Below are 70,074 nucleotides of genomic sequence, written 5' to 3' on the forward strand. Positions count from 1 at the left end.
TTAATTTGCTAAAATGTATAAATAGTAAGAATTTTTCATAATTAGTGTGCTGACTCTTCGGATTTGACTCCCATTACCCGTTTCTGCGCGGAACTGTAAATAAATACCTCGACTCTCTGTGTGGATTGGCTTCTTGTTCACCGGGTGCAAGAATCTATTTTGGCAACGTTGTGTTCCTGCGTTTTCTGCAGTGACCTACAAACCCCGGGTGGGTTCATCAGCGCCTCAGCAGCCACTACGCGTTTTGAGAGAGACCATCAATCCTCAGCCAGAACAGTTCCCAGCCCAGCCGATCAACACACGAGGAAACTGCCGGGGCCGCACAAGGACACCGCAGGCTGTGCCCTGCCCGTTTCCTTGGCAGATGGAGGGGCCACAGCTCCCACGGCCGCTCCCTAGAACCGCTGCTCGCACCGACCCCGCTGTGCCCGAGCACGAGCCGCCGCCGCCGAGCACGGCCCGGATCAGCCTCTGCCTCAACTGCTCGGCGGGGCTGGCGCTCAGTGCCGTGAGCCGAGCGCGGAGCGGGCGCGCCGGGCAGGAGGAGGAGGAGGCGGGCGCATCCCTCAGGGCCCCGTGCCCGCCATGGCAGCGCGGAGCCGCTCGGCGGCGGCGTGTTCTCGCCCGCTCCCAGCGCGCTGATTGGCCGCCAGCGCCGCTCTCGCGAGACCCGCGCGCCTGCGGCCCGGCGGAGGCGGCGGAGGCCCCGCGTTCGTGCGTCGGAGCGGCCCCGGGCGCGCGCGGTAAGATGGCGGCGGGGGGCCGCGTCGGCCTCGGGGCGCGGCGGGAGCGGGGCCCTCACCCTGAGCCGGACCCGCCGGCCCAGCCGGCGCTCGCCCGCCGCGGCTGCTGCGGAGGCGCCGGGCCTGTAGCGAGCTGGGCCCAGCCCTTCCGTGGCCCTATGGCCCGGGCCGGGCCGGGGCGGCGGGTGAAGCTGGGTCCGAAGCGAGCCGAGCGGAGCCGGGCCGCAGCATCAGCGCGGGGAGGCGGGAGCCCCCTTCCCCCAGCGCCGTTGCGGGCGGCGGAACGCGGGGCCGGGAGCGATCGGGGCCCGGGCGGGTCGTGCTCCCGCAGTCGGAGTTGGCGGGTGCGGGGCGGCTCCGGCCGCGGGTTAGAGAAGGGAGAACCTGTTGGAAGCCGCTCGGTATGAGGAGTCGCGCTGCCGCTCGGATTGTCTGACGGGGGTGGCGGTGCCTGTTGCTGTCGTTGTGGCCGCCTGTCCTCTGCTTTCGCTGCCCCCGTGGTCGTGACTTGGAGGTAGAAATCATTAAATGCGGCTTTGGTAAAATGCTTTGCCTACCAATCCGAACAAAAATGTCTAGGAGAATAGAGAAGATAATGTTTTAGTAGCGCTGACAGAAGAACTTTTGGGTACAGCGAAGCTGAGCTGGTAAAGCTTTGAGTTGTACACTGGATAATATATCATGGACAGTTTTGTAGCTGTGCAATATAGGGAGCTGTCCAAAGTTTTGGTGAAGATTTAAAGCAGATATTGTTTACATAGGCATTGCTGTAAGTGTTTGTCACAGTCTTGCTGGCTGGCTGTCAAACTCTCATTGGCTGGTTTCACACTGTGATGCTGCATGTCCTGTGTAAATTCTATGCAAGATTTATATGGAGTGGATTTAAGAGCAAGCACAAGAAGATGGTATTTGAATTCTTTATTCTGAGATTTCTGAAAGCAGCTTTAGAGCCTGGCAAATAGATAGGGAAGAGAGCAGGAATGAGGAGGAAAAAATGCAAAACTCTGGTTTAAGATAAAAGGGTCAATTTGGATTATTAATTTAAAAGAGCTCATAGAAAGCTCTAAGGATGACAGTAACACAATTCTTACACACATTAAACTTCTTTCTTCTTGAATCATGTTAAATGAGACACTCTTCTTTTGTAGTTGGAGTCCAGGATGAGTTATGCAGAAAAACCTGATGAAATCACGAAAGATGAATGGATGGAAAAGCTTAATAACTTACATATCCAGAGAGCAGACATGAACCGCCTTATCATGAACTACCTTGTCACAGGTAAAAACGGGTGGTAGTGCCTGGAGGCTCTTATTCTGTGTCACATACTTTATCAGTTTAGGGTAGAATATGGAACTGCCTGGAGTGGAATTAAGGGCTGTGAGAATTTTATGGTTGCTGTTGGCTTCTCTTAGCAAAGCCCAACTGCTCTGGTGTTCTCTTAGCTGCAGACCGACAAGGAATCAAGAGACTGAGCAGTTCTCATGGAATACAGATGACATTTATGAGCCTGAACTCTTCTGCTAAATGATAGAGAAAACAAAGTGTTTCCTGCAATGCTGTAAACATGACCTGCTTCTCCCTGATGTCCTTTTTTGTGCCATTGAAACAGCTCAAGATAAGTCGCTGTTGTTAAATAACAGTCTGAAAGCTGCAAGAACAACTATCAGAAGCAAGTTTTTAACTGGGCAGAAAGATAAACTCTGAAAGGGCACTGTAGTCAAAATAATTTGAGACCAGAATATTAACCCCTTCAGCACCTGGCCTGGCTTTATACTTGGAGCAGCCCAAACCCCTCAGGAATTGTTGCTAGTAATTAGGTGCATGCCATCCCAGGAAGCTGTGCTGGGGCGGAGGCATTTGTATCCATCTACACCCCTGTTTACAGGAGCGTAGGTGAGGCCTCTGGGTTGAAGCAAGAGCATATTAGTGGGTGGTATAAATCAGTTTTGTGTCCATGAATGCAAGACCTGGGATTTAAAAGAGCCGTTACAACATTAAATACAACACAAGAAAGCAAAGTTATATTTTCTTGTCAGAAAAACTGCTGCATCTGTGCAAACAGATCTGGGACTGGAAGGCGAAGCAAAACCACCCACTTGGAAATGTGACTTTCACAATCTCTTTGTGCAATAAGCACAGTGCTTTATTTAAGTATAAAACAGGTTTCCGTGTGAAGAGGTATTGGACTATAAGTTGCTTCCCTGGAGAGTGAGCACACATGAGTTCAGAATGAATTAAACATTCACTCTTAGATGCCTATTGGATAAATGACTTATATAGAGCAGAATTTTTCGCAATTTTGGTTAATCTTTAAACCGCCAAATTGCACAAGCAGCACTCAAATATTTTCATTTAAGCTGATAAGTTTTCTTCTAAAGTGTTTCATACAATACATCCTATGGGTAAAATGTTCCTATTTCAGAGGGCTTTAAAGAAGCAGCAGAGAAATTTCGGATGGAGTCTGGAATTGAACCCAGTGTGGATTTAGAGACTCTGGATGAAAGAATAAAAATCCGTGAGATGATCTTGAAAGGACAGATCCAGGAAGCCATTGCATTGATAAACAGCCTCCATCCAGAGCTGCTGGATACCAACAGATATCTCTACTTTCATTTGCAGGTGAGGACAGGTGACAGACTTTTATCTTTGCCTTAGAGTTTGCTGAGAGAATGGGAAAAGTGGTGAAGAAATTAAGGTTATGTTGGGAGGTTTGTGACTGAACATGGATGCAATTAATTATGGGTGGTCTTGGCATTTTTTTATAGCAGTGGGAAACTTTGTGGCATGGTACAGGAGCCACCATATACAGTTATTAACATAAAAACTTTTAACGGCAACTGTGGCCTGTGAGTTACCAGCTTCCAGTCGCTGTTGGTCTGAATTTAGTAACCCATCTTCTGAAACCCCATTACTGAAAAGCACCAAGTTCCCTTCTTCAGTAGATTTTGCAGCCAAGTTGCTGCTCCTTGTCTCACACGTTGAGAAGAATTGACCTCAAACTGTCAAATTACAGATTAGCGTTTGTCTCAAATTACACACCAGTGCCTGAATCTTCCAGGCTTGGAATAGTGGAGGTTTGTTAATTTGTCGGGCTAATACTGCTGTGTCTTTCGTGTGTAGCAACAGCACTTGATTGAACTGATTCGGCAGCGTGAGACAGAGGCAGCTCTGGAATTTGCTCAGACCCAATTAGCAGAACAAGGGGAGGAGAGCAGGGAATGCCTGACAGAAATGGAGCGCACGCTGGCTCTGCTTGCCTTTGATAATCCCGAAGAATCACCATTTGGAGACTTGCTGAACATGATGCAGCGACAGAAGGTAGTCCTTTCTCAAAGGGAACTGATGTCTTTTATATGTATGTTATGAAAATAAAATCTAAATATTTTTGAAATGCTTAGGAAAAACTTATATAGTGATACTCAAAAGAACAGAAGTGTTTCTTGAGCAAGGTTTAAAAAAATGGTGTTAATATATTCCAAATGTATTCAACTACTTGGCTCTCTTCCTTGCTTTCTCAGGCTCATAGTCTGTGGAGCTTTGTCCTGGCCATTTTTGAGGAATTAGCACACTAGGTGTGATCTTCCCAGTGCCTGTGTGACTTTAGCAATGTTAATTATGTGAAAACTGTCACTGAACTCCAGTTCTTCTTTTACAGGTATGGAGTGAGGTTAATCAAGCTGTTCTAGACTATGAAAATCGTGAATCAACACCCAAGTTGGCAAAATTACTGAAACTACTACTGTGGGCTCAGAATGAGCTGGACCAGAAGAAAGTGAAATACCCCAAAATGACAGACCTCAGCAAGGGGACGATTGAAGAGCCCAAGTAAAAAGTGTGCAGATGGACATAAAAAATCTTAGTACTGCACAGTATACATTTATATCAGTCTGTGACTGAAATATTTTTACTACAGTACAGCACTCAATTCAGATTTTTCAATGAACATCTAATTTGAAGGGAGAAAAGTCCCTTTTAAATGCTGCAAAAACTGCATTGAAAGGCGCTGTATCTCTTTGGAAGTCTGACTTAGGCTATGCACTATAATACATTTTTAAAAAAAAACAATTAAACAGGACAGGAAACATAGCATTTTTAAAAGTACAGAACTCAAGCTTTCTAATTGGCTGCTGATGCCTAGTTTAGTGGCCAGTGAGTTAATATGAAGTTATATTGGCAACTGTTCGGTTTAACTGTCTCCTGTTTGAAATGTGTATATAGAACAGTGAATATTTTCTACCTTTAAGTTATAGCCAGATATACATTCCCCTTAAAAGTAACTGGTCAAGTTTTCATCTATAAACTTTGCAGTAAGGTCAAACTTTTGCTTAGGAAATAGTGTACAAACTTGTAAATCATAATTTAAGGACTTTTGTTTTGTTTTGCTTTTTTTTCTTCCTTGTTTCTGACTTCTTGGTGCTTTATATGGTGAGAGCTATGTTCATAATGGATCAGTGACCCATCTTTTCAGGAGGAGTATTGATGGAAATAGGTTTTTTCTTAATATTCACAAATGACCAAAATGGCCCGAGGCATTTGAGGTTTTTTTTTTAACAGGGGCCTTTTTCCCCTCTGTTAAATTTGCAGCAATTCCAGGTGGCTGCTACAGCTTTGAAGGCCACTGGATGTCTGTAAGCTGAAAGACTTGGATTTGGAAATCAAGTGGTGGGGAGAGATGCTAGTTGAAGCCTCTGATGCATCATCTTGTGTAGGATCTGCCTTCATGCTTGCTGAATCAGAATTGTAGTTTTAGAGCTACTTGGGCTGTTTTTATGCCTTGAGCTAAGCAAAGCAGGGCTGTCTTAAACCAGAAATTTGCATTTTTTCACTTCTTCCATACCTTTCTGAAGAGATGCAGTTCATCCTCATCTGTATTTGTTTACTGACTGTCCTCACTCCAGTTAGAACTATAGTTTTAATGTGAAGTCCAGACTTTCAAGTCAACAAATTGTAATCTTCTGGGTATGGGATATTCTGGTCGAGCGATTGCAGCGCTGCACACTGGTTTATACCCAGTGGTAGGAAGCACTAATCTTGCCAAATCTATCTCTAGATTTTTTAGGTCTGTAGATCAAGTTTTGCCAAGCACAGAGCAAGCAGATGGGTGAAACAGTTTAACATCATGAGACACTGGCAGTTGTCGCACCAGTCCCATACTGTACATAATCTAGTCTTGTATGGTAGGTATTACCCTGTAGAATGAAACTTAGTTTTCACTAATTTTTACTGGAAAACTTAACGCATTAAACTGTATAAAGCTTTGCAGACACACCTGGCTTAGGGGAAACTAACAAAACCTGTAACTGATTGCATTACTGTGAACACTGTTTACTTGTGTAGCTATTTTTGGGGGGAAGCCATTGTTTGTTAAGCAGCTGTGAGAGATGCAGAGCGCCAAGGTTAAGCAAGATGATGGATGTAACGAAATCATTTGTTCCCATTTCTTACTGATCGTTCTGTTCTCCACTTTGAGGCATTTGTGGTAGTGAGGTCTTCAAGTTTATACATAACAAACAAGCTGTCAGTAGCCCCCCAGCTACAGCAGCACTCTGGCTTTCCTTCACCCAGGCTGGTTATTCTAACACCAGACTTTTAACAGTTGTGGGTTTGGTTGTTTTGGGTTTTTTTTAAATATTTTTTCTTCTTTCTTTTTGAAGTTGGTTGATGTCTGAAAACCATGTATAACTTTTAGTTTGTGAGAAACTGTATGGTTAATGTAACTTTGTTTAATAACAAACTACAGAAACAAAACTGGAATAGCTCTAATTTCTTCATGTAGAACTGATCAGCTTTTCCTTTGTGTTCTGACACTTGTGTTGTTGAATCTCCTGTAAAGCTTCTCCCAGGTGAAGTGGAAAGTGGTGCGGTTTTGTGGCATGATGAGCATTTTTCTCCATGAGAAATGCACTATTACAGCCCTGGGTGAGAAGTTCACTGTCCTCCTAGAACGCTACCTTAATTCCATAGAGTATTTGGGCAATGGTTGAGCATAGATTACTTGAATTTCCACTAGCTTGTTGCTTTTTTTTTTTTTTCCATTAAAAAAGAAACATGTTTTTTAAGGGGTTTAATATAAAATTAGTCTAGAACTATTTCACTTTGTTTTTATGAACATGCCACATTGATAAGCAGCTTTAATTTGTAAAGTTTTTGGTAACTGCAAGAAGATACTCGAAAGCTATGCATTTTAGAGAAAGCATAAAGGTAGTGATATTGGTACTTCTAAGGATCTTTATATTAGTGTATATAAAATAGTTTGCATATACAAATATAATATATAATCTGTTTGAAATATTCTTGAATTGTAGGGGCTGTGAAACATATTATAATTTATGGAAATATTGTACACAGTAAACAGATGTCTCAGTACACAAATGAATTTTTGTCATATGCATGAGAAGTGTCTTATTTGGTGACTACTAATGAATGGGCTTTTGTTAACCCATTTTTGTTAGATAACCACTTTAACAAATACTATTAAATGCCACTTTGATCAGTTTGCTTTAGTGTAAAAATACATATTTTGTTCCACTGAATTTAGAACAGTACGAAAATAACTTTTGTTATTTGCTCCAAACCCAACATTGGCAGACAGATCTGGTCATTAGAGATGGTGCCCTCATCCTCCCCCAGCTTTGCCTTTGATGAAAGCAAATAAGATTTTTTTTTTCATTCATGCTATGGATGTGGAGAAGCTGGATTGTAAAATATCCTGTCTTGTACTTTGCAGAAAGACTGCATAGCAAGTGTGTTTTGATTAGGCTACAAATCTCCCTCCTTCTCCCAAAGCCATCACCTCCCTGTAACTGTTTTTGCTGTTCCTGTGTTTTGTTTCTTCCTGTCAAATCTAAGCTGAGCTGTGGCTGCTTCTGTTGTACAAAGGAGGGATTTTGGAAGGGTGGGGGTTGACACACTTCCCTTAAGATGAAGTTGTAGTGTTTGAATTTTGTATAGCTGGAAAAGCAGGGGCTGCTGCACAGAAACTTTACAGCAGAATTTTGAGTAAAGCATTTCCTCTCAAGGCTTTTGAAGAGGCAAACATATACCTTTAATCCAGGTGAAGTACCCCTCTCTCTTTAAGATGACTTAATTGAAACACTTTCAGCTTCTTCCACCCACATTAAAAGAAAAATTGAGAAGAATTCTGCCTCCTTTCCACTCCTCGTAAATACAGGAAAAGCCACTACATTATTCCAGGGTGATTTTACTGTTTTTAATTTGTAAAATTCATGCTTTGTATGCTTGAGTATAAGCTTAAAGGCATTACTTAAAAAAAATCTTGGCTAGCTGCGTGTTGTTCGACTTATTTCAAACCGCCTTGTGTCCAAGTGGGTTACAAAGCTCTCATTAAATGGACTTGGATCCCTGTGTGTTGTGTCTTCACGGGAAGTGGGGCTGCTGCTGTCAGCCACGGCTGAGAGTATCCTTGAGAGCCAGAATAGAACAGGATGTGGAGTCCTGTGTGCCCTAAATCTGCCTTGAGGCTACAGGTTCTGACCTGCACTGCAGCTCTCTCTTCGCTCCAGAAGCGACACCGTGTCAGGAGTTGTTTCTCTTCTGCTGGCCTTAACAAAAAGGGACGAGGAGGGTTTGTAGGTTTTGTGTGAGATGGTGTCCCCAGCCCTGCCCCGTGCTGCGTGTGCTCAGCTGAGCGCAGACAGAACACAAAGCTCATGATCAGCACTCTTAAAAGGATTTGTACTTCTCCATGGGCACCTCCAGGTGCTACAAACTATTTTTATTCCTTTCTGCTCTCCTCCTGCCTCCACCTGCTAAAGTGAGGCACAAAGTTGGTCAAACCACTGGTGGGCTGCATGTTGATGCTTTCCAGCACCTCAGACCAGAAAGCCCTGTGTGTTCTGTTATGTTCTTCGTAAGGATTCCAACAATATCCTGCTGCCTTATCTCACCTGGATAATTGCTGCATGGAAGTTGCTGTTCATTTACAAGCAGGCTCAATTTGCCAACTTCTCTGATAATTTGCTTTTTTCCGTGTATTGCTGCCTAGTAATTTTGCCAAGTTGGCTTATTTATAGAAACCGACATGTGTTTTCATTGTGTGGAGAAGTTGTATTGAAACTGCTCTGGGTTAGTGAACTTTCAAGCTGCAGTCACTGTCCATTCAGGAGACAATTTTCCTTTGTGGAATGTATGAGCCTCTTGCTCCTTTCACACCCTTTCAGGATTTTTCTGTACTTCATAAAATCTTCAAATAATCCAACCTGTAAACTACAGGGATAGTAAATGTCAGGTCAAATATTAACACAAGAGTCTTTTGTTTGGTTTAATCTTTTGACAGATTAATCTGAACACAGGAAAAAATGAGAGGAGATTGTGTTCTTGTGTAAGATTTTCTTTAGTCAGCACCTGTCCTCTGAGCTGATTCCATTTGTCATTTAATCAGCTTGGTGGGAGGTTTGGTTATAGAAAATCATACAGCAGTAAAAGGAACGGTGTCTGTGTATTTACTCTTTAAACATTTATGTGAATGTGATGGATGTTGCACTCGAACGCTTTCAACTGCAGCTGGTTTGGACACTGAAAGTAGCTTCTTATCTGGGAGGCAGATTAGTCAAGCTCCTAATTGAAGAGGTAACACTGACCAGGACAAGGAGAGGAACCAAAGAGTACAAAAATAACGAAAACTTGTGCTTGATTTCCAAATGACTACTAACTCACTAAAAGTATCATTCATTGTTGCAGTGTCAGTGTTGGAAGCGTTTGCACCCCTGTGCCGTGAGACTGAACACACGATCTCTCATACCTGGCTATGAGTTCATACATTTTCTGGATCTGTGGTGACTCTACCATGCCCAAGGCCTCTTCAGTTCTTTTCTGAGCTTATAACATGGATTTCACTTCTGTAGTTAGATCAGAGTTCATTTCCCCTCCTGCCTCGAGTTAACTCCAAACATAGAAACAATTAAAAAAACCCCACAATACACTGAACGTTTGTTTACATTTTTGGCTGCAATTTGCCATGACTTGGCTCCCTCTTCTGGAAAAGGGGACGGTAGCAGAGTGAATGAAAATACTTCAGTTTCATTTCCTGCCCGAATAAAGGGAGGAAAGCCTATGACTAAATGAAAGCTGAGGTGGTTACTGCACGTGGTTCCTCCCAGTCTCGCAGCAAAGCTCGTTGTGTCTGTGTTCTGTGTGTGCAGCAGGTCTGTGTGACTGTGCCTGACTGTGCCACGGGCCTTTTTGGGGAAGAGCTCTTTTTTTCTGAGGAAGAAATGCCAAAGCAAAGGAAAAAGTATGACTCGATGATTTTTGCCTTTTCAGTAACCTCCTTCTCCTGGAGCTCTCTTTGGTGTGTAAGGAACCTTTTTGCTATTTCACTCTCAGAGGTTCAGCTCCATAATAGTGTTATGCCTCCTGAATTTGTGTAGCAAGCTGTTCATCAGGGACCTGCCAAGGGATTCATGTTGGGAGAAGGGTGTTTGAATTACCTAAATATTAGTTTGCTAAAGGCTTAATTCCACCAAGGATTTAGAGGTTTGTGGCTGCAGGAATAGCAGACAGGAGGTGTCTGCCCTGCATCTGAGCATTTTGGTGCAGCCCAGCAGCTCTGGTACCTTTCCCAGGGGCCATGCACGACCTTGCTCAGGTTGTGCGGGAGCTCTTCCATCCTTTGCTCACCTGAAGTTTTGCCGTTCCTGCTCCCAGGCTCGGCCACGGCATCACCTGAACGGTGCCTCAACAAGGCTCCTCCGCCTGCTCGTTCATGATCTTTAAGTGAGTCACGAGTTCCTTTTGTTGCGGACTGAGATAACCATCATTTAAATTATTCATTTCCATGAAGGAGTTTGATTATCTCTTTCAGATACAACAAGGCAGCGCCTCTGTCCCACAGCCATAAATCAAACCTGTAACAGCGCTTACCCCTATTCGTTTTATCTTCGGAAGCGAATGTCATACCCGCTTCTAACCCGCAAACAGCAGAAGCACAGGCTCTTCTGCAAACCCGTGCGAGCCGCGGGAGCAGGGAGCCATCCCTGCCCAGGACAGACCCTGCTCCGGCCGAGGGGGTGTCAGTAATTACCGGAGGGCAGAGAACCAGCAGAACCCCGCGGTTCGCCGGTACCGGAGGGCGGCCGGCACCTGCCCCTCCGGCTCCGCGGCTTCGAGGCTGCCCGGGGACTCAGAGCGGCACCGGCACCGGGCGGGACTTCCCGGCCCGGCGGGCGGGGGCGGCGGGAGGCGCTGACACGTGGCCGCGGCCCGGCGGGGGAGGGAGCCGGCGGCCGCCGCGATGTGAGCCGGAGAGGCGGAAGGCGCTGCCCGCATGGCCGGGGGGGGCGGCGGCAGGAATGTGCCCCTGAGCGGCGGGCCCCGCGACGGCATGAGGCGGGACGGCGGCGCCGAGCCGTACTGGTCCAGGTAAGGCTGGACCCGCTGCCGGGAAAGCCGCTCCGCCGCTTGCGGAGCTCTCCGGGGGCTCCCCGCATCCTCCCGGCCGCTGCCCTCCCCGCCCCGGCGCCCCCCGCCTCCTCGGTCCCCGCCGCCCGCAGCTCCTGCGGAAGATGCGGCTCCGGGATGGAGGAATCGGGCGGCCCGCTCCGCTCCCGGAGAGGCGATTTCGGAGGTGCTTGGTGCATTCCCGTCGGGCTGGGACCCTCCTGTCCCCGTCCCTGTCCCCGTCCCTGTAGCTGCCCTCCGGGAGGGACGCGATCCCACCGCCCCGGGCGGTCCCCGCCGTCTCAATCCTCCGGACTCCAGCATAGACGGGAGAAGGACGGGGGAAGATAGGGAATTACTGTGAAAAATGGGGAAAACCCCCCAACTATTGAGCTTATTTCTGGCCTGTGATCAGTGAATTAAACACAAAACCGCTATGAGGTTCTTATCGAAGTGTTCCAGTGGGGATGTTTGTACTGGCGATAGACATTCATTAAGGTAAAGTCTGCAATAGGAGCTGAGCAGCAGCTAGGCAGCATGAACTCCTCTCGATGTAAAGTCACTAAAATACTTAAAATGCAGTCAAACCCCCAGTGACCGCTTTTAACAGGAGGGGCACAGGCAAAGGCAGGGTGATCCAGTGTTTGGAGCAGACTGGGACACCTGGGCAGTCATCCAGTCACCCTGGGAAAGTCATCACACACCAAGACCTCAGGATCAGCCCCTTCTCCCATCTCAGGGGGGGGGAAGATGATGATTCCAAAGTGCCAGCGGGGCAGCTGCAATTCATGGTCAGAGACTTTTCCAAACTGGGAGCCCTTGGGCTCCCTGTGCTTTTGAAATTTGGCTCGGTTTCAGGCGACTGATGTCTGGCTGCCCCCGTGGTGGCCAGCCCCGGAGCTCCCCTCTTCCCCTCGCCCTGAGGTCCCTCTGCGGTGAACTCACCTGGCAGGAGAGCAGCGGGACAGGTGGCACCCGTGCCAGCGCACAGGGACACGAGGCCAGGGGGAGGGATCGTCCCTTCCAGCTGCTGGATAAGTTGGTGTTTCTCATCACTGCCTTCTGCAGTGGCAGCAGGCTGATAGCCGGCTCTGAACTGCCGTCTTTTCCTGCGCTCGGAGATTGGGAAGTCTCATCAAATCCATTTTAAGAGTACCGAGGTGGGCCTTAAAGAGGACCTTTGGCACAGAGGCGCTTAACATTTGAAGAGTCTTTCCCCCTAAAGCACTTTGGAAAATTCCTTCTCTCTGTCTCCCCTTGCTAACTTTTCCCTAAGTCTTTGTGAAGTGGGAGTGGTGGATCCCACACCAGATTTTCATGAGGCAAAAGTTTAGCTCATAGGTTTCTCCTCTAGGAAAAAAACAAAACAACAACAACAAAAAAAACCCACAACCACCAAAAAACATTTGACCAGAGCAAGCCCTCGTGTTTCTCAAATCTCTTGGAAAAATGCAAAACATAGATAACACGTTCCAAAACAAAAGGGGTGAAGACAGCCTGTTGAGCGAGACAGACATTTTAAGTGATTCTGACCATGCTAAGTGCTGCTAATAATTGAAAGGATCCTGTTAATGGGAAGGAGCAGCAGGATAACCCTAAGCTGAGATCGTGTCCCCATTGTTTAGTGTAGACACACACAAGGTCACAGCCCTTCTCTGGGGAGGTTTTATGGAGGTTTTATGGCCTAAAGTAAACTGGGCAGGTGGAGGGTGGGTTAAAGGAGAGCAGAAAGGGGGAACGAGCCACCAGATCATTCGAGCAGGTTTGTCAAGTTGTATAAACGCCTCAATGGGTGAAGTGAATTTGGTGGACAATTTGTGAACAGTATATGCAAATAAATAACTTTCATAGTTTCCAAGCAGTGAGATATTGCCATGGAGGCAAGGTGTTATCAAGTGGGGGAAGTGACACGGGTTCTCCTTTCATGCTCCAACAAAAGACATGCCAGGCAGCCTTCCAAGATCTGTCAGTGCAAGAGGAGAGGTAAACAGTTATCTTGGCAGGTTTATTTTTCTGTCTTTGTTCATGCTGCTTCTTCTTTTGTCCTCCCTTTTTTTTCGTCTGGCTTTTCCTTCCTCTTCCACTCTTCTTGCCTTGCTTTTTCCCCTGCCTGCCTTTCCCAAGCTTTTCTGCAGGTTTCCAATGGCTCCATTATCACACATCTCTTCCAAGAACAGCACTTGGGGATTATTGTTTGGGGCTTGAAAAAGCCCACGTGTTTACGTAGCACATCTGGACAGTTAGAGATCATTTCTTAATGTTGATCCTAACATGCCAAAGCAGGACCACTCGGGCAGTGGATGTGTTTAAGCATGTCTGGTTTAACTGAGGGAAGACCAAAGCAGTGAAAAGAGAAATCAGTTGCTGAAGGTTGCACACAAAGCCGCCAGCAGATCCAGCAGTGGACGTGGGGCTCACATTTTGGATGGTGCCTCCAGGAGAGAAATGCAGCATGAAAAAATCACGGTGTCCTGGGAAGAAAATGACTCCTGAAGCCAGCCTGCATCTCCCAGCCTCTGGCTACACCTGAAGACAAGGGGTGATTATAGCAGTTTCTTTAAGCTCCAGAGATAAAAGGAATCCTACCCCGACCACAGGCTGGTCTCCAGTCACCTGATCTTTGCCCAGAGACAACAGTCAGTTGTTTATTCTGAGTTCTGTGCCCTCATCTTCTGTCAACATGATGTTGCAGCTTTAGTAGCTTGGGGTATTTTTGGTGGTTGGGATTTTTGTTTTACAAGTTCCTCACCCTGGGTTTAATAGTGACCTCGCTGAGAACTTTTTTCACGTGGAAAACGTAAGCAGGGCACACATTTCATTCCTGGCTGATCCACTTATGCTCTCAAATCAGTGTGCAAAGCATGCCTCTGCTTTATTATTATGTTTTCTCACCACCTCCACCTGGGCTCAACAACTACTTCCAGCTCATATGAGCTGCCGAAATCTAATTTCATCTTTGCTTTTGCCGAAAGCAAGAAATGAAGAGAGGGAATAAACCCAGAGCTCGTTTGCTGAACACCACTTTGTTGCCATCTGTGGCTCTGTGGAGGGAGCTTGAGCACAGGAGGCGGACAGGAAGCCAGCAGCTTTCCCAGGAAAAAAAGCCCTGTGTCCTCTGTGCTGCTCTTGTTGGCTGCTAGCTGGATTGGGGAAAAAAAAAAAAAAAAAAAAAAAAAAAAAAAAAAAAAAAAAAAATCCAACAACTCTCCTCTAAACCCCAAAGCTACTTTTGACAGTGACAAATCATTAGCTTGGAGCTGGTCTACAGCATGACAAAATCTGCTTGAGGAGCAGGGGGAAACTACTGCAAGCCTCTCTCTTGACAAACATGTTAGATTTTGAAGGAGGAATTGTTGAGAAAAACAAAGAGTGGAAGGTCTGTCAAACAGGGTTAAAAATAACAGCCTGGGCATTATCTCCTGGCACAGGAGTGTGTGCACGGCTGCTGTGTTGGTGCCACGTCAGTCAGTCCTGCTTGTGGTGGAGGGTACTGTAAATTAAAGCTGGAAAAGAGTGTTTTTGAAGGGAGATGATGCCATGGGCCTGGGAATGGGTGATGAGGAGGGAAGTGCTGGCGCACCATGATTGACAGGTGACCGAGCACAGGGGGACCGCAGCCACCAGCTGCCCGTGCTGGGGACATTCCCCTGGAGGTGGCCTCATGCTTGGGCTGCTGGCTGTCCTGTGTTTGGAGCTGGTGGCGTGGCTGGGAGCTGGGCACCACCGTGGGCTCATCCCCTTCCTGCCCTGGGGCTCTGGCAGGGTCTGGGGGTTGTCCACTGCTGGTGGCTGGGGCGAGCAGGAGGGCTGGGGGCACTGGGGGTGACTGCACAGACGTGCTCTCCGCCCATCTCCCACAGAAATGTTTCTAATCTCATTTTAGAGAGGGGAACTGAGGTAGAGCTGTCCTCCCTGGGAGGTGGGCGTTGTGCTCTGCTGATGGTCCCTGTGCCCATCCTGTGCAGATCAGGAGCTGCAGCTCCCAGTTCTTCTTCCAGTTACAGAAAACACCCACAGACATTGCAGATGGCTGCTGGCCAAGAGCTGTTGCTGGGACAGGCAGATTGTAGTCTTGCTGTCTAACACAGCTCTCTTACCACCTGAAAATACCTGGCGGTGCAGGCTCGTGCCTTGGAGGGGGCTGAGCTGGGATGTAAGTGACAGCCTGACTCCAGAGAGTCCATCTCAACAGTGACCTGCAGTGTCTGCCAAAGCCCTGCAGACCGGGGGAAAGGAGGGAGGCGAGTCAAGAGAAATAAAAGCTGAGTAAATATTTGCTCTGTGGCATCTACTGGAGAAATTCCTCCAGCAGGAAAACACGCTGCAAATAAAGATACCCTGTGCTGCTGGCTCTGCTTCCACTGCCAGACAGCTCAGCTTGCTTTTGCCCCTTTGGGGATCTCAGGCATCCTTGAAAATCCACCCTAACCACTGTGCCCCGAGTGTGGGATCCGTTTGGTTGGTGGCAGCTGGGTCTCAGGGAAATCAGTGGATGCTTCCAAGCAAAGCCATTTCCACCCAGCGCCCAAGGCTGCATTTGGAGGAGGAGAACCAGGGGACATCAGACAGGGCTGCTCAAAAAGCCACCCAGGAAGAGTCATAAGGGCTTTGGGCTAATGATAGTCTGGGTGGTGGTTGGAGGTTTGTGAAATAGGAAGTGTTTCTAGCTGCATGGCTGCTTTGCTCACCGAAGAGGGGACACACCTGCAGTGCCTGTCTCTTGTGGGGAGAAGGGGATTGCAGGTCAGGAGGGCACAGGCTGGGCACTGAGGAGCCACTGCCATCACACAGCACCAAATGACATCAGTTAGGGGGCTCCAGACAAGCTCCAGTGATTCCCTGCCGGTGGTGTGGAGGGCTGGCCCCTCTCACAGGAGAGTCTGTCACACACAGCCAGGACTGGCCCAGCTATGCTTGGTCTGGTGGGTGAATCAGGCGTGGTGGCACCAGCGACAGCAGCGCCTGTGATTTCCTGTGCTCTGACTTAGGCTGGTTATCTGCAGCACATTCTGTCTCCTTCCTTCATTAGGGGATTGATTAGATTTAATCTGTTAACACTGGGGAAGTTTCACTTCTCAGATGGCTGATGTCACCCACGAACACTTCTGTTTGATTTGTCACTATTCCTTGGTTTTGAAAGGAAGGTTTTAATTCATGTCTTTGTGCTAGTCCAGGTTCCTCCCATGTAACCTCTGCTGTTGTTGTTTTGCACCGAGCAGAACGTTGAGTCATCTGCAGCCTCTGTGATAACTATAATTAGGAGAAAATGCATTTACAAAGCTCTTTCCTGTGATGCAAGAACGTCATTGTCCTTGCAGGGAAATCATTCCTGCCATGCTTCTAGGTGGGTGTGAGCAGCTACTGATTACATTTGACACTCATACTCTTTGGGTGGATTTTCCTAGCTGGATGTGCTGCTTGTGGAGGAAGTGGTAGTCTGAGGCTGTCGTTATATTCTGCCCTTGTTGTGAGCATAATCCCTACTGATGTAATTAAACATAAAGGAAGAGAATGTAGAATGGAGTAGTAGTCAAAGAGAACATTGAGTGTGCTGTACACACAGAGATTTATTTAGTGCTTTGGAATAGAAGTCAAGAGAAGAAATATATCCCTGGAGTTTTGTCAGAACATCAGCTGGAGAAGAGGCTTCTTGAGAGAGAAACGGAGTAAAGACTCCTTGAGATGCTCAGGTCTTTTTCTCTCCCTCTTACACCTTGCAGAGCCATACAGGGCTCAGGATAAAGGAAGGACTGTTGATCTGGTATTAAAACGCTGCTGTGCTTATCAGGATAACTGCAGGTTATTCTGAACGCACCAGAATGACTGGAGAGACTGAGCTCAGCCCCACTCCAATGAAAACTCATAAAGGTCTCCCTTTGCTGCAGGGGAAAAATACAATTTAGGAAACTATCTTGGTGGCCAAATAGTAGAAAATACTTCCACACATCACTGGCTGCTGTGCTTTACTCTGTCACCTCGATTGCTGCAGGTTCAACAGCTCAAACTTATCAGTGCTGTGCTGTTGGAGATAACAGAGATTATGGACCTGGACTGGCAACAGCCCATTTGGGCAGGGCAGGCAGGAGTTGTACCTGGAGGCATCCCATCCCTGAGGGCTCTCTGGAGGGCTTTCCATGGCTGGTTATCCCCATCCGCCCTCTGCCTTTGGTGGGGGATTTATACCCAAAACCTCCTGCCCATGTTATCCTGCTGGGTTTCTCTGACCCACACCTGCAGTGCCTTTGGTTTCCCTGGGCTCTTCCGTAGCAAGCTGGAGTCAGTGGAGCCGCTGTTCCTGGAACTGGCTGGGGCTGGTGATTAAAAACCAGCCCACCTTTGGTTTTGCAGCAAAAGGTGATATGATTGAAGGCAACTTCCTCTCAGGGTATGCCCATGAGGGGCTCTGAGAGTGTTTCCCAGCTGGCTGAAACGACTGAGGCAGGTCAACCCCTGGTTACTCATTCCTCCAGCAAAGTGAGCTTTGCCAGTTTCTGTCTTACTCTGTGCACTCGTGTGTGCGTGCACAGGAACAGCGGTTCCAACCTTCTAAACACCGGCTGAAACACTCCCAGTTCCTCCTGCCAGAGGTTAGCACTGAGCTGCTTATCTGCCTTGTCAGGAAACAGCAATAAATCCACCTCCAGCGGGTTCACCTGCCCGCAGAGCTCTGCTGCTCATTGTTCCTTCACCTCCCGCCTGTGACGGCCCATCTGCGCCTTTATAAATGGGTTCGTGCTGTGTGGGATTAACCCGCATTTGTCATAATTCCAGTACAGAGAAGTCAGCTCTGTTTGATGTAAAAGGTGACCCGGGTTGTTCCCCACATGGAGAGTGGGTGTGTTTAGCAGGGTGGAAAGCCCGGAGGTTACTGCCCTGGTACGGTGAATTCCTCTGGAGCAGAGAGAGTCTGTTAGCTCAGTGCTTTGTGCTCTGGCCTCTGGGCATAGAAACAATCAAATACAAATAGTACCAATAGTGGGTGTTCTTACTCAGCTTTCAACTCTCTAATTCACTGGCAAAGGAGGGAACCCAAAGTGGCTTGGCTGAGGGGTGGCAGAGGGATTTGCCTGCATCTGAGCCTGATATTTGCAGCAAAATGTGTTTGTTTGCTCCAGAAGCCATCACTGACTTTCTTCTCACTTAATTCCAGCCTGTAGGAACCCTTTTCTTGTGGCTGAAAAGTCACACAGCAGAAATATATATTCTGTTAACATAGTTTGGCTCTTATTATCTAAAATTCCTTATCTGTCCGGGCTTAATTATTTTGCTTCTCTCTCTGAGCTCTTCAGGCCCATCAAGTCTTATCTTTCTAAAGAATTCCTGCATATCCCTCCTTTTTAGGATGGGTAACACACAGATTACCTCCCCTGAGGAGTGGGTAGAAATGCCAAATAACTGAGGTCTGCTACCACGAGGTGTGTCTCATGCAGGTGCTTCCAACCTCATGCCCTGACCTTTCCTTTGTTATCCTTATCTTTTAAAGAATGGCTTCTTTTTTGGGGGGGGGGGGGTGGAGAAAAGCAAACAAACCAGGTTCCTGCCTGCCTTTCCCTCCACCTACAGCCGGGATGTCCAAGCTGCCCGCTCCACCTTGGACAGACATTGGCCGCTGGGGTCTATAAATAGTGTTTGGGATGAAGCTGGCATCGTTCCTAAAAGCCAGCAGCTGGGATCCGCTCTGTGTCAGAGCCGCCATGCCCCGGGGGAGCTGTGCTGACCTTGATTTTCTCGGGATGCGCTCGGCTCGCAAAGCCACCCCGACCCCTAAATCCTGGCTGCGCACGGAGCCGCCGTGCCCGGCACCCCCTGCCCTTTCCCCACCTTCCTCTCCATCCCTGCAGGCCCGAGTCCCGTGTGTGGACGGCGATGCTGCTGCTGGGGACGTGCCTGCTGTACTGTGCCCGTGTCACCGTGCCCATCTGCGCCGTGGCGCTCAGCTCCTACTTCGACTGGGACAAGAAGCAGTTCGGCGTCGTGCTCAGCAGCTTCTTCTGGGGCTACTGCTTGACGCAGATCGTCGGAGGACACGTCAGCGATCAGTACTGGGATTTATTCTCTCACGTTTTCTTGTTTTAGTGACTCTGAGCTGGGCTTTGGCCCCCTCAGTTCCAGTCTGAGCAGCGGCAGTGCCAAGTTTCACGGCGATGGGGTGTCAAAGTGTGTCCGTGGGGAGAAGCTCTGCCTGAGAAGGGGTGTGGGTAGTTTAGGCTGTCCGGGTAGAAGCTGTGCTTGTCTCATCCCTGGGAGACATTCGAGGATTCTGTGAATACAGCTTTTTTGATTTGATCTGCTCGGGTGATCTTCGTTTTCAGTTCGGCACTTCCAGTTTTCTGCCCTAGATTCTCTTGCAGTCTTTTCTCAAGCAAGTCCCCACACACAGTTCCCATCGTGTTTAGAAAAAACTGTCTCCATTGTGTCACATGAATTAAAAACCAAACCATTTCCCCAGCTGGCTGTAAGGGAGGATCTGAACCATTACCTGCTTGAGTCCCTTTCCCCAGCCAATCTGTTCTTAGTGAGAGAGCTTTTCTGTGAAATCCTTTGTGAGGAGCACATGCCTGGGAGGGATGCATTATCCATGCAGTGCACTGTGCTGTTTAATTAGGGTCCTTAAGAGTTTGCAAGAAAACACCCGGAGAAACCCGAATGGTAAAAGGCAGAGCTGATGATGTAAAAGAGCAAATGGAAAACACCATCACTGGTTAAGAGAAGCAGAATGGTGGCAGCAGCTGGGCTTCCCCTCCAGCACCATCGGAGATTTGAGTGCTGTGAGATCTCTGGGATCAGTGAGTGCTGGAGATGGATGGACAGTGCTGGCAGAAAGTGGGAAGGGAAAAGGTCAGAGCTACTCCCCAAGGGCCAAGAGAAGAACAGGTTTGACTGAAAGGTTGCTCTTCAAAACAGGCTAGACTGGGAAGGGCACTTGAGTCTGGGCTGGAGGACTTTGCCCTTTTGCCCTCCTATCTTTGATAAAGTGTCTTCTGTCTTCCAGAATAGGAGGTGAGAAAGTCCTCCTCCTTTCAGCATCAGCCTGGGGGTTCCTCACAGTCCTCACCCCGCTGCTCACCCACATCACTTCGGCCCATCTGGTTTTTATGACCTCCTCCAGGTTCCTCATGGGGCTGCTGCAAGGTGAGACCCCTGTCCTGAGTGTGTCCATGTGTCTGTCTCTTCAGGGGCTCCCTTGTACAGAGGCTCATGTGTGGCACATTGAGGTGCAAGTCCCATGGCTTGCAGCGCATGAACCCTTCCTGTGGGTGTCTGAGCAATTCTCTGCCTCAAAACTGCCTCCACATCCAGAAGTTCCATGGGAAAAACCAGTGGCATTTCTAGAGAAAGTCCCTGACAAGTCAATCCCCTGTGGAAATCTCTCTGCCAGGCAGGGGCTGCTGGCTGTGGAAATCATCACTGGTGGTGTTTGGTTTTTCCACATTTTAAAACTCCTCCAAAACACTCGGAGAAAATTGGCCCTTGCCGAAACTTTTGGATAATTTGGGATGATCTTCCTTCCCCCTTGCCAAGCTGCAGCACTGGGAGGTGCGTTGGCACTGATGGGTTTACAGTAGCAGTGGTGAGGATGAAACGGGATTACGGAGAAGGCACAAACAAACCTCTGATGGCGATGGATGCGCTCAGTTTATTTTATATCCCTGTTTCCAATTCACCAAAGGCTGTGCTGCTTTGTCTCAGTGTTTAGCTCTCTCTGGATGTTTTAAATTTGCTTCTGTCCTGCCTTACTGCCCCCTGTGTTGCTCCTGTTTCTCTCAGGGGTGTACTTCCCATCCCTGGCCAGCCTGCTGTCCCAGAGGGTCCGGGAGAGCGAGAGAGCCTTCACCTACAGCACGGTGGGGACGGGATCACAGTTTGGGTGAGTTCAAAGGCCTCTGAGCAGTGAGTGACAGCCTCTGGACATCAAAATGCCATTAAATAGTTGGAGGCAAAACTCACAGCCCAAAGTACATGTGGATTCATGGGTCCTCAAGGGCTCCTGCTGCAGCTGAGGAAGCCTCAGGCAGTTGCTGTCCTGCCTGCCAAGGATTTATGTATTGTTTTCTCTTTCTTTTCAAACCGGACTTTGAAGACTGTTTGCAATATTTAATTACTATGGGAAACAGCCCAATTCAGTAGGAAGAGCACGGGTCAGCCTGACACTGGTCACCTGTCCTCTCTGAGAGATGGGAAGAGTAGAACTTTTCCATCGCTGCTGATCTCCATCACAATTTCCTTTCTACATGGAGAGGTTGCTTAAAAGCCAAATAGAAATATCACTGTGTTGAGTCACCGAGTTCTCCAGTGTTCTCATTTCTTTTGCTGCTTTACACATTCTCTGTGATACTGCACACCAGCAACCTCCTTTTCTTTCCACAATGACCCTTTTGCAGCGTGGGGCAGGGAAGGGTGAGATCCCTCTGGGATTTCTCCTGCCAGTGAGGATCTGCCCGAGATGCTCCTCACAGAACAGGACAGGCTGCAGAGCCATGGTGGGACTGGGGGCAGCACCCACACATGAAGTGACTGAGAAGTTCTCCCCTGTGAGGGTGGAGAGGCCCTGGCACAGGTTACCAGGGTAGCTGTGGCTGCCCCATCCCTGGAAGTGTCCAAGGCCGGGTTGGACGGGGCTTGGAGCAACCTGGGAGAGTGGAATTTGTCCCTGCCCATGGAAGGGAATGGAAGAAGATGAGCTTTAAGGTCCCTTCCAACCCAAATAATTTTAGGATTCTGTGCTTCAGTGACAGCAGCACTGACCCCAGGGAGAGCCTCCCATCAGTGTGCTCAGTGTGAGCTCTCAGCCAGGCCAGTAAATCTGAGTGGTTTCCCTTGCAGAACGCTGCTGATCGGTGGTGCAGGATCTCTCCTCCTGGATTGGTACGGCTGGGAAAGTGTTTTCTACTTCTCTGGTTTGCTCACTTTGCTCTGGGTTTATTGCACCTGCAAATACCTCCTGGGTGAAAAAGGTGAGTCCAGCTGCATCCCTGGGGCTGGCAGTGCTCCCGAGGATCTGGGAACTGAGTGATTCCTCTCCATGATTTTCTGCAAATCCTGTGTGTTCCCAGGATCATGCCTGCCTTTACGCAGAGGCTGTGTCTCACCCAAGATCCCCAGCCCAAAAACGAGGATTTGAGCTCTTGCAATGCTGATTTCCTATTTCAAGTGCCATGCTGGATTATGTCACTGCTGAGAGCCTGATCTGGCTCCTCAGTACTCTTTAAGCACCAGTGAAAACACAAAACAGAGCATGATCTTCAAAGTGGATTAAGCTAAAGCAGGGCAAGATACTTACTCCAAACTAAGAGCATCTACACGTAGAGCTTTTAAAAACCAGTTAATCCACAATATCTCTTCCCAAATAACTGCCTATGAGTAATTCCACATATGGACAAACCATTACACCTGGCTACAGCATTATTAGGGTGAGTGTGGTGTGTAGGAGCCCAGCTTACTGGGAGCTGGGTCTGTGCCTGGTGCTGCACAGAATCCAAACTCTGTTCCTGCCAAGGGAATTCTGTTTAATTATAAAAGAGATATAACACATGAGTGAAGCTGGCTGGGTGGGGGGGTGTGTGGAAAAATTTAGGTCAGTGTAACAAGGTGTTTTCATGAGCGTTCGATGCTGGTAGAGCCAAAACCCCAGGGTTAGAAGGAGATTAAAAGTGGTTGTACAGCAGTGTCCCAGGGCTGCCTCCAGCTGCACAGGTAATTACTGACCACAGCTTCCCTTTGGATGTTTTCTTCCCTGCAGAACTCACCATCCCCCTAGACTATTTAACGAGAGGCCTCTCCATACCCAAGCAGACCAAAGTTCCCTGGAAGCAGCTGTTTAGGAAGGCACCGATCTGGTAGGCAGCTGCATGCATCCCAGGCTGGGAGCATCCTCCGTTTTCTGCTCTCTGGGCTAATTTCTTCTGCCTCTGTGGGGTTTTTTTTCCAATTATTTATATATTTGAGAAGCAGAACCAGTTCTCTAATTCCTCCTGCATAAACAGAGAACTGAAAAGGTAAGCTTGAAAGAGGCAAGGGTGGTTTCTGTTCTGTCCAGAGGCTCGAATGCTGCTGGCAAATCTTTCTCCTTGCTGGGCTGTTCCCCCCTGGAGGAGCCCTGTGCTCCTCTGGAGTGATGTTTTCCACGGGTCCTGGTGGGAATGCGGGGTGTGATGGGCTCCTAAGCAGCGCTGCTCAGGGGCACTGGGTGGCACGGGCTGTGTTCTCATCGCTGGAAGCATCCTCCTAATGGCCATTTTTCCTTCGGGATGCTGCAGTGGGGACTGAAGCTCATCCAAGCGTGTTCCCAAGGGCTGTTTTAAGGAGGGGAGGAGGAGGAGGATGGGGCTGCAGGGCAGCAAACCCATTCCTGCCTCATAACAACGGAGCTGATAACAAATCCCTAGAAAACCCTAAAGGACACCTCCCGGAGCAGGAGTGCTCTTGCAGGGCTGGAAGGGAAATGCAGTGGCATAATTCGCACTTCAATTAACCTCGCCTGGCCCCGAGGCTGTGCGGTGGGGCAGCCAAGGAACCAGCTGCGAGGAGAAAGCTGAAAGGAGTGGTTATCTGTGAGAGAAAGCTCAGGAAGCCAAAAGGAGCAGTAATCCATGCCTGAAAATCTCAGGGATTGCTTAGGAACTGAACTCTCGAGTGAGTGCCCGTTTCCCTCGCAGCATGACCTGTCACTGCTGATTGTTTCCTCTCAGCTGTGTATTTTCAGGGCTGTCATCATCGCTCAGCTCTCCACGGCCAGCACGTTCTTCACTCTCCTCTCCTGGCTGCCAACTTTCTTCAAGGAAACTTTCCCCGAGTCGAAGGTGGGCTGGCTCCGAGCCGAGGCATTGCTGTTCAGAGGTGGCCGTGCTGGGCACCTGCCAAAAGGGGCTGGAGAGGGAGGAGGATGATGGAGAGGGGTTTGCTGAGAGCAGGCTGGGAGGCAGGAGGAGGTGGGAGGTTTCATCCCTGCACATGCTTTAGGAGTTCTCTCCAGGTTGCTGAGCCTGGTTTCTAGTTGCTTGTTTAGGGATGCTGAAGGGTGCAGGGAAGAGCAAGTTGGTATTGGGTTTCAGACTGCTTTTCTTCTGAGGAAAAGATAATTTTCAGCTGGCACAAAGCTCGTGACATTATGCTGTTGCAAATAACCAGCATTCACTCCTAGTCTTTTTACAGGGTTTTTAACAGGACTGACATTGTTCAGCTCAGGCCTGCCTATGGAAATGACAATTACCATTAATAACATGTACTTCAAAAATACTGCAAAAGCCTCCCTCTCCTCAGCACAAATGATACTCCCATTTTTCAGAAAGCCAGGCAGTACTCATCTGGGCCAAGAGCTGATATTTTCATCTTGTTCTCAGAAACTCCAACAGTCTTCTCCACAACAGCTCTGTTAGGTTTTTTACAATTTCCAGAGCTGCTTACAAATGCCTTTTCATATTACACATGTAAAGCTCTTTATGGCATACTTGATATTTATATTAAAATCATGTGTTAAACCAGCAAACATATTGTTGTGACAAGATCTGTGCACCTCGAGTAATGTGCTTGTGCGGCAGTAATTTACCATCTGTTAAGCATTATATCATGGTGCCCTTATGTAAGATGCTCTGTGGAGTGCTCCTGCAGCTGATAATCGCTTCGTGCAGTTTAAAACAGAGGCTGAGGCTGCTTGATTTGAAAGGATGGACGATAATCCCTGATGTGGGGAGCCCGTGTCACCCCCTGGCTGAAATCCCTTGCTGCAGGTGATCTGTGCAGCTGCCTGTGGCCTCCTGAGTGAAGGTGATGGAGGCTTTGGCTCAGGGTGATGGCTGTGGGATGGGACAAGGTTGGGGTTGCCGTGCTGAGCAGCCCCAGCTGCTGTTAACAGACAGCAGAAGCACTGCCCCACAAAGCCCATGGGCTAACCTTGTCAAAAACGAGCAGGACCCAAATTTCGAAGTCACAGGAAGATGCAGATTGCACCCTGGTGTGATTTCCAGGAGCAGCTTTAACAGGATTATTGAAAGACAAGATTACTCAGCCCTCCCACGCATCCCAGACAGGAAGGGGAGATGCTTCCACAGGGTGGTGGGCTCTGAGCAAAGGGGAGATGCTGGGGGGATGGATGCATGGATGGATGGATGGATGGGTGGGTACAACCAGCTGAGGTGAAATCCAGCCCAGCCCACGCTGATTTCAGCTGCTGTGGGATCTGGGCACCAAAGTGCCCCTGAGCAGCTGTAATCCAGCTGACCACTAATCATCTGTGATTACAGCTGCAGCTCACTTAATTGAAAATAGGCCGAAGGATGTTGCTACCCATAATGTTACCTAATCCTGCCATTAGAAAATCCAGCTCTGCTCCCTCAGCCTCACACAGTAACTCTGCTAATGAGCTGGAAGCTGCTGGAAATTTTGCCAGCAGCTTTGCTGGAGACCCACAGGAAATCCAGACTGAGCTTCCCAGGGCTCTGTGGCTCCCTGCTACATCGTCTTGCTGAGCAGTAAATTTTGCCACATTTAATCCCTCTTTCCTAGAGGTTTCTGCCTCTCCCCTGCATGCAGCATTGCTGGGGAAAAAGGAAAGACACCAAATCTGCAAATGCTACAGCCCTGTGATGCTCCTGCACCCTGACAGAGCTGGAGTGGGGCATGGTGCAGCTGGGACCTGGCTCTGCAAAGGGGGTAGAGGTGCTGCAACAAGTCCTGAGTGCTTCATTTATTTCCCCTTTCTACAGGTACCACAGACTGTCAAAACAGTTTTGCGAACAAACTCAGCTCTGACAACAAATCTCTCTTGGTTTTCACTTCTTTTCAGGGTTGGGTGTTTAATGTAGTCCCCTGGCTGGTTGCAATTCCGACGAGCTTGTTCAGTGGGTTTCTGTCTGATCATTTAATTAGTCAAGGTGAGAGCTCTTTATGGCTTTTCCTCAGCTCTTGTGAGATGTGGGAAGAGGACCTGGGTGGGAGGAGGTGGACTTGTTGGTATGGAAAAGACCCAGCAAATAGCCAATGTGAATAAAAGCAGAATAAATTCTCCAGTGTCCAAGTCCTGCCCACGTATCTGGGGCTCCCTTTGACCTCACTGGTAATACTCACCTGGAGATGAAATCTGGGCATCTGAAATCTCTTTGTAGATGTTGTAGTTTCCTGGCTGGACAGCAAGGTGAGCTGTGCTAACTCCAAGTGTCCCTTTCTTCTCCAGGGTACAGAACCATCACCATTCGTAAGTTCATGCAGGTAAGAGAGCTGAAGCAGTGGGAGAGATTCCTGAGTTACCAGTTAAACCCTGATTATGTGGCAGAATAGACCTTGTATGGAGCTGGGTTGGGGGTTATAGACGGAAACAGGAAAGATTTTCTGGCTTTGCACATTAACTGGTGATCAGGATGAGTGAAAGGAAATCCAGAGGAGAGCCCTGGCTGAGGAGCAGAGCCGGGATTAATGGCAGCATGGAGCACAGTGAGTGCTCTGGAGGGGTTTTCTTTCACAACCTGTCCCCGGTCTTTCCAAATGACCCCGTAGGTACTGAGGAAGTGGCAGTACAAGGGTGAACAGAAATAGAAATGCTGGCTGAGAACACAGTGTGTGCTTTGATCTGCAGCATCACATCCCTCTGGACTGACCCCTGACACAGAAGGACATCGGGGGGAAGGAAAGAGGAGCACAGGATGCACACAAACTCCTGCCATTGGAAAAGAGAACAGTTTGTTCATGGCAGGAGTTGCTTTCTTCCTTAGAGAAAACGTGCTGTAGTGTTTAATTTTCCTTTTTTTCCCAGGTCATTGGCTCTGGCCTCTCAAGCATTTTTGCTTTGTGCCTGGGCCAGACCTCCAGTTTCTGCAAAGCAATCGTGTTTGCCTCAGCCTCTGTTGGACTGCAGACCTTTAACCACAGGTAAGGACATGGGGACAGTGCCCTCAGCTCCCCTGCACGTTGGGCACTTTGGGGTCTCAGAGGAGGCTGCCTCTGTCCTGACTGTGAGAACAAGATCTGGCACTTGCCTGAGCACTGTGTTTGGGACCCTGTGAGGCTGCTGGAGGTTAGGGTCCTGTGGGCTGGAAGTAATGCAGCAAACCTCTAGCATGGAAGGCTTGGAGAGAGATGGAGCAGGAGGGGAATTGCATCGTGGCCCCTCTGAACACTTTGAGTTGTTTTCCTTCTGATACTCACCTGCTTTACTCTCAGCATCTCCCTTCTGCCAGTGCCATTTCTGGTCCAGGACCTTTCCTTATGTTTGACAAAGCAAACTGTGCAAATGAAGGAAAAGCAGTTATGTTCTCTTCAAAAATCATTTATTTTCCCCCCTCTGTTTCTCTCCAGTGGCATTTCAGTGAACGTGCAGGACCTGGCCCCCTCCTGTGCTGGCTTGCTGTTTGGTAAGGATCCTGTGGGGTTTCTGTGCTGGAGAAGTGGCATCTCTTGTGGGGACATGGTCACCAACATCAGGGTTTGAGCAGGAGCCGCTCTGGGCAGTGTCTGCCCTGTTCCTTCTGTGATAAACCTGCCAGTGCTGGGGGCAGGTGACACCTCCAAGGTGCCTTTTTTGTATCTGTGAGGTGCTCTGCTGCACCCAGGGATGGGCTGGGGCTCTGTCAGTGGTCTCTGTCAGCAGTTCAGAGAAGCTGTGGCTGCCCTGGAAATGTCCAAGGCCGGGTTGGACGGGGCTTGGAGCAGAGCTAGTGGAAGGTGTCCCAGCCCGTGGCAGGAGGATGGGATGAGATGAGCTTTAAGGTCCATCCCTGCTCAAACCACTCAGTGATTCCATGATCAGAAAAGCATTTTACCCAGCATGCAACCCGGGGGTCAGTGGGAGCTGTGAGGAAACCTCTCATGTCTCTGGGTTTTCACAACTTCTTCTCACACCTTTTCTTTCCAGGGGTTGCAAATACAGGTGGAGCCCTCCTAGGTAAAGTACTGCCCTGCAGCTCACCCTTTCCTGGGGAGCCCTCTCCCCGTGGAGGGCAGGGTCCAGCCCAGAGCCTCTGCACGTGTTTCTCTTCTCTCTTCTCTGCAGGTGTCGTCTGTGTGTACCTGGCTGGGTACCTCATCGAGACCACTGGCTCCTGGATCTCTGTTTTCAACCTGGTGGCTGCTGTGAACAGCATTGGGCTCTGCACATTCCTCCTGTTTGGAGAGGCCCAGAGGGTGGACACAGACTCTGTGTACGTGGATCTTTAGAGATGAGCCCAAGAAGCAGCTGAAGGACAGGAGAGTGTCACATCTATGGGCCATCCTTGCACAAGTGCCAAAGAACATTTTGCTTTTTTTTTTTTTTTTTTTTTAGGTGTTTTAACAGGAAAAAAAAATGCTGAAACCGAGTACATAATGGGTCTGGATGAAACCCATGGGAGAAAAGAAATTTAGGGTTCATTTTTTTCGCTCAGGGCTGTAGCTGGTGGCTTGCAAGAGCCATCCAGCTCAACATCTCCAGTGAGATATGGTCTGTGGGACCAGTTTATCCCATCTGTGTCTCGTGGACAAACATCCTTGTGGCCAAAGCAGCTGACCTGGCGTGTCTCCCAAGGCTGCTGTGGTCCCATGGCCTCTTGAGGGGAGCTGTTCTCCACGTGGCAGCGTGGCTCCTGTGCTCTGCTGTCCTGGGACCCCCTGGCTGCTTTGCCCCGGGTGTCCTGTGAGCTGTGACAGGAACATCCCAACGAGTACCTCTGCCCTTAACCCCCGCGCGTGCCTTCGTCCTGCAGCAGCTCCCAGCCAGCTTTCTGGGCTTGTGAGGTGAAATCCAGGCTTCTCTTCAGGGGATGTGTGGCTGGATGTGTGCCCAGGGCCACGGGGCTGTGTCAGTACTGCTCTCACTGAGCTGGGGGAGGGCTCCAAACCAAGCCTGGCTTTGCTTGCCCAGCGTGTCCCTTCTCTCCCTGGTGGCTTCAGCCCAGCCCAGGTGGAGCAGCTCCACCATGAGAGCAGAGCTGAGCTGTCCCCTGGGGTCAGGCTTAGCTGGGCTGACCTTGCAGTGCAGCAGCAGCTGAGGAAACCATTCCCTTTGGAGCTGTTTTGTCAAATGCTGTGAATGTATGGGAAGAGCCAGTCGCACTCTGTGCTGTGGATCTACAACTCCCAAATGCTTTCTGCATGATTAAATGTGTCCTCCACGTGCTCTCAAAGGGCTGAGGGAGGCTTTCCAAAGAGCTTGGCATGGGCAGGTGTTGTTTCTGTGTTAAGCATAAATCAAATTTTTGCATTGGGCATCCTTAGAGATGTGGTTCCCTGAGTCAGAGGGAAATACTTGGCTGTAGACACCTCTGAGCCTGAATGTCTTAAAGTTATTTATAAATATTTTAAAATTTAAGTGCCAAATCCTCTATTTTATGTACTTGAGGCCTGATTCTGTCTGCTTGTTCTGAGTGGTAGTCCCACCAAATCCAACACGAAGGGGAGGATCTACCAGCCTCCAGTGTTTGGTTCTGTAGGGTCAATTTGAAAGGTGAATTTCATATTAAAGCAATTTATTGCTTCTCCTCCAATCCCTTGATTGCAGCCTGAAAGGATCTCTTGGGTCTCTCTAGTGCTTACCAGAAGACTCAGGCTGAGGAGCAGGTTTCCCCAGGACCCTGCAGTGCAGAAATGCTATAGGTTCAGGTGGAAAAAAAATAAAAATCCTATTATCCTCTTCCTCACCTTTTGTTTTGGCCAAATTTCTCCTTGGAAGACCTGTTGGAGCCATGTAAAGTTGGAATAGCCTGGTTTGTAGTGAAGATGCTGACAGCCTTTTAGTTGCAGAGACACTGATGGGCATCCCTGAGCTGAGCTGAGCCACTTGCTGGGCAGAGTCAGAGATTAGGATGCAACTGCCTGATGTCTTCCCAAGAGAATAAACCATCAACGTGGCCTGACTGGGGACAGAGGCGTAAGAAAGTATTTTGTTTTACTCCTTCTGTGCCCGTTTTTTCTCTCAAAGGCTGTTTGCTGCCGTAGGTACCACTTTGTGCTGGGGTGCTGCAGAGCCAGGAATGCTGCTGGGAACTCTTAAATCACTGGGTAAATTGAGAAGAACACCCAGTGGCAGCAAACACAAACACAAACACAGCCAGGCTTGCCAAAGAGGCCCGAGGCTGTGCAGACATCTCTGTCAGCTTGTCCTTTGTCCAGTCTGAGCAGATTGCTTGCATGGCCTTTTCTACAGTGACAGAAAAATAACCTCCATGGCTTTTGTGGGGTTTTGGAATATCTTCCCTGGCCATTCAGTGCTGCAGGTCAGGGGCACAAGGAGTCGATTCTGGTTCTCTTTGCTGGTTGCACCATTTCTTGTGGAGGAGTTGATGAGTTTAAATCACTGGAGTTTGAATCAGGCCACCCCTGGGATCCGCCAGCTGGGAAATTGAAATGGATCTTCAAAGGGAAGTGTTTGGCTGTGCCTTCTGTGTGAGTCCAGCTACGTTTCCAGTGAGCTGTCCAAGTTACCTGTCTCTGTAACTGGCTAATAAGTTAAATGTTTGACCTACACTTGAGGCTTATGTTTCATTTTCATCATACGCCTTCGGTGAAGGATTGGAACCGTTTTGCATATCTGTGCTCTTATTTGTTTGAGCCAAAGCTTGTGGTCTGCGAGCTTTTGCTGTGGAAGGACCTAAAAAAAAAATAAAGGCAGCAAATCATTTCAAGCTGATTTTTCCTTTGACTGCAGAGGTGTTAATTTGTGTGATCAGTGAGGGACAGAGGAGTGAATTTGATGTGATTAACCCCCGGGGGAGGCGGTGCAGGGAGGGTATCCGGGCTGGCAGGTTTTCACAGCATCCTCACGTGTACATCAGACTCGGGGTTCATCCAGCTCCATCTTCCCTCTGATATGGGAAAAATGAATGAAAAGCTGCCTTCAGCTTCAGGAGGGGACAGTAAAGCATCAGCAGACATGATCCAATATCACTTGTTAAGAGTAATGACACAAACAGTGATTCTTGGCTGGGACGCACCCCGCAGGCGGATCACCTTCCACATGGTGATCGTGCTAAAAATATATATATATATATATATATAAATATACATTTCCACCTTTTTTCTATATCCTGGCTGATAGGTTCGAGCAGATGCCAACAGAGGGAGCTGTGAGATCTGGGATGTGGCAGCTCCCGGCCGGTGAGAGTGCTGAGCCCAGCCTTGGCACAGCTGGCACAGCTGATTTGGCTGGCACAGCTGGCACAGCTGATTTGGCTGGCACAGCTGGCACAGCTGATTTGGCTGGCACAGCTGGCAGAGCCCAGCCCTGCCCATGAGCAGCCCTCGCTGGTGGCTCTCGTGGCTGGAGCTGCCTTTGGGAGCCCCAGGATTTGCTGTCACAGCGTTCACTTTCACCCCTCACACGGCAATTGCACAGTTATACTGAGGAAAAGTTTTGGACAAGTTTGAAAAGGAGAAAGAGCCCTTACATGAATTTTAACACCTCATCTGCAGGGTCATGTAATCGAGAGAATGTCTCTTAAGTATTGTAGACTCCTCTAATTTTCTCATCAATGTCTTCAGAAAAAAAGCCAACGTGAAACTTGGTGTCATGAAAATGATGCTGAAGCTAATTTAGCAGAGTGCAAGTTATCTTCAATTTCCCTGTCTTTTTGCTCCCCTTACAGAGATAACAACAACCTCTGACAGGCACACTTGAGCTTTTTTGACCTTTTGGGTCACTTAGTTGATTTAAAGCTTTTCAGCTCCGAGAAGACACAGACCCACCTTGAAGCCTGCCCTGGTCTGCTCCAACTGTGCAGAGCCTGAGAGAAAAGAAGGGTCTGGTATTTTTATCTTTTTTTCTTTAATATTTTCTCTCTCTCTCTCTCTCTCTCTCTTTTTTTTTTTTTTTTTTTTTTTTTTTTTTTTTTTCCTTTCTTTTTTCCTTTCCTTTCTTAATCTTTTTTTTTTTTTTTTTTTTTTTTTCCTGCCACATTCCTTAAATTGTCACCGTCCCAGGCTGGATCTCAGCTTTGCAGCCTGCCCTGAGCAAGCAGGGACAGGCACAGTGCAAAAGGGTCTCAAAGGCTGATCAGTGACATGTACCTTGCATTGCTGCTGGGGGTTGGTTTGTATTTAAATAGTTTGGGATATATATTCCATAGCTGGCTGGAGAGCGTTAGAAGGATCCTGGTTTATTGCAGTTTGCATAACACTAAATCAATAAACACGTTCAAGCAGATGGAAAGCGAGACGCAGGAGGAAAGCGGCACTATTTGGAGGAGAAAAGGGATAGCAAAGAGCACTCCTCGCGGATAATTTTGCCTGGAAAACACAAGCAGATGCTCTCACAGCAGAGACCTGATCTAAGATCCACCTGGCAGCTCCCCAGGGCCGGGACATGCCCCAAAGACAGCAGCTCTCAAAGGGCACCCAGCCCTGTAACAAGCAAAATATCACCGTTTATTGCAGCCCTGACCTACTGCATGGCAGGTAATGAGGAATTTTCCATTTCAAACTTTAATGCAATAATTAAGACGTCCATTAAGGTCTTTACAGTTTGGCTGCTTGTAATTAAAAATGGGGTGATGGGGGGGGCAATGGCAGGGAGTTGCAGTCCAGGGCATCAAGCTCCCACTGGCAGCTTCATGTGCTCTCCCCTTTCTCCTCTGTTTGGTTTCTCTCTTCAAAATAATTTTTCTGTCCCTAGAGCATGAAAAAAACTCACAAAGAAGAGTCTTAGTTCTCACAAGTAGAACTTGGGTTTGAAAAAGAGCTTTTACCTTCTACCAACCCCTCCAAAATACCAATCCTCCTGTGGTGCTGTTTGTTGGGGGGTCTCTGAGTAGTGCCAGGGGTTTTAAGCTCCAGTTGCTTTTCAGACTGGTGTAGCTCCTTCTTACACAGTTCCTGGTGCAGGATTAAGGGTGGGGTAGGTTTTAATCCAATAATGGAATGAGATGAAACCCCCATATAAACCCACATCTTCCAAAGTGTCTCCACCCCTGGGAGGTCAAAGTCCCATTATCCAGTAATTGGATTTCACTTTCTAAAGCGGGACTGAACTGTAAAATTTTGTTCCCAAATCACCAGATTTTTACAAAGGATTAAGAAAAAATAATGATTTGACTGAGGAAGTAGCTGCCAGAAAAGCTTTGGCTGATCCCTTGAATCCCCTCCTGAATCGCTTTCCCCTGCTCTTTACGCTCCCAATATGTGGGTGACTCGCTCTTGCATCCCCACACACAACGCTGGGCATGATCTTCTGCAACTTTGACATTCACTACCCTCTAAAAAATTGTTTTTCATTTCAGCTCCAAAGGAAAAAAAAAAAGATGGCAACCCCACTTCCACGGAAGACAATGGAAATGTACACGTGTGGCGATTACCAGGAGGATTTCACACAAAGAATTAGCAACCTACTCGTGCATGTCCTGCATTCTCATTAAATGCAAACTGTTTGTGGGTGACAGGGGATTTTCCTGTGCAACCATCTAGGCTCGTTGCAGCTGTTAAATTCCTTTCATGTCGGGTTTTTTTGCCCCTCTCCTACCAAGTTTCAGACAAGCCCACTCATTTAAAGCCTCTCCCGTGCGTGAGCTACAGGTGGGGTGGATGTTCCACGAGTCTCATCCTCAGCCCTTCAGATGCTCAGAGCTGCTGTGGACACTGGCTGGGCACAGGAACCTATCTGTATTTTGCTTTAATTTTGCCCCAAACATGCTCACAAACCCGGTGCCACAAATTTCCTGGTTTCAGTCACCTTTGTGTGGTTTTGCTGCTGAGCCAACCTAGTTCTCAGAGCCTGCAGATCTTCTCTCCTCCCTCCAGCTCCTGCACTCCCCTGCCCCATTCCACAAAACCACTTGGCAGGTTTTGGGGAGCAGACAGAGCCCCCACGTGTCCCCAGGCTCATGGGTGGGAGGATGTGTCCTCCTACTGTGCATCCCAGACCCTGGGCAGTCACCGGTTATTTAGCAAAATAAACCCCCTGAACAAGGAGTATTATCAGCAGGAGCATAATCAGATATCAGAGAAGAGGTCTTCAGATGAGTAATTTACTGAGATCTCTTATTTCATTTTATTTCAGCCCATCTGGGTCACAATAGTGCTTTGGAAAGAGCTGGAGGCTGCAGTTCCCACTGCAGGAGCCACCTGGACCAGCGAGAGCTCAGCGCAAACTCCCGTCCTTGCAATCTCATTTTACAGGAGCCTCTAAGTAGGACACACACTGAGACAAAGTGGTGACCTGAGAAGTGTTTGCACAGCCCTGGGCTGTCCTTCCAGCAGAGCCAGGGCTGGTGGAACACGGGCTGCTCTGCACCTGGACACAGGGTCCGGCTCCAGGACCGCGACAAACCCCTCCAGAGCGATGCCCGTTCTTTGGGGATTTTGTGCCTGGAGTCAGCTGGGACTACAGCATTTAAATCTTGCTTTAGCACTCACTCTTTTCTGACGGGTTTAATGCAGAGTTTAAAATGACAGCATAAATAAGAAATTTTGGCATTTCCCAGGGCTTCGGTGTTTGCAGGTGAATCTTTCCTGCTTACCTGCAAGAACGTGTCACTGCTCTCACCAAAGACACGGTTTTCTCTCTTTTCCTTAAGTGCAGTGTCAATTTTTTATCCTCTTCTGTTCATCCTCTCCCTCCTCCTCCTCCTTGGAGATTTCTGGATTAAAGAATAAAGCAGCGAATTGATTTCCTGAACGTGCATTAGAGAGGATTATTCCAGGAGATTCATCCGTGTTTGGTGGATTAATATTTCCAGGGAAGCAGCTCCGATCTCAGCCAATACTTCTCTCAACACAGCCCAAAACATTTTCTTTTTATTATTTTTTCTTTTTCAGGCAAGGAGGAGCATTGAGAATGCAGGAGACAGAGGGCAAAAGTTCTCAGGGCTGGTGTTTGAGCTTTGGTATCTTTTGAAACAACAGGATCTCTCATATAAATATATGAGAGGTGATTTGTGTGAATCCTCCTTTTTCTTTAGACTGCTAATAATAAAGAATAAAACCAGAAATATGCCAGGCAGGCACAGAAGTCACTCCAGCACTAGGGAAACAGGGAGAAATCTCTGTGCAGCATCACTTGCCACCAGCAGCACCCTCTGAGAGAGGGGCACAGCATCCAGATGAAATGGGGCTCTGTCCAATTAATTAATTTGGCCTCTGCTCTGCACCAACATAGCAGATCAAGGGCCTATTATGTTATAAGAGCAATCTGTGAAGTCTTATAGCAATGCATATCTCTGAATTATGCTTCAGAGGTAACCAAAGCAGAGACAAAGCTCCCTCCCTCCTGGTCTCTCTTGCACGTGGAGGAGACGCTGTCTGTAATTGAGCAGAAGAGGCAAAACCTCTTCCCAGGAGAGGCGGAGGCGAGTCAGCCCCAAACCCTAATTGAGACCTCTGAGACCAGCCTTTAGATGTCAAGCAGCTGGACAGACAATGGTGGCTCCTCAGTGGTGCTGGACAGATCAGCTGGGCTGCCCTTGCAGCTCGGGCTGCGTCTGGTGGTGGCCAAAGGAAAAGGAGAACGGAATAAAAAAATCAAGATGTTGTGAGGGAGAGTAAAGGAGAACAGTGAAGTGAAGGATCTTCATTTCCATGCTGCTCTCCGAGCCAAGGAAGCACTGGGTGTGATAGCCACACTCTTCTGAGGCTGAAATTCTTGGATTCGTGAGCTGGTTTGATTTTTGCTTCCAGTCTCAGCCTAGGAGGACCAAAGCAGGAAACCATGAAGAAACCATGAAGTGTCAAAGACAATCATCTACATGTCTGTGAGCTTGGGGAAAGAAACAGGGGCACTGCCTGGCTCGGTACAAGGGTGGAGAAAGCAGTTGCACCTGGGGGGTCGGCATGGGAGGAAGGACAGAGCTCCACCTGCCTGAGATGGAAACCTGCACTCGGAGCAGGAGGTGAGAATGGGGGATTTTAACCCCTGAAGAAGCACAGATCTGGCCAGGAGGCCGGGACAGTGGTGTGGGTGGGAAAATCCCAGTGGAGAGTACATCTCACCCCTCCTTATCTCCCTGCTCTAGTCTGGCTCCCAGGGATGATGTTTGTCTACCCAGGGCCTTCAGGCACATTTGGACAGGAGACACTGCCCCTGGTAGATAACCCAGAGAGAGCAAAGCAAGAATTTGAAACAAGCAGCAAAGAGAACAAATGGATTTGCATTTTTTCAGAGCCACCAGGAATAATTTTTCCAGCTGATGCTCAGCACTCAGCAGTAAGGGCATTTCCTGGTGTGCCACTGCTCTGTTTGGGACACTGAAATGCAGAAACATGATCTGACACAAAGAATAAGTGCAAACCCCATGATTTATTTATTAGCTCCCTCACATGATGAGTGTTAGCTCATGCCTCAGCAGTGCATTGCCAACAGGCAAGGCAAGGAGCGTTATCTCGCTCAGCTTCAGACAGAAACCAAGTTGAGACACAGATTGAAACATCTTTTTTTGGTTCCTCGTGTTTTCTTTCTTTTTTTCCCCTGCAGGAATCACAGCAATCTCCCTTCCCTGTCCCCATGGTAGAAGTATCCCACACCAAGTCATCATCTTTTTTGGCTTTCTGCAGCAAAAGCAGAATATGAGACTTCTTTGTACCTCTGACTACCTAAACAGGGACAGCTGGACAATATTTTCCTTTTCTCCCAGTTCCTAATTGCTTTCTGCAAATGATGTTATCTCTCTAAAAGATTCCTCCCCCTCCCCAAGATCTGCTTGAAAAAAACCCACAGCTCTTCAAACAAAACATTTGGGGTTCAGTCTGGAAATAGTCCTCGGGAATTTCTCTTGGATTCATTTTCCAAGTGTTTTGAGGGGAAAACTTCAACCAGATGGCGCCCAAGAGAGCTCTGCTCCGCTCTGCACTATTCAGGTCTGATATAACTTATCATCAACCGCAAAATAGCGCCTTTTTTTTTTTTTTTCTTTTATCCTTTTTTTTTTTTCCTTTTTTTTTTTCTTTTTCCCCCAGGCTGCTCCTTGGAGACACAGCTCTGTAACCCAAACTGCACTCGGGATGTGATTCCTTTACCCACGGCAGTGAAACCCGTTGTTCCTCAGCTCCCAAATATTTGCACAGAGCTGGGGAGGCACCTGGGGGCCTCTGCCGGCTTCCCACCGCAGTTTTGCCGTAGGAAAGGGAGAGAAAACAGGAGTGTGATGCAAAGCTCAGCCCTGGGAGAGGAAAATGAGCCCAAGTGCTCGTCCAGGCTCGTTTTAAATCATCTCCTGAGCAGCAGCACCACTTGCCTGATGAACGATGCTCCAGCCTGAAGTGTTGAGAGGAAAGAAAAAAATAAACACTTTTTTTCCCCCTCCTACTTCTCTCTAGTTATTTTTGACAAGCTGGAAGAGCAGGGGGGGAGAGGGAAAGGCTGAGGCATGTTTGATATACACTTTTGACGGAGCTTTTACTTTATTATGTTTAATTGAAAAGTGTTAACGTCGTCCGACATGAATATTCAGCTGATGCCTTTTGGTGCAGTTCCAGGAGTTACGATCGCCTGTGATTCCACTACAGCTTCTCAGCACGGAGCCCTGTCAAAGCCAGAGTGACAGTGGGGAAGCTATTAATTGAAATAGCTTCATTAATTAGTAATTAACAGCAGGGTAATGACTATGTCACACATCGTATTTCAATGAATTCCCTTCATGTGTTATGGGGCTTTTAATTAAAGAATATGCATTTTAATTAAAGGCAAGTTTGGCCCTTTGGCCTCCGGAATACAAAAGATGTTTCTAACTTTCAAGGCTGGGAGGAGGAAAGGTTAGTGTGGGGAGAAGCAGGCTGAGCGCAAGTCGTCTCAAAGTTAAATCCCTGGCGCTGCTGTGCCCGTGGGTCCTGGCTCCAGCATGGGTGAGGAGAAGCTGCGGTGTTTGTAGGGTCTGTGAGGAAAGCTGGATCTGAGAGAACCCCAGCCTGGCACCCGGGGTGTCCCTGGAGGCTGCTCTGCACCGTCTTTGACCCCGCAGCTGCATTTGTGCCCAGCCGAGGCAAAGTGCAGGGACGGGAGATTTTGGGACAGGACACCACAGATCCCATCCTTCGTGGTGGTTCCTTGGGAAGAAAGTCCCTGCCACTCCTGAGGCATGCACAGGAGCTGGAGAGGATCTTCTCCATGAACTGAATGGAATAAATTACACCAGATTTTAGTCTTTGCGCTTTCCACTGATTCGGATTTACTCCCTGGGACTGGAGCGGGCACGGCGTTGGTTTCCGTTCTCTCCAAGCACAGCTCTGTCTGGAATGATCCCACACATACGGTGGGAAAGGCAATGGGGAGGTTTGAGAGATGAGGACTACACAACGAGCATCAGGGGAAAGTTTAGGAAAACAAATCCAGGTGCCTGAGAGCTATTTACAGTCCCAAGCAAAAGCATTGAAACCCCACAAAACAACAAAACCTCCAACCAACCAGGCTCACACACCAAAAGGGTTACTTTACATTGTGATCAAAAATGCATTTATGTTTTTAAAACACCAACAAAAAAAAAACAAAAAACCCCTTCAAACTGGCCCCTTTCAAAAATAAACTCTACTCCCCTGACATCCCGCTCTGAAAGACTGAAGAGAAAGCTTCCCAAATGCGATGAGGATTAGATGAGTGGGATATTGCATTTCAAAGAGAAAATGGCACATCAAAGGCAGCTCCAGCCCATATTGAAGTCCCCACCCAGGAGGGCTCCTGCCTGGGGGGATCAGGCGAGGTGGAGGCAGTGGATGCTGCTGGCAGAGAGGGTGGGAAGGGCAAGAGACAGCCCCACATCTTCGTGAAGGCACCTGGCATCGGGATCAGGCCCACAGAGTTTTTGGGAAGCACATTCACCTCTCCCAGCTAACGGTGCTGGTTGGAAGGTGCCTGCCTTGCCCTGTGCTGCTGAAATGTCAGCAGTGTCATCGTGGCTTTAACCTGTCCCAGAAATGAATTTGATAATGAACCGAGAGCATCTTCTGCCTCCCCACCTGGCCATTGCCAGAAGGTGTTGGATGAGGCACCTTTCACTTTTCCCAGTGTGTCTGGGGATGGCCAATCCCTCACGCCATTTCCAACAAGCAGACCAAACGTTGTCTCAATTTATGGGCTGCAGAAGAAATTGTGATAAAACTGAGTCATAAAAGCCGGTAGCTCCACCAGGTGAAGATAATTTATGCTCCTCTTCACGCAAAAATACATCTCTCTGCTTGCACTGCAGCACTGAGCTCCTCCAGCATCTCTCTAGCCTCATCAGAGAGGGATGCAGAGGGATCTGAGAGTTCCTGAGACCCACCAGCACTAACGGAGCCCACCCTGGGTCTTGGCATGGACCAAACCCTTCCAACCCCGCCGGAGCCCCCTGGATGTCATAGCTGGAAACGGGGACACACAGGGAGGCACCAAGCTGAGCCCTGGTGGCCGTGGAGCAAAACCAGGAGGTGCAGAGGAAATCCAGTTCGGAGCACAGTGGACTGGGATGGTGAGACACCATCTGCCAAATCCCTTCTGCTGCTGGAAGGAAATCCGTGGAGAAAACAAGCGGATGTTGAAATTCAGAGTTCAGCTTTGGAGGAGAGGGCTGGGGGGAGGGAAAACGTGTGAATCACTCAGGGTATCCAAGTATGGTAATTAATGTTAATAACATTAAATAATTTAAATGGACAAGCTGTATTTTATATTATATTTCTTTGGCACTTTTACTGGTGTCACGCTGGGTTTGTCCTTGTGTCTTGGATCAGTAAAGATCCCATTCACTGTGAGGATGGAAAACCAAGAGTGACTTCAGGGTGAGCAAATGTTACAAAAACCATCTAATTTTTCTTTTAATATTTCCCAAAGTAAAATTCCAAGTTTGGAATTCCTGTCTAGAGAGGAAGGTAAATCGTACAGATAGAGGTGATTTATTTCCTTTGCAACAGCAGGGATTTTGTGCAGCTGTGGGAAGACGGCTCACGTTTCTGTTATCCACTGAGGCTTCTGTGTGTACATTTTGTTGTTACACTTGCTCAGACACTAAGAGCAGCACATTTTAGACATATTTTCACCTTTTAGGCTCTACATCCCCTGGGTTTGGTCTTACAACCTGTACTAAAGTTTTGACCAAGCTGGAAGGGAAGGTGTCATCGCATCGTGTGCTAAAAAAAGCAGGATTGCTGTTAAAGTGCTGCTGCTGCGCTCAGCTATGTATAAAATATGGAGAAACGAGTTTGCCTCCTGAATATGTCTGCTTGGAAAATCATGTATGAACTTTTAGAAAGAAAATGGCTCCCTGTGTGAACAAACGGAAGCTCTTTGCAAATTCTGCCCGTGGAAAATCCATCAAAGTCCGGTCAAACCCCTGTTCAGGCAGAATGAAGATGGAGGATAGGAGTGGAAATCTTGGCCACAACTCTCCTTCTTATTTGCAGACACAGCAAGAAAGCCCAGCCGGGATGTGACCCACCCTGTGCAGAGCAGAGCTTGGCCCCAGTTTGTGGCAACTGCGATTTGGGGCTGATGATCACAGAACCACACAAGGGTTCTTTGCTTGGGAGGGACCTTAAAGCTCATCCAGTGCCACCCCCTGCCGTGGGCTGGGACACCTTCCACCATCCCAGGCTGCTCCAAGCCCTGTCCAACCTGCCCTTGGACACTTCCAGGGATGGAGAAGCCACAGCTTCTCCGGACACCCTGTGCCATCACCCTCACAGGGGAGAATTTCTTCCCAATATCCCATCTAAACCCATCCTCTGTCAGTGTGAAATTCTGGGAGCAATCTGGTCTAGTGGTGTGAGTCTCCCGTGGTAAGAAAGACAGACCTCCCCTATTTACAGGTTTAAGAGAAATCCAAACAGCCCCAAAACGAACTGAAAGCCCTGAAAACACCCGACCTTGCTCTGCTCTCCCTCTGCTGCCCCACAGCTCCAGGAGGGACCCAACCTGGCCCTTTCTTCCTCTGTTTTTTTCTCTTCTTTCATGCCTTGTTTGTTGTGTACGAGTTGCCTCGTCACTTTCAAGTCAAACATCTTCTTCCTTTCTGCTCCCAGAAATTAAAATGTGGCAAGTTTTTTTTTTTCTTTGGTTTTTTTCTTCGTTGTTTTTTTGAACAGCAAGATTAAAAGTCTTTTGAAGAAAAATGTTTTCCTAAGTTTTAGCTGACATTCAATTTTAATGACTTTTTAAACAAAGTAACTATTAACTGAGCATTGTTTTATAGTTTCCTGATGTCTGACAGGTGTTTTTGCCCATGTGGGAAACAGATGCTAATAACATTTTCCCTAATAGCTCATAAATAATAAGCATTTAGCATTTTCCTTTGTATACTGCTCTGTCAATAGACAATTTACTTTTCAGAAGCCACAACATTTTCCTGTCAATCAGTTTTAGCCTCGGGCACTTTTTGGTGATTAGAAACCCCTTAGAGAGCGAGAACTCCAAATTAGTTTTAAATAAAAAATAAGAATATTCATGCTGTTGAACATCTAAAGGTAAAAAAAAAAAAAAAAGTGAGAGAGAGATCTGGGTACATAAATATCACTGGTGGGGTATTAATACTTCATAGAACTAGAGTGACCAACTGCTCTCAGGAGGAATGCAGCAAAGACAAGCACATGACACAAAGAAAGTAATGTATGCTGGAGAAAAAGAACTTTTTTTAAATAAATAAATTTTAAAAAAGTAATTTAGGGGTCTGCTAAAAAGCTTTAGCTCTAGGAGAATGATATCACCTTCTCATTTGGAAAATAAGCAGCAGGGCTTGGTGCCTACCACGGTGTCTCACTCTTTTGATAAGCCTTGGATCTCACCACGACATTTTGTCTCTTTCCAGAAGAGGGATGGGGTGAAGCCAAAATCTCTCCCTCTGAGGGAAGAGCAGATGCAGAGCTGGGGAGCCCTCGGTGGCAGGCACGAAAGCCAGGAGGTGGCTGGAGGACCACAGGGACCTCATGGAGCAGGTCCAGCTCTCCAGGCAATTGTCACCTGCTGGCTCACCCCTGCGGAAATCCTCCCTTTGCCACCATCACAGCGAGGGTCAGAGAAGGGCACAGCTATCTCCTGTCACACCTTTCAGGCTCCGCTGTGACATCTGTGCAACACCCAGGTAAAAACATTTTTAATAAACGCCATTTAAACCAGGTTTTTCCTCTCATAATTCACAATGAGCAGAACTTTGGAGAACGTAGACATTTCCTTCTTTGGAAAAATAAGAATCTTGTGCTCCAGGATTCAAACCTATTTCTGGTGGTGCTGTGTTCAGATTTCACACTGGCTTTCCATCACCAGACTCGGTCACATCAGCATTTTGGGGGTTGTGGGATCTCTGGCAGAGCTCTGGCCACAGCTGGAGACAGGACACGGATGTGGATGGAGATAAATGAGCTGAAATTCATGGATTTCACTGTTCATTAGCCTTACATCAGGACACTGCATTGTAATCTGCATCTCTTCTGCCAAATTCATCCTCTCGTTCATTTTCCCAGAGAAATGGAGTGATGCAGAACTTGCCAGCCAGTACAAACAAAAGCCAGATTTCTTTTTTTGTGAAGAGAAAGTGGCCTCATTTATTCAAACATATTGACCTGAAACTGTGCACACTGGCACACCTGCAGCTGCACTGAGCGCCGTTCAGCCCAGGGGGTCTTAGTTAATCAAATGTAAACATGAATATTGCAGTGGCATAAAATGCGGGCGTCACAGAGACACAAGACAAAGGGTCAGACACTGCCTTGGTTCTTCTGGTTGATTTTTCTCCCTGAATGAAGGGAAAGGAAACTTCTGCCCTCCAATGAAGGAGTTCCTCAATACCCAAATGTGACAGCAGTGATGTGACCCACGTGACCCTTCCTCCATGAGCAGCAGTGTCACCCCAAGCCCTTGTGAAGGGACAGCTAGAGAATGGTTAAATGACTTTCCTTGGGTTTAGCATCAGCACTGAGGTGAGGAAGCCTGGGTTTCTCTAAGCAGTTCAGGCTGTCAGGTTGCCCATGCAGAAGGCAAACATGCCTGGGGTTTCAATTCACATGTGGTGGCTTTCTAATAATAGGGGTGTTAATTGAGAGCAGAATAGCTCCAGCAGGTGAGTAACAATTAGCTGAGGCTCCTGCTTTTAGCAAACACACCGTGGCACATCCATAGGCTGGGAATCACTTTTGCATATCTAATTTTTAAAGAGAAGAGGTGGCTGTTCTGGAAGCAAAAGGGCTTCTGGCACCGGGCTGGGGTGTTGTGTTGTCCCTCACCACTCCGGAGGAGTTCCAGCGAACAGCCCTGGCACCGCCGACTGCCCTGGTTTCGTTCAACATCCTCTGGTCCCTTCCCGTCTTGACAATGTCCTTCGAAAAGTGCTTGCTAGGGATAGCTGGGAGGAAAGCAAGGCTGATGGTTGGCACTGCTGGGATCACAGTTCTTTTCCATGGTCTGGGCGCTGATGGAGCAGCAAAACCTGCGAGAACTTTGGAGACTTGCTCTCCAGATGGTGTCGGGTGGGCATTGTCACTGCTGAGTGCTAAGTGTAAAAGAGTGGAAGGGAACCTGAAGGACTCATGACACCTTTCTGTCTGTTATTTTTCATTCATCTACTCCTTGATAATCATCTCCCACCCATTCCCACCAGTTCCAAACCCTTTATCAGCTGCTCAGGCTCCCACATGGGAACAGTTGAAGCTGATTTCCTTGGCCAACCTCAACATGAAAAGGAGGAAAATGCCCTTAAAACTCACACACATCCCTAGGAGAATTTCTCTTGTACATCAAAGTGATGGAGAGGAATCAGAATAATCCCAAGGAGCTATTTTAGAAAGTCAAACCCCAATTCTTTATACCCTCAAATTCTGCCTGGTTCTGGTATTCCCCCTTCCATTTTTGTTTTTGGCTTACTACACTCTGAAAGGTAAACTGCCCCGAAAGCTACCTTGTTAATTTTCCCTCTCTGAGCAGTTGGGTTGAAACATATGCCATTAGACCTGATGTCCCCAGCTAAAACCCCTGTCACATCACTAAATATTTTAGCAAATAAAAAATTTTTTAAACACGCGGCCAGATGTCCACATTGACATAGTGCTTAAGGCGTTTGACTGATAAAAAGCCAGGCCCCTTGGTAAGTGGGGATTTAAAAACATGTCCTGAGGCAAGTGTGCGATATTAAAAACATCCTGGGCTCTTTTGTATGGAGATTTGCATACGTTGAGGTTTTAAAGAGAGTGTCCATCTGTCACTGAGCATTCTCCCAATACAACAAAGCATCGATAAATATTTTGAACCGCAGTCACTTTTCAGCAGGCACCAGCAAGGAGTGGTTTCAGCTGGGATATCCATCGCTTTGTGCAATAAAAGGAGCTGCAGTTCCACTTGGAAGTGGTGTTTAATATTTATGAGGATGACAGCCCTGTACAATTACAGAACTACAACCTGGCCCTTGGGTGATTCCATAAAAAGTATCAGCCAGACAGAGCAAAAAAAAAAACAAACCAAAAAACCCTCAAGCTTTTGTTCTGGAAAGTCTGGATGCAGTGATGTACCGCGACTGTGCCTCAGCGTGAGCGGCACCCGCTTGCAACACACATGGCAGCAGCCTGGCTCCAGGTCTGTTGGAGTGATGGGAAGGTTTCTGCCAGATTTAACGAGGTCTGGACCAACCTGGATGCAGCTGAATCGTCACCAGAGTGGAGGAAATTCACTGTTCTTGGTGGATTTGTTGTGAAGAAAGGGTCAAAAAATTCACCTGGCTGCAGTCCTGTTGGGATCCATGGCATCAGTGCTGGGTTTGGCTCCCTGGATTTGAGACAATGTTGTGCTTTAAGGCTCAGTCTGGAATGTGAGGGAACAGAATGGCAGTGAGGATGGGGATCAGGATGTTCTCACTAGACTAGAGGGTCTGACACGTGGGAGGCATCTTACAGAAGTGAAATGAAAGTACTCAGGCACCGCTTGGTGCCTTGAGGAGCTGCAGTCTCGCCTCAGACAGGACAGAGGGAGTGACCAGCTCTCTGAATTCCACATTGTTATGTAGTTTTGCTTTTTTGGGTTTATATTTTTTAAGGAGGTGCTATATTCTTCTTATTCTCCAACCACCTAGAAGATCTGAGGTGTCTGAGATGAAACAAAGTCACAGCACAAAATACATTTGCAGCAGCTATTTTAGTCAACTAGATAATTTCAGTTCAAGCGTGTGTGTGTCTCAACTGGTTGACTATGGCAGGGTATTTCCAGCCTGTTCTCTTTATATTCTTCCCCCCTCAAATCTGAATCTATTTCTGAGCCCACCCTGCCTGACCAATGACTTTTCTAAAGAACCACTCATAAAATAGATGGGTTTTGTTTGTTGGTTTCTCTCGCAAAGCTGGTTCTAAGGGGGCAGTGGCTATTGCAGTGTTGGTGGGAGATGCCAGGTAGCAGATGTGGTTTTTCTATAGGTGCAGCACCATGGTCTTGCACAGTGGCTGGGTGACTCCACATCCATCCTGACGGGGAAGGAGGAGACTCTGCTGGGGCTGCTTCTGTGAGTCTTGTGTTAAAGCTGTAAAACACCTGGAGAAAGGAGAAATTCAAGGGTGCAAGAGGCAGACAATAATAAAAATCCCTCTCTGATTCACTTGCAGAACACACATATTTATTGGAAAAACACTGATTTCCCCCCCCAGCAGACGATACACGTTTGCTGCTGCTTGAAGGCAGCAATACTTTGCTTGCAAACACAAGCTGCCAAAGGAGAATCTGACTTTCCTGTCTACAGTTGCAGGACAGCTTCTGTCCATGAAAGGGACATTTGGCAGGCTTTGGGACAAACCCTGTGTGTCTTGACGGTTAAAGGGCTGCATCAGTTGTGCCAGTGGTTGTGGTGTTAAATGCATGATTGCTTTCGAGAACAGGAGGATGTGACAGCCGGAAAACAGCTCTTGACCACATTAATTTCAGGCAGGAGACAGGGAATGACATGGATAGGGATATCAGCTGAGGCATCACAGTCCTACAGTCCCACAGTCCAAATCCACAGGGTTTGGAGAAAGTGAATACTGACCTGCTTGATTAATCTCTGATTGAAGTTTAAACTCCCTAAGATGCAAACGGGGAACTCTGTGAAATCACAGCCCATGAGCTTTCTGTGTGCTCTGGTGCTGGTAGACACATGATCAGAGGGCTTCTCTTCAACCATGTACTCTAATCATTGCTTGTGTTTTGGGCTCTAATTTATATTAAAAGGCCATTTTTCCACAAGATAAAAGAGCTCAGCTGTCATTTAATATAAGGACTTAGATATTTTGCTTGTGAACAAGGCCATGACGAAGCACAGTTTTCATCCACCCCAGGGGTGTGGTCCCTCTCAGGGGCTGGCAACATTCAAATCACGGGTTGTTGATTTTCCCTGGTGAAATCTGGCTACAGAACATTTTAGATTTTGGCTTGGAGGAGGAATATTTCCAGATCCCACTCAATCCCCTCTGTTGAGCCCAGCTTCTGCTTCCAAGCAGGCAGCAGTCTCTCCTCGCATTAAATGAATTAATTTAGGCATATCTACCTTGATGACGGCTGGAAATGGGTGCATAAATTCCTGAATTTCAGGTTTGCCACATCAAGAATGATGAGGGAGTGTTAATGCAGCCAGCATTGGTGAGAGCCAGGAGAACAAATGGTGAGTTTAAAGCCTTTGTGGACAGTCCCAGTCCTTTGGCAGAGGGGATGGGTCTTGAACCACTTTGTTGGGCCAGAGAGGGCTGGCTTGGGCACACCAGCCCTGGAGCCCATGCAGCTGAGCAAGGGCTGGAGGACTTGTGGTGCCTTAAGTTTTATTTTTCATGTATTTCAGGTCCTGTGCTGCCCAGAGGTGCAGCTCTGAGCTCACATTCAGGGTCACTCAGCTCTCTGCACACAGCAGGGACACAAAACAAATCCTTTTCCTGCTGCACACCAAAGACAACTTTCAGCCCAAAAGCACAAACAAAGGTGGCTGGAGGGAGGAACAAAAAGGATGAGAACTCACAGCCTGGGCTGGAATTGGACAATTAAACCCCGATGTGCAAATGGACCAAAACTTGTAAAAGTGTGAGATTTCGTGACTGGTTGTCAGTTTTGTGACCATTTTGGTTCCACGTTGGGTGTAGCCCTGGCCAGGCTCTTGTCCTGCCCAAGGTGTACCCTAAAGCCTTTCAATAAATATCTGCTTTATTCTCTTAGCTCTGTCCTGCCTCTGTTCCAGCTCTGCCTTCCCAAGGCAGCTCTTGCATTGATCAAATAACAACAACCTGTTGGTTGGCACATCCTGGACCCCTCCTGGGGATCACCACACGGCGCTCAGCCAGAGCCTCCCCTCGGTGAGCCAGCACAGCCATGCCGAGCTGCCCTGGCTCTCACTCCTGCCAGAGGGCTATGGCACAGAAACTAGATGCCAAATCCTTCTCTTTTTCTATAGCCAATTAAAGTCAATTAGAGCAGTGGTGTGAGCTGGGCACACCGGCACCGGGGTGAAGATTAAACTGCTCTGTGTCCCTTCCACAAGCAGAGCTGAATGACTCTGTTTTTATCCCAGAATGATTCAAGGTAAAGGAAGAGGCACTAGATTGTGAGGAGAAGCATTTCAGAGAGAGAGGAAAAAAATCAACCCTCACTAAATCCATATCCCATCTCCTCAAAGCTTGCTTACTGCCAGCTCCCTAATTTATGTAAACTGGTCGTCAGAGCTGAATTAAAACCTACAATTAGCAATCCAGGAGGGCACGGTGGTAATTCAGACAGATGTGCCACTTAAAAATATTTACATAAAGCTTGCAGGATAACCAGCGCTCCCAGAGGGAGCCATCAGGCGAGGCTCTGGCATCTCCCCCAGCACAGCTCCACTGCCCCAGGCTGCAGATTTGCCAAAGACTGCAACCACAGCTGCAGCTCCTGGGATCTAAAAGTACAAAGACCTAAAGAAGTTGTCAGGAGCCTGAACTCTTTCCCAGGAAGGTGCTCTGGTGCTAGCTTGAAGCAGCTCAGAAACTCCAAACCCATCATAACCAGCCAAGAAATCCTCATTCCTTGCTGCACCACGGACAAGCACTCTCCCCACACATAGTTATAAAGACTTGCTGAGCCTAAATTCCTTGAGGAAGTCCGTGACACGGAGAGCAGCTTGGCTCAGTGGTGGGAGCAGGAGGAATGGGATCTGATTTTTGGTGGCCGTGCAAAGGGCTGGGAGCTGCTTCTTGCTTCACTTTGTTGCTTGTAAGGGCCGGTACAATCCAGCATTTTTTTCTTGGAGAATTTAGAGGTTAATTTGCACTTTTTTTAGAATTATGGGATTATGGACCAGACTAGAAAGCTTTCACTGTGCCCTTGTTGAGGGCTTGGCTCCCACTTCTGTTTTAACCAGCTTGTGCCAGCAATGGGCTTTAATTAAAAAGCATGAAGAGTTGGGGGAGAAACTTTTAATTTGCAAAGATCCATTGCTGTTAGAGTGCAAATCCAATCCCGTTATACACAGCCTCAGTTGTCCTCCAGTGCAACTCAGACATGAAAGAAATCCTTGTGGATGGATGCTGGGTTCCATTTGTGGACCTCTCCCAAATGGAATGCGAGGGATAAATTTCCAAACTCCCTTTGGATGAGCAGCACTTGCTGTGTGTTCAGATGCTCTGATTTAGAGGTTTTATCTGCAATTTCAGCTGCAGGTCAAGGATGGCTTCAAGGGAATTGTGTAGGTGGTGTTGGGATGTCAGGAGGGGTCATGGGATTTCTCAGGAGGGTTCAGGAGCTGTGAACAAACACATCTGCCCAAGCATTTTAGAGCTGGGAAAAACTCTGGTAGCAGTCAGTTATAAAATGGGTCCAGTTCACACAGATGGTGGAGACAGTCGTGCTGGTTTAAATCCACAGAAAACCAGGGACTAAATTGGCTCAGACACAGCCCTGGTAGAACCAGGAAAAACTGTTCACAGATGTCAATTTATGGAGATAAGCTTTTTTTTTTTTTTCACTGCACCTTGGCTACAGATAATCACCATTTTCCACCTTTCCAGTTGCATATGTTCACATATAATGTGAAGAAATTTGAGCCTGGAGAACGCAAAGGAGATTTTGAAGCTATTTCTTTGATATTCTCTTGCTGCTCTCACCACACACAGTATTTCCTGCTCCCTTAGTGGTAGCCGACACCTCCTCTGGCTTTGGCTCTGGCACTGACACGCATTTCAAAATGATTGCAAAAGCCAGTGAATTTCTCTCAAATATTTATGGGAATACACAGAATGTTCACAGCAACAGATGAAAGACTGGGTACCAGATTCACTTGTTTATTAGCAAAATGCAGAAAAAATAAAAGGGAAAACTGATTGCCCTGTTTTTATATTATATCTGTGGCTAGCTCAAAAATCTTCTGAATTTGAATATACTTATGGATATAATTTTTATATCCCAAGACTGAATAATCTGGTGGCCTTGGTGGCTGGAATATTCCAGCAATGGGTTTGCTTTGTTTTAGTACAATAGAAGTTGAAAAAAAAAAAAAAAATACTGTAGATGAGTTTTAATATTGCAGCTTTTATGTGGAACATGAAAGCTCACTAGTTTAATACAAAGTCATTACTGCAGTTAAAACCATTAAGTTAATTAATATGGACATTTATTACTGCCGATAAAAGATAATATCAGGGGATTTATAGAAACAATATATCTGTATATTCTCCCTCCTAAAGTCTCCACGAAGACAGGACTTTCAGAGGGGCGGAATATCTTCTAATGGCACCTGTTCCTGGGGCTGGCACTGAAGGTAGGTCAAGAGGAACACTTGCAGCAGAGTCATTAAGATAACCCCGGCCCCGAGAGCACCAGGGCTCGCAAAATAAATCCTTCAACCTTGATAATTATTGCACATTGAAGGCAGCAGCAAGTCCCTTGGTCCTGCCAGGTTTAAGTGGTAGAATAACCTGTTTCTTTTATCAGCAGCAGCTCTTCCACTGCTCAGCGTGGGGACGGTGTCAGCTCCCGTCCTTACGCGTAAAGGTAACCCTGTCCTCGTTTTTTTTAGCCTGAGAAAAGTCACCAAACTCTCTGCTTTCACCTCTTTCACCTCCCCAGCTCCTCAGAGCTGAAAAACCTCAACTTGTCCCTGACGGCTCTTGGTCATTCCCTCCTACCGATGCCGGATAACAGTTGGGAGACGCCGTAATTTAATAAAGCTTTGGAAATGCAGACAACTGCAGAGTGTGATAGAGGGGCTGTATCAATCACCATAATGACAGACATTAGCAGGGTGCCAAGTGTTTTGGTCTCAACAGATCTGTCACCGCTTTCAGGCGGCAGTTGTACGCACAGGTCTGGGCATCGGCCGCTCTCGCTCGCTGCTGTCTGCAAAGCTGTCACTTGGAGAGGAGATTTATTGGGCTGGGACATGTGATTTATGTCAGACGGCTTCAGCTTTGCTAACTCGGGTGCCACAATAGTAGTTAACGAGCAATTAAAATCTTTGGTCTGTTGTAGCTGGGAGCTACATCATAGTTCCCAGAAAGCGGCATTCGGCATTATCCTCTCTTAAAAATCCTCATTTTGGAGGCTGGGGAGAGTTTAAGGAGTGCCTTCACTGGCACAGATACTTTCTTGATCTGCTTGAAATTGTGTGAATCGGTTCTTAGGGAGGGTATATTTAATTCTGGTTTTCTCTAGGTCCACTTGTTCCACAGCTGGGCTGTGGCAATCTCTTGCTGGTTCTCCACCACTCTGAGCTCCTGTGGGCTGTAGCCAGTGGGGAAGCACCAGCAAACAGAACCACATCATAGAATCATGGAATGGCTTAGGCTGGAACTGAACCTCAGAGCTCAAGTTTTTCCAAACCCCTGCCATGGGTACGAACATCTTCCACTAGAATAAATAAACAGCACTTGCTGTAATCCTCTCTGCCAGAGAAGCTCCACCAGCACCCCTTTCCTTGGCCTCTTTCCACTCCCCAAGCTGCTGAGCTGGTGGCTCCTGGTGGTGCCCACACACCCAAACTTCTGCGGCTGATTCATCCTGAGACCAACCCGGCAAAAACCTGGTGCAACAACACCTGGATATAGAAAGCACGTTTTATGGAGCAAAAATGCCTTTGTGTTGATCATTTGGGGCAGCATCTCCTCACTCTGCACTCGGGCACCCACTGCTGCCACCCCAGCTCCAGCAGCTGCTGGTGAGTGGCGCCAATGTTTTGGCCAGCTCTGAACCCACCGCCAGGGCAGGGAGCCCAGGTCCAGCTGCTTGTGCTGAAATGCATCCAGCCCCGCTGGTGAGCCCCTCTGCCGCGCTGCCCGCACCAAACTCCCCAAGTCAAACGGCGCTGTGATGCTAATTAGCCTCATTGCACACCCAGCGCTCTGCCCTGAGTGATGCAGCCTTAATTACTAACGACAGGGATGGGGTTTTTCTCCTTCTGTAACAAGCGCTGGTGATAGAGAAAGCACACCTTGGTGGGTATTTTCACCCACTGGACGCTGCAGTTCTTTCCCCCCACCCCGTTCTGTTCTGTGCTCAGTATTTCAGAGATCAGATTTTTTTTTCCCTTTACGAAGTGGGCACATGAGGCCATGGCAGTTTTCTGTGTGGCGATGATGCACTCTAATACACGGTACAAACTTAAATCTCCTTTTCCCTTAAGTACAAACCTCAGTCCATATTGAGGATGTTGCGTTTCTGCACTTCTCAACCTGTTAAAATCACAGGGAAATTTTACAGACAAGTGATTGCCCAGTGCAGCCATCAGGAAATGCTTCCTCTCGCTTCTCAGGTGATAACCACAGCTTTGGTAATTTCTCAACACTTTGTCCTTCAGGGATGGTGCTCCTATATGGCAGGTGAATATCTGATACTTAAAATCCCCCAAAGTCTTCCCCTAAGTCTTTTTCCTGCTGTGGCCACTCATGGTCTGTGTGGTGCTGCAGGAGGGCAAACCCCAGTGAGGGCTTAACTCAGATTTTTGGCTTCAGCCCAGCTTTACTAGACTTCAGACAGACTTTCCTGGTACTTGCAGTTTTCTTGGCTGTTTTTCCCTCTCCCACCACCCCAGAGGATGGATTCCCCCTGCCTTAACAAGCCAGGAAAACCCTAGGGAATAAGCTAATGAGGTGTTGGGGGGGGTTTGTGCCTTTTGGTACAAGATCGGTACAACAAATCTACTTCTCTTTTAAAATATTGACTGTTTTCCTCCTTTTCAAGGCAAAAACTATGTCCACCCTTCTGACTAATCTTTCTACCATGGGGGTGAAATGTCTGACCCTTTAGGCACAGGTCCAGGTAAATCTGGGATTACAGCCAGGATCCCAACCCAGCACGGAGCTGTGCAGCCTGACACCAGCTTGGGAAGAGGACAGGTTTCCTGAAATTAAGGCAAAAATTTAAAAAAAGTATGTCCAAGGAACTACACAAACCTCCTGAAGAAACTTCTGCTGAGCAAAGGTGATCCGTGCTGACATTGAGAATTGTTTGATTTACAATAACAGGGAGATAATATTTTGCTAAGCCTCCCTGTAATACAATGTGTGTCATTTTAAATTTCCCATTACCCTGAGCAATCTAATAAATAAATGCCCCAGCTGCAATAAACATGAATCATGCAGTGTGGAGAAGCTCTCAGCAGCCCTGGAACACATATCTTCTTCCTAATGGTCTTTGGAAGTCACCGATTAATTTGACTTTGAGCTGAGTGTTTCTGGAGCAGAGGAGCCTGGCTATTGCCAGCCAAGTGCCTGCAAGATGCTGGGTGAAATTCTGACGAGATTTAGTGACAAATCAGATTTGCAAATTAGGCCTGTGCTGCTCTGTAAAGGATACAGCTCAAACCCGGTGATTAGCAAGTACGTGGTCAAATAGAATTGACTGCTGGGGTTTTTCAGAGTTTCTTTTCAGTGCTGGGAAATAAAAGCAGTTGGTTTACATCCTGCAGCAGTGAAAGCCACCTTCTGACAACAAGAAGTTTGTGTCATTTGCCCCCTCATTTCAGCTGTTCATCTTTCACTGGATTATGTGCACGTGAAGGTATTTTAGTTATCTCCTGCCTTCATGCCAGTATATGTTAGAATTTGGGATGGAATTTAATATGAGTAATGTTAGGGGAAACAGGTCAGGGTTTCAGATTAACACCAATAACCATAATGAGAACAGATGCTTATATCCATCTGGAATGTAGATTTAATATGTTAAATTCATAGCTGAGTCCATGAAATGCAATCATCAGATGTTTACTGGTCCCAATTTAATGAGCGATTTTGGATTAAACAGGGGCCAAACAACAGGCCACCAATCTATATTAAATCTCTGCAAAATGAAAATTGCAAAGATTTACTTAGGGTCATTACACAAGAAAATTTAATCACAACCTCATCCATAATGTCACATCGTCATCAGACTGATAATTGAAATGCCATGTGAGGGATTATGAATAACCCTCTGTTTATGAAGATAGCCTTCTGATTATCTCTATGTCCTGTGAGTAACATAAAATATGATTTGTATTAATGTACATGAGCCTCGCCTAAAAGAAACCCACTGGGGATCTGCAGAAAAAAAGTCTGAATTTTTTTACCTTCACTCTTCCTGATGGGGGATGTTGTTAAATAACGTTATAGCCACAATTTTAAAGCTGCACGGTGAGGTGAAGCCTTGAATACAGACTCAGGCTGTGTTTATGGCATCAGAGGGAGACAGAGCTTGCAGCATCCCTGCAGCTGGGTGGGTGCTTATAAAGTATTCAGCACGTGGTTTTAGTAAGCAAACATTGATTTGCCTAGAATCAATATTAATTTTTCAGACTGTATGTTCTCTAGGGCAAGAAATGTATCTTCCAGTATTTACTAAACACTTAAGGACATTTGGGAAGTTAATAAGAACACACGTTTGATTTTGGCATGTTGCAAAATACTAAAACCTTGGATAACTGACAATTACATAACTGTGTGTTGTAATGGATTATACAGCAGACTACAAAGAGCCAAATTTCTAATTGCACTTTGGTTTCAAAATTTCATCTGAATAATTATACAGTGTGTGCTGAAGGACTCTCTGCTCCAGCCCCAAAGGTGGATGCTCAGCTGAGACAATCCAGGAGCCACAAGAGTGAGCAAAGGCCCCTCTTGAGACCCAGTGCATGTGCTGCTGACACACCCGTGTTTCCACCAGCCTTTGATGCCAAATTTTCCTGCCTACATGGTCTAACACTCAGGAGGTGATGTCCTCTTGATGCCTTAAGTTTTATCTTTCATGTGTTTCAGAGTCTGTGCTGCCCAGGGTGCAGCTCTGAGCTCACACTCAGGGTCACTCAGCTCTCTGCACACAGCAGGGACACAAAACAAATCCTTTTCCTGCTGCACACCAAGGACAACTTTCAGTCCCAAAAGCACAAACAGTGGCTGGATGGAGGAACAAGAAGGATGGGACCTCACAATCTGGAGCTGGAATTGGACAATTAAACCCCAATATACAAATGGACCAAAACTTATAAAAGTGTGAGATTTCGTGACTGGTTGTCCATTTTGTGACCATTTTGGTTCCACCTTGGCTGTAGCCCTGGTCAGGCTCTTGTCCTGCCCAAGGTGTACCCTTAAAGGTCTTTTAATAAATATGTATTTTATTCTCCATCTCTGTCCAGTCTCTGTTCCAGGTCAGCCTTCCCGAGGCATCACTGCCACTGAGCTCCCCACTGTCCCTGGGTGTGCCAGCTCCTCCTGTGTGATGGCACAGTGACACCCCAGGGTGCTGAGGTGACCCAGACACTCTTAGCAGGACAGTAAGTGCCCAGCAGAGCAGCTGGGTTTTCTCAATCTCTGTCCCATAGCCAAGCTTTCAATTTCAGTAACTAAACCAAGCTCCCTCCAGCCAAACCCAGGGCAGGAGAAGGGATGGACTGAGCAGCTCACCCCAAAAACGTGGCTGCCTTCTCCTCCAGTTGCCTGAGCTCAGTCTGAACCTGCCCCGCACCCTGGGGACCCAGCTCTGGTTGCAGCAAGATCAGAAGGCAAACAGGAACATGTCTTTTCTCTGTCCAGGGCTGCATTCTGCATCACCTCATTGTCAGCGGTGCAAAACAGATCACATCCGATGTGTTTTAACTGCCCTGCATAGGAATTAATTAGCCCCTTGGCCGGGGAACAATTAAACATTGAGTTCAGGAACAAGAAAAGCCAAACAGAATAAAATCCTGAGTTTCCTGCCTGTCAGACAGAAGCCAAGAGTCCCTGGCATGGGAATCTTGCATCCAAACTGGAGCATGGTGCCCACTGTGGAGCTTCCATACAGCTGTGTCTTCTTGTCTCGAGCAACTGTTTCAGTCAATTCCCACATCACACTTATTCATCCCAATTTTAAACAGCTTTAGCCTCATCCATGCCCACATGGTTAAGGTTTCCAGTGGATCTCAACCCATGCTGAGCTTAACAGGCTCTGAAAAACTTCTACGTTTACTTCTTAGCTGTGCCAGTCTGAGAATGACATGCCCTGCTGTAAATAATTTGTTTCCAAGGAAATCTGTGCTTCTTTCTGACTGCAGCAGGCATCAGGCAGCCAGAAATGGAAGGAGGAAGATATTTGGCTCTAATAGATAACAAATGCAATTAAATGCAGACAAACTGGTAAGGCACATCCCTCCATGGACCGAGGTAAGGAAAGCTGTTACTTTAAATTAAGTCCTTGTGATGTTTCTGGCTGTCCAACTATTGAAAAAAAAACCAAGGAAAAAAAATCCCACGTGAGTGGAATTTTACTCAGGATGCCACATATCCAACCAAATGCACATTTAAAGGGGTTAAGCCAGTGTTCCACCCCCCAGGCACCTTCTCTCCCACGGGCTGATCCATCGAGTGTCTCAGAGCATCCTTGCACTGCCAGGCAGTGTTTGGCTCCACTGGCAGATTTCCCCTTGAGATATTTAAACCCCGAGGTTCTAATCCTGCAATTACCCCTTAGGAGGTACCAACAGAGCCATCCTGGGACAGGACGGTGGCTTTGCTTGGTCCTTCCCTCTTTTCCAGCCCCAGGATGTCTCGCTGAGTTTCTGCAGGCAGAAGGTGCCGGAGCGGGCTCAGCTCTGCGGTGGTGACAGGATGCTGGCGCCTCCTCCCTCATGGAACAGTTGGGCTGAGTGTTGCCTTTCTGTTACCGAGGGTAAGAAGATAATGAGTCATTATTAATGGGTGCTGGCACGTGGGCAGAGCTCTGAGGTGCAGGGGGATGGCCCAGTGGCACCCCGGGCACAAGGACCCAGACACGCTCCGGAGCGAGGGTCTCCCAAAGCGATGGGAAATGGGAAAAGCAAATCCTGGGACGGGGACAAAGCTCCCAGTGCATAACGGGGCTGACATGGCAGAAGGCTCTCCTGAATCCCATCCTGCAAAAGCCCTGATCTGAAGGTGACAGCAGCCACCGAATGGAGGTGTTGAAGAGGGCTGACGCATCCGATAAAGTCCAGCTGTCGCCTCCAGTCAGCGTCTCTTCCCCTTTCCCTGCCTGGGCCTCCTCTCTTGGCTAATAGCCCTCATGATTAAGATTGAAAACAGTTTTTTCTTCTTTTGCTTTCAGCCTCAAAGGTTGATCTTTGGTTATTTTCCCTTTTCTACTTTAACAGTCTTGTTTCTTAAGGAAGAGGCAACTGAAACCCAGGAAAACGCAGTGGTTTGCTGCTGGACCTGTTTTTCTCTAGGAAGATTGTAACAGACCTTTAGGGTTCTTTTCAGATAAACACTGCTCCAAACCCTGCACTCAGTACTTTCCTTTTTCTCTCTCAACTCCTGTTTAAGAGATCAGACTTGAAGCTTTTTTCCCTTGTTGCAAAAATCTTAAAAAACAGATCAGAGGATCCCAACTCAAAGTCTCTGACTTAATTTAATCTGAAACAGATTATTTTTGCTTTCCTTTCTGGTTGAAAATTCAGTGAGGTGATGAAGGGTGGTCTGCAAACTACTGTGAACTACTACAGTGGCCAAAATTTAATTGATTAATAGTGTGTCTTTTTTATTTTGTTTCATAGGGTGATTTTCTCATAGCTTAACCTTAGCCAAGGGAAAGGTGATTTTTTTCTTTCTTCAAAGAAAATCAACAAAGAGTTAAAGGATGCTGTAGGAGCATTGGCTGCCAGTTCAGGATACAAATGCACTACCCACTAATCAGAGCTCAAAGCGGTGTTCCTTGGCGGGGAATAAGGATTGTTGTGCAACAATTCTGAGTTGAAGTGAAAAGATTCATTCGAGATCCCACCCCAGTACCCAATTTATGTATACATAGGCACTGATCGATCCATCACTGTACCTCAGGATGCCGTCTTGTGCAGAGAAATAAAAATCTTCTAAATTAATTCCTACTCCTGTCTCAGGGCCACCGTGGAAAATTACCCAATGGCGAAGGATGTCACTTACTAACACCATTTACTGCCCAAGCAAAATGGTTGATGAATTAATGTAAATAACCCACAGTATTTTGCTTTACATCTCTGCCATCAGTTAGAAGTCTCATAGAGAGAATGAAGCAATGAGAAAAATGCAGATCTGATCCCTTGATGGGTTTTTTCTTTCAATAGCGGCTATTTTGAAAGAAATCCTCTGCTTGCTTACGTGAATGACACACAGAAAAGAGTTAAAAGTGGCACATTATCTTTCCAGTGACATATTTAGCCAGTTATTCAGGCTATAATGAAGCTGTGTAATGAAGTCAATGTCCTTGAAAGTTCTTCATCAATTTTTTTCTCATCTGTCAGCATATCCACTTGCCGACACAATATTAATTAAACACAACATTTCCTGGAGTGTTGAAGTGAAGTCCCATCACTGATAATGAACAGGTTTAGGAGAGTCACATCCCAACAAAATTACTTTTTAAACCAGCCTTATTAAGCAGAAAATTAGACCTAAATCACCCTACAACATCCTCATTAAAAGCCACTGATCCTTGGCTGCTTCTATGTTCTAACATCTTTAATTAGCAAACTGCTAGTCTATCTGCCATGATAAATGCTATTAATCTTACCTTTCATTTGTTTTCTCTTAACCTATCGTTTGCCCACTTCAGGGAGACACAGGCTTCCACCAGGGCTCGTTTCACTGTGCTTAATGTCCTTGTAAGGATGAAAAATGGGGCAGTCACGGGTTAAACGCGATGACTCCCTCCGCCCTCGCTCCATCACTGAATTTCAGAATTTGTAGATATCTCAGATGGCAGACTTGCTGCGTCTGAGGGAAAATAAAGAGCATTTTCCAGTGGATATGTATGGAATACCGTTGTCAAACCTTGGTAGTAAATCACAGTGCAACTGCAGTTCAGTGGCCTCTCTGCTGCCCTGCTTTAACCACGGAAGAGTTATGGACATCAATTAAAAAAAAAACCTTCTGGGTGCCTGTGAAGGCTCCACCCAGGGAAAAGAAAAGCTTTAAAAACACGATTGCATTTTAGAGTTGTAGCTGCTAAATCTACAGCCTCTGAGGAGCCTTTACAGAGCGTGACAGCTTCACAGCCTCCTTAACATTTGTTCACAGAAGCTCCAGAACACATCAGGACAAATAACACGCTGCATCAGGCCACTTTCACGTGGCATTAGTCAGAGGGAAGGGCACAGTGCAGTGCCATACTACGCATTTCAGAAATGCATTGCTGTTTGCCGTGTTCTCAGGTGCAAAATGCCATCCTGGATGTGCACTGCTTCTTGCCCAGGTTACAGCTGTGGAACTGGGACTTTTCACTCCATTCATTCTGGCTGATTTTTGCAGTGTGCCTGAGCATCGTCTTCTTACAGCAAATAACATCAACCATGTTCCGCTCGCAGCTCCTGGGCAACAGAGAAGTAGAAATTTAACCTCCCTCCAATACCTTGTGATAAATTCAGTTTGCCTGGGGGTCAGTCTCTTCTCCCAAGTAACTGAGTGATAGGACAAGAGGAAATGGCCTCAAGTTATGCCAGGGGAGGTTTAGATTGGATATTAGGAAAAACTCCCTGATAGAAAGGGTTTTCTTTCTGGCAGGATCTGTCCAGGGCAGTGGTGGAGTCACCACCCCTGGAGGGGTTTGAAAACGTGGTACTTGTGCACATGGTTTAGTGGTGGGCTTGGCAGTGCTGGGTTAATGGTTGGATGATGGTCTAGAGGGCTTTTCCAACCTAAACTACTCTAGGACTCTGTGACTCAATAGATCTTCCTACTGGGCCTCAGAGAGGCTCTGACCTGGCTGAGCACTCCAAGTCCTAGAGGCAGACACTGTCCACAACCTTCAGCTTTCAGAGCTTAACTCTGAGATTTGTCAGCATAATTCACTCCCTGTGCCCTTATTCATTTATCTCTTTCATTGTTATCATCCCATATTATTTAGTGACCAGACTCGCCTCCCACAGATATAAACATTTCCCCTTGGCAGCCTTAATGAAAACTGCTTTTAATTTCACATTGCCTTAGGTTATTCTGGCTGCTGATGGGCTGCTTCTTATTGGGGACAGATTATTCTAACTGCTAGGAAACCTCGACCTTTCAAGCTTTCATTTCAAGTCCTAATTCTAGCACTGGGCTGTAAGGCAGGGGCTCCTCTCGCTGTGTTCCTGCCCCTGAAAACCAGGCATCCATTCTGAGCTATCTGTGTAGCTGCTGCAGTCAATGCCAGGAGATAAGCATCCCCAGAAGGCGACTTGTCCACCTATTCTACAGTGACATGAATTACCCTTGGGAAGCTGTTATCTATTATTCCTCAGGATGGAGACAGCCCAGGCTTAATTAGTTGTCTGACTTTTAGATGTTGAGTTAGGTACAATAATCTGACTCCCAGTGATTTTTTTTTTTCCCCTCTTTTTTTTTTTTTCATTCTGGAGCAGATGAGTCATGATTCGTATGCAAGGATCGTACTTGTGAAGCTGTGCTTTTCTAATGAAACCCTTCTCTCACCCCCAATATGTTTCCATTATCTTGCCATCAGGAAATAATTTTTTTCTCCTGCACACCAAGACACATGACATGCTCATTTACCCACACACGTGCGAAACCAGATTAACTACTCCATAAATTAGTTAAAAGATTTTCCCAGAGAAAATGAAGAGGAAAGACATGTAATTTCTACTTTTCAGCTCCTGAATAAATGAAGACACTTTGTCTGCTCTGTACATGACTGTTTGGACAGACATTAAAAGTCAAGATTTCTGAATTGTGATGACCAAGTTTATGTGAAAAGAGCTCCTCCAATCCGCCCCAAGTTATTCATGGTTTTACCTCAAAATAAATGTCCACTGTGTTGGAGGTCTTTTCATATTAACTTAAACCCCACCATCCCGTGTCTCCAAATTTGAGGTATATTGCTCCTGAATTTTAACAACAGGACCAAATGGAACCCCAAACTCAGGGTAAAACCACATCTCAGTGGAAACTGAGATCAGAATAAACTTCAGTTCTAACTCAAAGAGGGTGTTTCAGGCCAGCAGCTGGGATAATGTGGTGAATGAATCATAGGTCAGTGCAGCAAACCGACTGAAAGTCATTAGAGAGTCATCAGAAGATTTGTGATGGAATAAATATCAGCCTTGGCCATGATGGGACTGGTTCTGGGGCATTCCTGCCTGAGCAGATACCCCTCACATCGCTGCCAGGATGCCACTTTGTGCTGGCCAAGTCCCAACAAAACCCCAGCCCACACCTCCTCAGAGCTTTCAGAAGTTTTTAGATCATATTAAAGTGAAAAAATGAGTTCTACCCCTGTTGCAGGACCTGATGGGAATGACACTCCAGTGCAAATGAGCAGAAACACACCTTTTTTGTCTGGGCTGAACAAAATATTTTCCATGCCTTGGTTTGGTCACCTGGCTTGATTCCATTAATGCCATGGGGTAGGTGAAAATAATTCTTTTATTGCAGACAACTATACCCAGCCATTAAGAGTGTTTCAGCAGCAGAACTCTGTGTGTGTGTGTGTGTATCGAGGTGTTACACACAAAATCACAGCAAGGGCACGGAGTAGAATGTATCAGAATCTGCCCAAATAATTCTGATCACAAAGAGTGAATTTCATGATGCCGGCAGTTGTCTCGTTTGAAAATGAGAAGATTCTCTGAAGCTGGGAGAGTGATACCGGTGCAAAAAGAAGTTCAGAAATGGGTTAACTCTGTGGTTCATGAGAACCAAAATCTGGCTGTCAGGCTGGGAGGGGAATTACGGGTGTGCATCGGGGCTGGTTCAGAACCAGAGGCTAAAGGAGGGATGTGACTACACAAATAACAATTCCCTGTTAGAAGTGCCCGTTTTCCTGGCAAAAAGAAAACCAAGGAGTTGCTCAGCCAGTGATAGCACCTCCTCCTCCCTCTGTGTACCAGCCCTGCTTCCTTCTGGGGTTGCCAGCTTTGTGCAGGGCTCTCTCTGGGGCTGAGCCCGTGGCTCAGGGGTGACAGGGACACAGAGAAAACAGCAAAGGACAGCCCGGCGATGACACTTCACGTTACAGAGCTGATGCTCCCACGGAGCCGGGATCCCGGCTGGAATCTTTGCAGGGCAGGAAGAGAAGGGCAGCGCACGGGGAGCTCAGAGAGCCAGAAAGATGCTTTTGGCAGCGAGGGCGAGTTTCTGTAGCAAAGCATTCCGTAAACTCTGGCCCAGATTCTCCCCTATGACTTGACCGGGCTCAGCACAAGACGAGGATTGGAGAACAAAGATGGCTTGGAGCCACCTTTCTGCTTCTCCACCGCGGAGCAGCTGGGGACTGGCTGGTCCCCAGGGCAGGTCCAAGTCGCCTCGGGCTGTTGTAGCAGCAGGAGACTGCTAGAGAATAGCCGGGATGTAGCTGCACCTCCTTTCCAGCTGGCTGTCACTGCTGCAGAAGGAACCGGGAGGGTGACACCGCTGCCACCACAGAGGGCTGATCTTCCCAGGGACCCCGAGCGTGAGGAGGGAGAGAGAAAATGTCAGCGCGGATGCTGCCGGGGAGGCAGAGCAACGTGTGGCTTATCCGGGGAAGCGGGAAGCGCACATCATCTAAATTCAGATCTGGTGAGCCGCTCACTCCAGTCACTGTGTGTCCACGGGCACACGCCTTGATCTTTTCTGTGCCTCGGGGCAAGGCAACCGGAGAAGGAAGTCGAAAGCAACAGAATTTCACTGAAACGATCCAGTCCAAATTGGATTTAACTCTAAAAATCAAAACAAAGTCAATATCTACAGGCACGCACACCCAATGCGGTATAAAATTATTTTATCGTGTATTTATATAGGAACAAGTCTGTCTGAAGGCTTGATCCGATACCCGCCGAGGGCAGAAGCATTTACAGGGGAGAGAATCTGAAAGGACAAGAACTTCAACAGGCAGTTGAAAACAAAAAGAAAAGGAAAAGCGCTTGCCTGACAGGGAATTTTGAGTTTGATTTTGGTGAAATAAAATGTAAGACCGACCCCAAGAACCTACACAGGAGAGAAACAGCAGAGAGGAGGTGCTCTTTGTGTATTGGTTACCCCAAAAAAGGGGTTTTGTGGGCTGCTACAGGTAAAGAACCTGAAAGAGGGGTTTAGTCAGACAGGAATGAGCCCTCCTGTGTTGTGCAGTCTCAAACTACCAAGATTATTCTATACAGTGCCACATCCAATTGCAACAGGGACTGTTAGCAGTAACAGAGCTCCTGTAACTAAAGTGTTTTCTGTCCTCAAATCTTCCAGGAAACCAAGTGAGGCACAAGAGGGAAAAAGCCAAGGGGGGAAAACTTGTTAGAAGTAAAACTGTATTTTCTTGGACATTGGAAAAGATGTAAATCTGAGCCAGAGGCCTCCAAGTCAGCAGCCATTTTAACATTTTGCAAGAGATTTTCATCTTTTTCCCCTACAGCCTCAGTTCTGCTGTAAACACTGAGTGCACCCACTATGGCTGTCAGCTGGGGAGTTTGCTTTACACTGAAGCTGCCAGGAGATAAAAAATACTTAAGGTAATGTAATTCTCAAATGGAAGGCATAAGGATTTCTTCATGACATCTGTGTGAAGAGCACAAGACATGGGATTTACTTTCAGCAAATCAATAAAAATCGGATGGATGCATTTGGAAACCAGGGAGAGCAAAGGTGTGCTGGTTCTCTGTCGTTCTCACCGCAAAGCTGCCGGTGGCACAATGGGAAACCAACACCCTGCACTGTCCCAAAGCATCACTTCCTTTTATTAAGGATAAAATGAAAGGATGAAAAATATTATTCATGAGTTTGTTGGCTTGAACAAGCCAAAGCAATTTTTTCAGGAGGCCAGTGGTTTTCATTCAACGGCACTTCCAGTGCTACAGCCAAATGATGTTGTACAAAGTTTAATGAAAACATGATAAAACCGTGCTGGTAAAGCAACCAAAAAATGACAGAAAAAAATGACAGAAAAAAGACACAGAAGGTGAATAAATTACAGGAACACTCACTCATGCATGCACACTTGAAAACACTACACATATGCCTCAACCTATGCATTTTACACTGACAAACAAGCCCACACACACAACCACATTTACCAGCACGGCCTAATTTCGGAAGTGTTTTCTTCTACAATCGATTGGGTGCCCTTTGCTTGAAGGCAAACGCAAGCACAATAAATCCCTTGCTGGTAGGGCCGAGGAGGAAGCGTTACTCCAGACTCCGGAAAAGTTCAGCACTGGTAAATTCTGAAGAGCACCATTACTGTGATTACTGCTCGGGCACAGATATGCCCGCCTCATTGTCATTTCTTATACTACATCAAGCAGAGGCTGGTGGGGACCTAGTGCTGCTGTCGCCCAACTGAATGTGACCTTTTTTGGGTGACCGCGCTGCGGTGGGGGTTTTCCTCCTCCTCCTCCTCCTCCTCCTCCTCCTCCTCTGGGAAAGCGTGAATTAAAAAAAAAAAAGAAATGCAGACCAGAGGATGCAATGTAAGGTTTTTAATAAGCCCAGAAATTAAATAGATGAGATTTTAGCTTTTAAATGTCAACGTTGTGGCTTCCCTCCCTGTCGTTCGCGGGAGGAAAGGGAAGGGGCTAAATATCCTGGGATGTGGGGAGTTTTAAAGTGCATAATGATGGCGATAAAAATCCATAATGTCAGTTGCCTTGTGGCAATCAACAACCATTTCACATTATGCTTGCATCTTAAGGTTTGCGGCCAAAAAACAGATTTGCCTGTGTCTCATTAAAATAACGAATGCAGTCCGAATGGATCTGCAATGATTCACTGTACGTCACACTAAATCACAACCCTCCTCGGAGCCAACTGACTATGGCCTCATTACTTTAGACAAAAGTGGGCTTGGAGGAAAAACTGGGGTGATGTTTTTTTGCTCAGCCACGTTTTTCCCTTTGAAATACTTAAGGCAAAAGAGCAGATTGGTTTTTTCCCCCCCATTGGTAGCCGAGGAAGGTTGGGTTATGTTCATAGTACGATTCCGTATCGATACACACAAACACACAAAACGTCGACGTTAGCGTGGGGGGAAGAGGAATTGAGCAAATATAAATGTCATTAATGGAGCAGATTTTAGTGAATGTGAATCACTGTTGAACTGGAAGACTTGAAAATTAAAATAAGCTGTTAAATAATTTAAACATAGATATATTTGAGCCGCTTCACCAGGGCAAGGAGATCAAAAAGCAGCACGCTCCCATCCTCGGTGTTGTAAGACCTTAAGTACTTGTGGTTTGTCTTCTGCAAGCCTTTGTTCTGCAAATTTCACTGCCTTAAGCACAGCAAAAAAAACAAACCTCTTTATTTTCACCCTGAATTAACTTCACTAAGTATCTCTATACATTAGTTTATCATAATGCTAATACTTAAGATTAATCTATTTGGCCTTAAAGAAATGTGAGGGTTATGCTCAAAACTGTTCAGTGTTTCAGGAATAATCATTAACTCGAATTTTACTATTGTGAAGTAAGGCTAAGACTACTTAAAAAATTAAATGGATAATTTAAAACCTGTATGTATTCATGAATACAAATAGTAATAAGAATTTGGGGTAATGGCTAAAAGAATTAATGTGAATTTTGATTATGAAAAGATTTTATAAAAGTCCTTGGTGAAAATTCTACTTCAAAACATCTGAAAGAATGGCAGAGATCTCAAATATATATTATTGGTTTTGATAACTGGTTCCATATTCTCTTATGCACATATACTTTATTGTACAGTGAAAGTGCTCAATATTAAGCTATTTTCCCACAAAAAACACACGCAAATGTATTTCTAATCTGATCATAAAATATGTTACATGCCCATTTAGGTATATTTTTATTTCAGGTAGGAGAAAAATCGCCTAAGAAACATTCATGGAATGACTGATTTAAATGTTATAAATCCCTGAAATTTTCATCTCCTTTTGAATGGAATGCCAAAGGGGATTAAAGACTAAAGACATATCACAAACAAATTTACATTATTAAAATTACTGTAATCAAGAGTCTTTTCTAGCCTTAATCAGGATTATCAAAACCCCCCCCAACTTTCCTACTGTGCAATACTAATCAAAATTCTATCAAATGACAGAGAACAATATTAAAGTAGCTTTGGATATATTGGTTGGTGTATTTTAGCATTCTTTAGAAGCATTTTCACTGATTCAGACCAAAGCAATGATTTCTCTGCTGATAACTCACACGGCAGGGAACAACCGCGGGTAAAACAAATTTCGGGAACGCTGCAGTGTCCAACCTCTTGTTTTCAAGGGTCCACCCAAGGAGCACAAGTGATGAACACAATGCTGTGGAAGTGAAACATGGAGTGCATGGTTTTGTTCTCCTAAACTGCAAACTAAATAATTCCAGCTGTGGCAAACTGGGCTGGAAACTTGTTTTCCACGACTCAGCCTGGCGGGACGTGCCGCGACTCTTGCTGCTGATGAGCAGGTTCGGGCTGAAAAGCCACGTAGATTTTTAATTGAGGGGTTCATCCACCACTATACACATGCTACAAGGCTGATATAATAAAGGCATAAAGCTTGTACACTTTTTTCTGGGCGCCTGAAGCCCCTTAAAGGTGGTTTGTTGGGTCAGAAATCACCACTGTGCCCCGTCTTGCTGTCACCAATAACACCAACGCTGCCAATTTGCAAAGCAGCACCAGGGTTGGGCCCTACATTCATTTCACCCTGAAAAATGTCAAATGGTCTTATAAATTGGAAATTATAGAAACGTATACATAAAGAACAATACCAGAAAGTGATCCGAGAACAGCAAACAATCACTTTGCTGAAGCCTTGGAAACGAGCCCAGCGTGCAGCAATACTCAGGTATCGTGAGAGAATGCCACGAAATCAGTGATATGGATCAAAGGATGAGGAAAGGTCCATGATTCTCACACTTCTTTCCAGGACCTCCAACTGCTTTAACTTTCTGCTGGTATCTGAGGTAGACAGCTGCCTTCTGGGCCCTCCATCTTCAAACCTGTTGCTTCCCTGGGTTTGGTTAGAGAACATTTTACCTTGCAGGCTCAACACTGCTAATGTTAAACCTGGGCTGGTGCAGTGCAAGCTGACAAGAGTTTTCAATCCCCTGTTAGTGACATTATATATATTGGTTAGTAAAAACTTCATTTTGGTTAGTGACAGGAATTACACGAGTTAAAAAACGCAACAGAAAGCGAAGCAGCATTTCCTCTTTCTGATACTTCTTGCAGCTCAGTCTCGGAGTTCAAAGAAAAACTAAGTGAGGTTAGAAAACAATATATTATATTTAATTAAAAGTTGGCAATATATTTTCTTCCAAGTGTGACTAAATCAGGATAATAAGTACATTAGAACACATGATCTGTATTTCAGTTCCATCTGAACATACACAATAAATCCTCTTTGGGGAAAAAAAAAAAAAAAAAAAAAAGAGCAGGCATCATAACAAGAATATTTGACCAGAAAAAGAAAAGATCATCAGTTTTTCTCAAGTCTTCCCTTCCTATTCTCTGAAACACCAAATGGAAACAGACACTTAAAACCTTACATGGTCCACAAAATATGCCAGAGAAGGGGAAAAACAAATGACAAGTACAGGACTTCATCCTCAGGATAACCACGCACATCTGCAAGGTTAGCACCGATGCTTCACGCACACAAATACAACGGTCAGCTGCTCGTTTATCCCCTCCCAACAAAATAATCTTTGAGGAGTTTTAGGCATTCACTCGGTGGCAGTTTTAGCAGCAGCTCAGCGCAGTGTAAATCACCTTGGAGCAGATGCTTTCCTGCCGTGGGAGCGCAGAGGGCTCGGGACGGGCTCCACCTCAGCATCAGCTAAAATCCTGCAAGTCCAGGGTGGGCACAAGCAGCTCACAGGACTGAACTTCCAGATTAACTGAGAAGCTTCTCAATTTTGTTTGAGTTTAATATGGTTTGTTGCAGGAAAAGTTACGATTCACCTTCTTTTTCCTTTTGAATTGAAACAGTTGTACTTTAAGATTAATTGCTTTTAGTATTGCTTTGAAAAGTACTGCACTTGTTTTTAACACATGGCCTTTTTAACAGTACTTAAATAGTCAAGCTTGCTATCTCTCCCTTAAAAAAAAAAAAAAAAAAAACCCACGTTTTTCTTCTGTATTTGAAACTCCTTACTTACCCTCCTGAGATCATTTAATTCCAAGTGGGCTCTTGAAGAGCCTTCTGAATGTTTCAAGGACTCTCAGAAGGTAGAATTTTAGGATTCTAGGTAGGTATGATAGTATCAGCAAGTTTTTACTGATGTAAATGAAAGGAAGAGATTTAAAACAATCACTGTACTAAAACCCATCATTCCAAAAATAGCTTGTCTCAGACTGTGAAGAGCTTTTAGGCTCTGAAATTAGTAAGACTTCTTTTTTGGGCCATAATTATTTGACAAAGAAGCAATTACAAATTCCATTATTTTTAGCCTTAAGTCTTTAACTAAACCAAACTCAGATTAAATATTGAGCCGTTAAATATTTTATTCTCCAACTATTTCAGTTTTGGTGAAAAATGAACAGTTAAGCTAATCTCCATTTAAATATTCTCAATCTTTTCTAATTTTAACCAGAAGTAACATACATCTACTTCAAAATTATGATTCTCTGTTAAACTGGCCTTTTAAATTTTTTTTTCCCAAATATTTCCTAGCAACAACTCAGTCTGCAAAATTCTAAGTGACCTTTGCTGATCTGCAGTTTCCAGTAAATTTTGCTTCAGTAGGGGTTTTGGTTGGCTTTCGCTTCATCAGACATGCTTTAAGAGCATTTTCAAAATTTTCTTTTATGGAAAAAGAGATAAACTGTTCTGTAAAACTACTCTTTTTTTTTTTTTCCTTTTTCTTTTTTCCTTCTTTTTTTTTTTTTTTTTTAATTGCAGGAAAGAAACGAAGATATAAAAATGGAAATGAGCAGGAACCAGTTTTAAACATACGTCTTTATGAATAAGGCTTAATCACACACTTCGTTTTCCAAACACAAAAAGTCTCTTGGAAATGTATTAATTAAAATTAAGTGCCACGGACAAGCGCTTCAGAGGGATGGCAGTCCTTTTCAAATTAGCATAACACTGGCGACAGGCATGGAAATTGGTTTAATAACCCTAAATAGTTACACCCCACTCCTAACACAAATGGCCACGGACAGCTCGAGCCCCTGAGGCTGCGACTGTACCAGATTACGTGGTTGCTCTGACATTGGGTGGGTATTTCCAACCCCAACAGAAAGCACTGAATGCACCTCAGTCATTATTATTATTATTATTATTATTATTATTATTATTATTATTTAATGACTAGTGAAGCATACAAGGCACCAAAGCATTGAACAACACAAACCAGAAAACCAAAGTGAACCAACACAAGCCACACGGAAAACTCAGCCCGCGAGAGACGCACTTTGTAACTTGTACGAACGCAGCCAATATCGGCAAGAGATCCTTAGTTCAGTCGTGATGTTAAGTGGCCTTACACCAGATGTAGATCTAGGGTCAAGCTGTGGCTAGAACAGAAAACCAAGCCAAAAGGATAAGCAGAGTCTTTAAGCCATTTCCTTCCCTGCCATGTTTTCCCTGTGTGCTCAGAGCGAAGCTCGCCGCTACAACATCCTCACTTTCAGGGCGCAGCACTCCCCAGCAAATGTCAGAACACACAACCTAAACCCCTGCCTGCTTAACTCAGAGTCAGACATAAGCAACGGGCTTTTTTTGGGTGCTCATGATTCAGGAGGAACTGGAGAAAAAGCGCAAATCCCTGCTGATAAGGAGCTGAATATCCACAAGCTTTTTCCAAGTGTTCCGATCATTCCCCCAAGTTCGCACAGCTGCTCCTGCTGCATCCATTTCTGCTTTACCTGACTCCACCAGGGGTTTTGCAGGGACTGCCAGCTGGTTTTAGAGACATGTAGGACAGAGAAAGTGGTTATTCATGTCTTTTATTTATTATAAATACATATAAATATGTCAAGTCACCTTTTGCTTTGTTTATCATGATGAGCAACGACTTTGGAAAATCATCTGAAAAACTTAACCAAGCTGAGAAACAGGCAAACAGCAAGCATTAGCATACAATCACAGGCTCCTCTCAGTCCAAGAACAGGTTAATTTTAAAAGAGAAAAAAAAAAAAAAAAAAAAAAAAAAACAAAAAAAAAACAAAAAAAAAAAAAAAAAAAAAAAAAAACAACCCCCAAAACACATCTTACTTAGAAGCATCAATTGTTTTTGCAAGGGTACTGGACTTCCCCCCTCCCGTGAGCTCTGACCAAATGATTTCCATTTGTATTTGCGGGTGCAGTCCAACCCCAGCCGGCTACACAGAACCCCCTCCGCCCACGACTCTGAAACATTGCAAAGTTTACAGATGGATTTTGCTTCCCCTCCCTCCTTTTGATCTATTTTTAACACAGGTCGATCATGCCAAAGCAAATTCACTGAGGTTTCCATCTCCAGATCTCTCTCCCTCTCTGTTTTTCTATAGTTCTGTTTCAAAACCGCTCAAAAACTTTGTAGCTCAGAGCAAGCGAAAAGCAACATCACGCTCACAATCCACTGACAGGCTGGGAAGGAAATAACTCTACAGATGAAGTTGCATGTGAGGGGGGAACTAAATAAAGTAGAAAGCGGGTGTTTGGGGAGGGGTCCACGTGAACTGCCAAACATTTCCAAATGGGGAGGAGGGTGTGTTTAAGAGAGGAACGAAAAAGAAAACCCAGACTTAACTGATGGAAGGAAGCCGGGGCTGATGGCAGTGGAAAGAAAAAAAAAAAAAAGAA

The 70,074-nt window shown here is 46.5% G+C and overlaps 2 protein-coding genes across 3 annotated transcripts; both read left to right on the forward strand.

The window, feature by feature from the left end:
• Positions 1-681: 681 nt before the first annotated feature.
• On the forward strand, positions 682-7,257 carry GID8 (GID complex subunit 8 homolog). Of its 2 annotated transcripts, none has more exons than XM_040079796.2 (5): positions 682-743; positions 1,892-2,021; positions 3,166-3,362; positions 3,864-4,061; positions 4,399-7,257. In XM_040079796.2, exons 2-5 carry the CDS (start codon positions 1,904-1,906, stop codon positions 4,570-4,572), a joined length of 687 nt encoding a protein of 228 aa, XP_039935730.1. In that variant the 5' UTR covers positions 682-743; positions 1,892-1,903; the 3' UTR covers positions 4,573-7,257. The 2 variants fall into 2 exon arrangements, with proteins under 2 accessions (XP_039935730.1, XP_039935731.1); XM_040079797.2 differs by lacking the exon at positions 682-743 and adding an exon at positions 1,096-1,257.
• Positions 7,258-10,990: 3,733 nt separating this feature from the next.
• SLC17A9 (solute carrier family 17 member 9) lies at positions 10,991-30,732 on the forward strand. Its single transcript, XM_040079795.2, has 13 exons — positions 10,991-11,123; positions 18,983-19,180; positions 20,134-20,273; positions 20,910-21,009; positions 21,966-22,096; positions 22,882-22,978; positions 23,845-23,941; positions 25,924-26,011; positions 26,311-26,345; positions 26,887-27,002; positions 27,429-27,484; positions 27,985-28,014; positions 28,123-30,732. The coding sequence occupies exons 1-13, from the start codon at positions 11,029-11,031 to the stop codon at positions 28,284-28,286; spliced, it is 1,347 nt and encodes a 448-aa protein (XP_039935729.1). The 5' UTR covers positions 10,991-11,028; the 3' UTR covers positions 28,287-30,732.
• Positions 30,733-70,074: the final 39,342 nt, after the last annotated feature.

This window comes from Hirundo rustica, chromosome 16 (assembly GCF_015227805.2).
Source record: "Hirundo rustica isolate bHirRus1 chromosome 16, bHirRus1.pri.v3, whole genome shotgun sequence".
Taxonomy (NCBI): Eukaryota; Metazoa; Chordata; class Aves; order Passeriformes; family Hirundinidae; genus Hirundo; species Hirundo rustica.

Excerpts from the sequence above, each read along its gene's own strand:
- GID8 (XM_040079796.2), top strand. The coding sequence starts at position 1,904 with ATGAGTTATGCAGAAAAACCTGATGAAATCACGAAAGATGAATGGATG. Across the intron at positions 3,363-3,863 it reads ATCTCTACTTTCATTTGCAG|CAACAGCACTTGATTGAACT; the intron begins GTGAGGACAGGT and ends TTTCGTGTGTAG. Across the intron at positions 4,062-4,398 it reads ACATGATGCAGCGACAGAAG|GTATGGAGTGAGGTTAATCA; the intron begins GTAGTCCTTTCT and ends CTTCTTTTACAG.
- SLC17A9 (XM_040079795.2), top strand. The coding sequence starts at position 11,029 with ATGGCCGGGGGGGGCGGCGGCAGGAATGTGCCCCTGAGCGGCGGGCCC. Across the intron at positions 11,124-18,982 it reads GCCGAGCCGTACTGGTCCAG|GCCCGAGTCCCGTGTGTGGA; the intron begins GTAAGGCTGGAC and ends CCATCCCTGCAG. Across the intron at positions 23,942-25,923 it reads AAACTTTCCCCGAGTCGAAG|GGTTGGGTGTTTAATGTAGT; the intron begins GTGGGCTGGCTC and ends ACTTCTTTTCAG.